The 72,089-nt window shown below is 40.2% G+C and overlaps 4 protein-coding genes across 4 annotated transcripts; 2 read left to right on the plus strand and 2 right to left on the minus strand.

Moving 5' to 3' along the window:
• The first annotated feature begins 922 nt into the window (after positions 1 to 922).
• LOC111151661 (olfactory receptor 3A1) lies at positions 923 to 1,882 on the plus strand. Its single transcript, XM_022509791.1, has one exon. It carries the CDS (start codon positions 935 to 937, stop codon positions 1,880 to 1,882), a length of 948 nt encoding a protein of 315 aa, XP_022365499.1. The 5' UTR covers positions 923 to 934.
• An 11,862-nt stretch (positions 1,883 to 13,744) lies between these two features.
• LOC111151662 (olfactory receptor 3A2) lies at positions 13,745 to 14,704 on the plus strand. Its single transcript, XM_022509792.1, has one exon. The coding sequence runs from the start codon at positions 13,757 to 13,759 to the stop codon at positions 14,702 to 14,704; it is 948 nt and encodes a 315-aa protein (XP_022365500.1). The 5' UTR covers positions 13,745 to 13,756.
• An 8,077-nt stretch (positions 14,705 to 22,781) lies between these two features.
• On the minus strand, positions 22,782 to 23,762 carry LOC111151716 (olfactory receptor 1D2). The gene has a single exon (XM_022509876.1). The coding sequence runs from the start codon at positions 23,742 to 23,744 to the stop codon at positions 22,782 to 22,784; it is 963 nt and encodes a 320-aa protein (XP_022365584.1). The 5' UTR covers positions 23,745 to 23,762.
• Positions 23,763 to 48,013: 24,251 nt separating this feature from the next.
• On the minus strand, positions 48,014 to 49,057 carry LOC111151747 (olfactory receptor 1P1-like). The gene has a single exon (XM_022509920.1). The coding sequence runs from the start codon at positions 49,055 to 49,057 to the stop codon at positions 48,014 to 48,016; it is 1,044 nt and encodes a 347-aa protein (XP_022365628.1).
• Positions 49,058 to 72,089: the final 23,032 nt, after the last annotated feature.

Here is a 72,089-nt window from a genome sequence, read left to right on the forward strand (position 1 = left end):
ATTTTCTTAGGGCTATAATTTTGCTTATGAACACTGATTTAGAGATAGCCCACATGTTCTAGTGTGTGCTGGTTTCACTATCCCCTTTTCACCTCTCTCTGACGTTTTTTAGTTTTAGTTTTGATTCCCTCTGATCCAACTGTTTCTTACAGATTATTTAAAACATTGGGATTTATTTTTAAAAAATCTTTTTTCCTTAAATTGGATTGTAATTAAGTATTATTACCTGTATTCTTTATTCTTTTGGAATTTTCTGAATTTCAGGTTTATACATGCTTTTTTTAAAAATTGTATTTATTTATTTGAGAGATAGAGAGCACAAGAAGGGGAAGGAGCAAAGGGAAAGGGAGAGAGAGTCCAGCAGACTCCTTGCTGAATGCAGAGCCCAACAAGGGATTCAATCTCACGACCTTGAAATCATGACCTGAGCTGAAATCAAGAGTCAGATGCTTAACTCATTGAGCCACCCTGGTGTCCAAACATGCTCTTTGTTTGGGGGATGAATGTTTCATGGGCATTTGGGAAAGGCATATATACCAATTAGCTTTACCTCCTGAATAATTATATTGAGAGCTTTTACAGCCTTACTTTATTCGTCAAATTAATCCTATGGTGGACTGAAAGCCACTATAATGCTCCCTATCTACCATACATAGTGATACTGTATCAATGGTGATAGCTCCCTTCTTGAAGCAAGTCCTCTATCTAAATTCTTTAAGTTATATGGGGGGAAGGCAAAGGTTCTTCCTGACACTTATGTTTTTTAAAAGTAATCAGCCTAAAATAATCTACATGCCATTTGGGATGGCAAATTTTGCTGCCCTACATAGTCTGGTTTTTTTGTTTGTTTGTTTTTCATTTGTTTGTTTGTTTTGAATCAATATATTGAGAGGAATGATTCTTCTTCTCCTTGGATGTTTCCTTACAGGAACCGATGCAGTCAAAATTTAGGGCCAATAGAACAGCCATTACTGAGTTCATCCTGCTGGGCTTGGTGGAGACACAAGTGCTACAACCAGTTGTCTTTGTAGTCTTCTTCTTTGCCTACCTGGTCACAGTCGGAGGCAACCTCAGCATCCTGGCTGCCATCTTCATAGAGCCTAAACTCCACACCCCCATGTACTTCTTCCTAGGCAATCTATCAGTGCTGGATGTTGGGTGCATCACCGTCACTGTTCCCTCAATGTTGACTCGTCTCCTGTCCAACAAGCGTACAATTCCCTATGGAGCCTGCCTCACACAACTTTTCTTCTTCCATCTCTTGGTTGGGGTAGACTGCTTCCTGCTGACAGCCATGGCCTATGACCGATTCCTGGCCATCTGCCAGCCCCTTACCTACAGCACCCGAATGAGCCAGACAGTCCAGAGGATATTGGTAGCTGTGTCCTGGGCTTTAGCTTTCACCAATGCACTGACCCACACAGTAGCCATAGCCACTCTCAACTTCTGTGGTCCCAATGTGATCAATCACTTCTATTGTGACCTCCCACAGCTCTTTCAGCTCTCCTGCTCCAGCACCCAACTCAACGAGCTGCTGCTCTTTGCTGTGGGTTTCATAATGGCAGGTACCCCCTTGGCTCTCATCATCACCTCCTACGCCCATGTGGCAGCTGCAGTCCTACGAATCCGCTCTACTGAGGGCAGGAAGAAAGGCTTCTCCACATGTGGCTCTCATCTCACTGTGGTTGCCATATTCTACGGTTCAGGTATATTTAATTACATGCGACTGGGTTCAGCCAAGCTTTCAGAAAAGGATAAAGGAGTTGGGGTCTTCAACACTGTTATCAACCCTATGCTGAATCCAATCATCTACAGCCTCAGAAATCCTGATGTACAGGGTGCCCTCTGGCGGGTGCTCAAGGGGATGCCATCACTAGCTTGACAAGGTCTTCAGTTCTGGAATGCCACTCCCTTATTTTCTCTTTCTAAACTGAAAGAGAAATACTCTAAAGCCAGTAACTAAGACAAATGGTCCTTAATTGCTTCTGCCTTCAAGCAAAACATGAGGTTTTTTTTTGTTAGGGATAATAGTTAACTGAGGCCATGCCCCAGTTATAGACAGTAGGTGTGTTAAGCTCTGATAAGGGCAGCCCCTCTGACAAATTACAACTTCAGTTGCCACAGCTACCTTTTCTGTGTAGAAGTGGAAACTCAGAGCTTTGACTATTACAGGTTCATATCCCACAGGAAGGTTATAGTCTGGGCTCCCAAAAATATCCAATAAAAGTCTTCCCCACCCCTCCCACTAGTAGGTCATACGATTCCCTCAAGTTCAGGTAGGGGTGGTCTGGTTATAAAACATGGGCCTTGGGGCACCTGGGTGGCTCAGTGGGTTAAGCCTCTGCCTTCAGCTCAGGTCATGATCTCAGGGTTCTGGGATCGAGTCCCGCATCCCGCTCTCTGCTCAGCGGGGAGCCTGCTTCCTCCTCTCTCTCTCTCTGCTTGCATCTCTGCCTGCTTGTGATCTCTTTCTGTCAAATAAATAAAATCTTAAAAAAAAATGGGCCTAGAGATCAGAATCATTTTATTTTTCCCATCAGGTTCCTACAAAGCAAAACAACAACACCCATCTCTATTTTTTCCAATCACACAAAGGTAATATGGGATATAGAGGGAACAGAGGAGAAGTCATATTGGTTGTTATGTGTTGTCCGGTAACTCCAAAGAACATCATCCCTGTGTGCAAATTTTTAAAACTCAGTTAACACATACGATAAATCTTATAAAATGAATGTTCCCCATCTAACTTTCCTGATGTACTTCAAATCTTTTGAAAAGATCATCTTTTGTAATGTAAATATTATTTAAACATGAAAAACTGCCAAACTACTCAATATGAACTTCCTCTCTAACTCCTCACTTTCAGTCCCCAAACCTTCCAGCTGAGATAATCCATATGTATAAATAAAGATATGGTGATATCTCCCCTAAAATTTCCTTTCTCAGGAGGAGAACAGTCTAGAATATTCTCTCATGTTGCATGGTGCTCTCCAGGCTTTTGTCCAGTCTGTATTTGGCTGTATTTTCCTTCTAGCCTCTCTTTGAAAAGAATTGCCCATTCTGGGCATCTCTACTGCGCCACTGATGTTTCCTGATTTGTTTCTCTAAAACATCCCTTGAGCTGCCCCCGTGGCATGGCTTCTTCATGAGTTTTCATGCATTGAAAGGATTGAGAGGATCAGGTAAGATGAAGATGAAGAGAAAGGACATGAGGGAGGGAAGCAGAACAAGAATGGAGGTGGAGAGTTTGTGGGGAAATGAAGAAGAAAGATGGGAACTGGGGAGAAATAGGAGAGAATTGCAAACAAACGGGCTGAGAAGAAAGGATCGAGGCACTGGAGAGGACCCAGTGGGGTACAGAGAGAGTGGATATGAGAAGGAGAGAGAAATAGGATAAATAAGATGTCTTGAGACAGTTAAAAGGTGAGAGGAAGGAAGAGGACAATAAAATCAGTGAGTTGGGGGGTGCCTGGGTGGCTCAGTGGGTTAAGCCACTGCCTTCGGCTTGGGTCGTGGTCTCGGGGTCCTGGGATCGAGTCCCTCATCGGGCCCTCTGCTCAGCGGGGAGCCTGCTTCCCTCTCTCTCTGACTGCCTGTCTGCCTGCTTGTGATCTCTCTTTGTCAAATGAATGGAATCTTTAAAAAAAAATCAGTGAGTCAGGGATGAAAGATGTGGGCTTCTGTACAGGGCAGCTTCTTGTTCTGTATGTCCAGCAATAACCCATTTATACAACCCTGACATCATCATTGTAGCCTATCCTCTCCACGGAGGATAAAAAAAAAAAAAATGGGGGTGCCTGGGTGGCTCAGTGGGTTAAGCCTCTGCCTTCAGCTCAGGTCATGATTCCAGGGTCCTGGGATCGAGCCCCAAATCGGGCTCTCGCTTCAGCAGGGATCTTGCTTCCCCCTCTCTCTCTGCCTGCCTCTCTGCCTACTTGTGAGCTCTCTCTCCGTCAAATAAATAAATAAATAAATAAATCTTTTAAAAAAATTTAAGTTTCACTGAAAGTGCTAAAAATTATTCAGGGACTCACTTTCCATTTTTCTGAACAGAAAGTGCTCCTAGAATATTAAGGAGGCCTACCAGATGGCAAAAGAGTGAAAGGGAGGGCTTGGTATTTTATCTACTTGCATCTCTAAAATGTCTTCAGAATTTGTTTCTAACCATCCAACTTAACTTACTCTCGGCTTTTTGAGTCATGCTTGCCAAGACTATCAAAAGACATGGGGAGGGACGCCTGGGTGGCTCAGTTGGTTAAGCAGCTGCCTTCGGCTCAGGTCATGATCCCAGCGTCCTGGGATCGAGTCCCACATCGGGCTCCTTGTTCTGTGGGGAGCCTGCTTCTCCCTCTGCCTCTGCCTGCCACTCTGTCTGCCTGTGCTCGCGCTCTCTCTCTCTCTGACAAATAAATAAATAAAATCTTTAAAAAAAAAAAAAAGACATGGGGAAAGGATAGCTCTTCCCTGATTCTTTCTTAGCCACCAAATAAACTTCAGGGACACAAACAATGAGCTTCCTAGAAGGGTCAAGAAAACTGTTGAGGAAGATCTATAACATGGTCTTGACTTCATCACCTCCACTCCTGGGCAACTTTCTTGACCTTGGCTAAGTTCTTTACCTTGTCTGGGACTACTTGACAGAGGCACAAGGTAACCATCAACGTTCTTCCATTTGTAATAACTCTGCTTTTGCTAGCCAGAATGAATAGTCTGTCTCACCCTGTTTACCTGAAGAGTTACCACATCTTTCACCACCACTTTTTCTACCCACAGCATTTTGCACACTGCAAAAAGGAGGTTATTTGCTTCCAAAAATCCCTGGGCCTCTGGCCTTTCTTCAATATGAACAGTCATCTCAAGCCTCAAGTGTTGATTTCAAGTCTAATCACTGAATAATAAATAAATAATCACTAATAGAATGGATCAACTGTTTCAACATCATGAATGATGACCCAAGACACTGATTTCTGGCCCTTTGTCTACTCTCAGGATCATAGGGTTTCTTTAAAAATTTGGGAATTCACCTTCCTTTTGGAATTTGCCTAGTTTTTTTTATTACAATCTTTTGCTACTTTAAAAGTTTATCATACATGTAATACATCATGTTGTAAAAGTTCAGACAATACAGAATGTCATTGTCACTCTTCCATACCATTTCCTCAGTAATCCAATTTTTTAAAACAAGAACTAGTGGTAGTAGTTGGTGCTTAGCTTTCCACACAAACGAACACACACCCGTGCAAGTGGAAACACTGTACTGCTTTGCAACGTGCCGTTCCCCTCTCTGCATTATATGTTATGATTTTTTATATATCAACCTACAAATCAATTTTATCCATTTAAAGGCTGCATAATATTCCACTTTATGTGTTAACTATAATCTGTTTAATAAATCCCTATTGATTTTATTTCTTTCCTATCTTTTCACAATTGCTAATAATTCTAGGGTAAACATATATAAATTTATATATGTAATAAGAATAGTTTATTGTAAATAAATATAAATTTGTATATGTTTCCATATAATAAAATTATTTCACTGGTTAAATTCATAAAAGTTGTGTATGTATATGTGTGTATCCATTAACATGGAAGTGCAAAGTTAAAAAGTTAAAACTTGGTAAATATTCTGCCTATTTGTCAAAAATCATTTTACATCTTGATTGGCAGTTTGTGAGACTGCTACTTACCTCACTTGCTGTAACTGGTTGTTATCGATAGAATTTTTAATCTTTGATAATTAGATCAAATATTGCATTATATTTAATTATATATTTAAAGATATATTAATTACTTAACTATATATTTAAATATATTTAAATTCAAATTATATTTGAATTTCTTTGTTTATGAGTATGATTCAATTGATTTTTTTTTTAAGATTTGATGTATTTACTTGAGAGAGAGAGAGCACAAGCAGGGGGAGTGGCAGGCATAGGGAGAAGCAAGCTTCCCACTAAGCAGGGAGCCCAATGTGGGACTCAATCCCAGGACCCTGGATCATCACCCCAGCCAAAGGCAGACACTTAACCAACTGAACCACCCAGGTGCCCTCAATTGATTTTTATGTATTTATTACTTATTTGTATTTATGCATTCAAAATTGCCAGTTCATGTTTTTGCACCTTGGAGGTAGTTTATATTAACAATTGGTGGAAACACTTCAGTTTTAGGGTAGTATCTCCTTGCCGTGTATGTTGCAAATACATACCCAATTTCCCACTTGTCTTCTATGTTGCTTAGGCTTCTCCTGCCCAAATGAAGTCTGTCATTTTTATGAAGTTTATCTTCTTTGCTTTGTCATGCTTAGAAAAAAATGCCTTTTCTATCTAAGTGTTGTATAAATATTTGTCAGTGATGTTTTTCTAGTATATTTACATTTATATTTAAGTCACATATTTAAAATACAAAGAATTTATTTTTGCATATATTCTAACTTCTCCCCCAGCTGATAAAAGTTGCCCCAATCTTATAAAATGTAAGCTTGTTTGTACAGTACATAGGATATATATATACATATATACATATATACACACACATGCATACACACAAATACACACACACACATACACACACACACAAAATAGCAGCAAGCGAAATGCAGAAGAGGAGGTCCCCCACTCACATTCTCTCTACAGTGACAATATTTTGGACAAGAAATGCTGTTGTGGGAGTTTTGGGTTCTAGGTAGGAGACTGTGAGACCCTGGTGGAACCCAAGAATGAGGAGGGCTGTTTTGAGAAGGAGGACCTGACCCCAGGTGGCAGTGTGCCAACAGTAGTCTGGTAACAGTCCTAGAAGCAACTTGGTCCCTGTGTGGACTCAGCTTCAGCCCCATTTGGCCTTGGTCCTGTCACCAGCAACACCTGCCAAGAGACCCAGAAGAAGTCATGCCCACTTGTGCCCCCAGTTAATAGCCCTGCCAACATTGACCCTGGCTGTGGATAATGAAGGAGCCCATGACCCAGCTCCAGTCCTCTTAGCTGCCAGTCCTGCCCCACCAGGGACAAACACCCCATGCTCATCCATACCTCTCAGGCTTTTGACCTCAGTCCAACTGAAGACACTAAAAAGGCCCATAACTTGGCTCCTGAACCTCGTAGTCATGGACCAGGAATACTCCTGCTTGTTTGGGACCCCACCAGAAGACACATTCTTCTGTGCCCCAGAGGTTGCCCCACTGACCTCCATCCAACTGTAGATTAAAGTGACCCTATAACCTCGAAGTGATGGGCAGGGAACACTTGTGCCCCCAAGGACCTCGAGGAAGATACACTCCCAAAGGTAGGCCTGCCAACCTATAGATCTTGAAGAAGCCCTATAACCAATATCCAGTTTCAAAGGGACATGTCTCCAGTTTATTAGGACCAGCTCCAGGCATCCTTGCCAGGATGTTAAATCATGAATCATGAAAAGTGCTTCCTTCTCAATTGACTCTCCCTATTCAGCCTTACATTCCACCCACTCCTTTGGTCCCCATGACCCACTCCCACATTGCTCCTCTATAAACAAGAGGAACTTCCATTTCCTGCCAGGGTAATTTGGCACATGTGTTAGCTTCCTATTGCTGCTGTGACTAACTGCCACACACTTAGTGATTTAAAACAACAGAAATTTATTCTGTGATGGCTCTGGAGGCCAGAGGTCCAAAATGAGCCATACAAGGCTAACTTCAAGGGTCAGCAAGGAAAGTTTGTTCCAGAGGTTCCAGGGGAGAATGCATTCCTTGTCCCCCCCAGCCTCCAGTGGTGGCTGGCCTTCCTTGCTGTGTGGTCCCCTCACTCCCTCTCTGCTTCCATCTTCACATTGCCTTCTCTTCTGTAATCAAATATCCCTCAACTTCTCTCTCGTAAGTATTCTTGGGGTGATGGAGAGGGCCCATTGAGTGATACAGGATCATCTCCGCAGATGAAGACCTCCAGCAATCACATTTACAAGGTCCTAATTTTCCATATAAAGTTGATTTCAGGGATTAGGATGTGGCTATGGGGTGGGGGGAGGGCATTATTCAATCTCTCACAGCCAGGGATGGGATTCTTTTCAGTGAGCAAATTACTTATTTCTCTTGCATCATGGGGAGATTGCCTTTCTCGGAATACGCTGAGACCTAATCCCAGTTATTCTGTAGGCACAGAGGAGACATGGGAAATGTTCTTGAGGAGGACAAGAGTCTTCTTGTAAGGCATCTGCTTCCTAGCAGGTCTTTGTGTGGCCACGACACCAAAGGAGGTTGATTTCCACCAGCAAAGAGAAAGGGATGCTTTTGCCAAGTGGCTACAGGAGAGACGGGGGTTTCACAATTCTCCTGCTCAACCTCTCAAATATCCCCATCCCAAGACTCAAGGTCTCACTCCTTCCATAGCAGGACCCTGGATTTAGCATATGAGGCACCCCTCCCTTTAAGCTGCATATTCGGCTGCTTTGTAGTTCTGAGACTCTTAAATTAGGTACAAGAGCTGATTTTCAGTGCTGCCTGCCTCGTGGGACATTGTCAGGGAAGTTTTCTGGCTTTGACAATAAATCCTAAATTGATCCTTGTCTGCCCTGGGCCTATCTTCAGGCATCTAGGAAAGTGAACAGAAACTACCCTTAATTCTTTTTTTTTTTTAAGGATTTTTTAATTTATTTGATAGAGAGAGACACAGCAAAAGAGGAAACAGAAGCAGGGGGAGCAGGAGAGGGAGAAGCAAACTCCCAGCTGAGCAGGGAGCCCAATGCAGGCTGGATCCCAGGACCCTGGGATCATGATCGGAGCTGAAGGCAGATGCTTAATGACTGAGCCACCCAGGTGCCCCTACCCTTAATTCTTAAAACTTCCACAATTCTTATAATTAATTCTATAATATAATTCTTATAATTAATATGCTAGTGCCATATTAATATGCTAGTGCCAGCACATGACCCAGGGGTTCACCTTTCACCTGTACCTCATCCCAACATACCACAGCTGAGTCTCAGTGATGAAATTATGGTTTTCACCAACCCCACTTCCCTAAACAGTGGTAAATGGTCCAGTTCCAGAATCCCATCCAGAGGCCATGCTTCCTAGTAGCAGCTGTTTTAGTCGGGCTCCCCCGAAAGCAGAGTTTGGGACAAGATGCTTATGTGACCTAACTGGGAAGTCATTTCAGGGGGCAGGGGTCCTTGGGAGGAAGACTGAGGTTAAGAGGAGACAAAGAAGGAAGAAGTGGACATGACTGAGGCGTTCAGCACAAAAGTCTCTGCTATGACATCCCGCAGAGACTTGACTGAGCATGAGCATATGGGATGCTTCCTGAAATTGTCTGAAGAAGGAGTGTTGGGGTGTTTATTCATTGGCTCCCCTTTCATATCGTCAAGGTGCTCCTTGCACTCTAAGTACACATGCTCACACCTAGTGAGCACCCCACCATTATTCATGGCATCAGAGGATCCCAAGGAAGAGGCTACCGTCTGCCAGCTAGCCACAAGCAGAAGCCCGCAGGGAACTGTCTGACCCAACCACAGCTGAAATCAGAAGATAGACTAAGGGAGATGTGACTCAGACATCTGAAATGTCTACCACAACATGCTTCCTACAAGTATGAGGATTCGTAGAGACTCCAGGCTCGTAAAGTGCTTAGCATATTACCATGTACTTAACAAACACTTGTAAATGTTATCAGTGGGTATGGTGACGTGTTGCCAAACTTGTACTAGCATTTTAGTGAAACTTTATTTAATCTGAAAAAATGCTCTATGATAGAGGATACACTCATTTCACAGATGAGGAAACTGAGGCTCAAAGGGGTACAGCAGCTTGTCCAAAGTCAACCACTAGTAACAAGAAAACGCATCTGTCTACAGTACGTTTCCTCCTGTAGAAGGGTTGGTTCTCTGGTGAGAGAAAAGAGCACCCCCTCTTGGGAGAAGGGTGTTGAGTAGGCAGTGGTGAGTATAGGAGTCAGAGGAACACACCCCTCAACCTTCCCACATCTTCTGTGTGGCCTTCACCAGGGCTCTCAATCCCTCAGAGCCTGGCCTAGACAGTCATATTGGCAGGCAGCTCCACAGGAGTTCTCCTAGCTCTTCTACCCCCACATCCAGAGTCATTAAACATAGCCAAGATACAGTCCCAGGGGCTCCCAACTAACAAGGTCCTGAGGGAGAAAGCACCACATTCCTAAGGACTCATTAGGAAACTGGGTTTGAAGAAAGCTTCTCCCTCTTGCCTTTCTTCTGGGGCCTCCTCCTTATCCCCAGGTCCAAGGCAGTCTAGAAATTAGCTTGTCTCTGCTCAAAGGCTCTGCCTGGGGTTGACATCTGAGAAATGAACTCCTCCCTTAGCAAACCTATATCTAGTCCCACTTACACTAGCTTCCTGGGTGGCTTTGAGGATTTGAACAAGTTCTGTCAACCTCAGTGAAACCACCATTTAGTGGAATCGTTATCACCTTCCCTAACTACCTCCTATAAAGCTAGGGCTAGAGAGAAAGCCTTTTTTTCCCTTTCTTTCTTAAAGAAATTCTAAATACCATAAGGTGTAAAACATGGTTGCTATATTCAGGAAGGGTTGTTTACAAAACACCTTGTCTCTCTCCCCATCTGTCTCCCCCGTTCTGGAAGGGATCACACTGTAAAGAAGATAGCCTTTCCTCAGAGAGATTGTCAGCTTGTTTCCTTCATTAACTTGCTTTCTGGTGGGTAAAGAGGTCTGCATAGCTCCTCATCTTCCTTCCTGAAGAGCCTCACTGGTTTCTATACCCATGACCAGGTGAGTATGTTCAGGGGTCCTAACCTGCCCTTACAAAACAGAGGTGGAGCCTCCATTGTTGCCATTAGCTCAAACCTGACTTCTCATGTGCTGCAACTGAAGCCCCTGGGGAAAGAAAATGTTCTAAGGGAAGATCAGAAGACACAACCCAAAGGTCCTGGCTCCTTTTCTGTGCCCTTTTGCCCAAGGTCCCATTTCTTAGAAGCCTGTTCTTCCTTACTCCTAGGAGAGAGTAGGAAGCGATTCACTGAGTCTGGTTCACTGCCCAGAACCCACTGTATCAGGCAGCCTAGAACCTTCACTTCAATCCCAGGTCTTGTTGAGCCTTTTCATCACAGGGGACATGGAGGGATTATTTGGAGTTCCAGGATGGGGAGCTGTAATTGCTCAGTAGAGAGAACCTGGAACTCATAACAAACATTTGAGAATCATGATGCAGGAAGTCTCCTCATGATGGGCAATGTGGTGACCCTTAGGCACACTGGATGTCTCTGGATGATCAGAAGTCTTCCAGAATCCCACTGATTTCAAGGAAGTTGCATCTCTCATCATTTGCAAGTTGGTGGCAGCTGCCTTGTTGCTCTTCTGTCCCTTGTTGCTCTTCTGTCCCTGGCTACCATTTATTTCTCTGTAGGATATGCCCCTTCTAAGGGCCTTATTCTTTTCACTGGTTTCCCTGAAAAGAAACATGTTAGTGTGTGTTAAGCTACATTACCTGCTTGTCCCATAAAACCAAGGAAAGCGGTAGTCTCTGCAGCAAACTTGCACCCTGCATTTGCCTCTACAACCCCCTCCAACTCCCCGCCAAATAAATCATGGTAATTTACAAAAGTCTAGCCCGAGTTCCAATTTGTCCAGGACATCTTCCATGACAACTCTAGGTCATGCTGATGCTCTTTTTCTCTGCAATCTTATGAACACTGCAACCATTAGTTTATTTATATAATAAGTATTGAGTACCTACTATGTGCCAAGCATTATGATAAGTATTGTTATTGTAAACTGAATGAAACATGTTTTGGGTCCTCATGTCACTTACAGAGCAGTAGGGGAGATTTGCTCTAAGGAAAAAGACTTAGCAAGAAGATAAACAGTAATAAGTTATATGAAATAATGTTTAGTAAGAACTTCAGAGACAGAGACAGACCGACAAAAATGCTTTTGATACAGGGAACTTTCAGGAAACCAGCTTAAGTCAAGTCCTGAAATACATGGTGGGTGGAACTGGAAGGAAGCCATTGCAGGTAGAGAAAACAGTGTGAGCAAGGAGGCAGAAAATCACAGGGTCACAATCTAATACTTATATTTAAAAAGGCCCAAAAAGGGAAATGGAGAGTAATTAATTGTTATTTAATATAGTATATATAAAGAGAGCACTATCCACCCATTGATTTGTCCATTTGCAAAGCACTTAACAAATTTCATCGATGATAAGTATGCCTGAGAATGGTCCTCCATCTCACCAGTCATATGGTCCTAGAATTTTAAGGGTATTTTAGAGATCACCGCATCCAAGTTTTCATCCATGTGAGCCCATCAACCTTTCCCTTCTGTTAGAGTCACCAGACTCCAACTGCTTCCCTCTGATTCCAGTGTATTCTCTGCAAGGGAATAACAATACTCTGAGGAAGCTCTAGCTCTGCTTATTCCATGGACCATAAAGAATCACTGATATTTTTTTCATCAGGATCTTATTATAAGATCCTGTAAGGCTTGGCTCAGTCTGGCTCTCTATATATGTGCCTGCTTCATTTGAAGATCTCTCCTTAGAGCTGTTGGTCAAAACATTATGCCCGAGTCAAGGACAAGTGAAACAGTGGTGGCTGTGAAATGCACAAACCCAGCTGTACCCAGCTGCAGCCCACCCACAGGTCATGCTTTCAGTTTTGTTTTCAGAGGCAAGCAACAGATACCATAAAAAGAATAAATAACTTTAGGGGTGCCTGGGTGGCTCAGTTGTTAAGCATCTACCTTCAGCTCAGGTCATGATCCCAAGGTTCGGGAATTGAGTCCCGCTTCGGGCTCCTTGCTCATCAGGAAGACTTCTCCTCCATCTGCCTGCCTCTCCCCCTAATTGTGCACGATCTCTCTTGCTCTCTCTGACAAATAAATAAATAAATAAAATCTTTTTAAAAAAGAATAAATAATTTTAAATTAAATTATTCGAAGTCTAATGTAAAGGCTTAGTTGGCACCAAGAACATCAGCAATTTATTGACGTAGGGATTTTGAACTTATACTTCAGAGTATGTCCCTCACCTTGGAGAAATGTGCTTGGCTGAACTACCTGGTATCTGCAATCATGGGTCTGAGTCTTGCTATATATTTGTTTGATCTTCAATATCTCTAAAAGCTTTGAAACCTGGGTTTTCAAATGCTTTCTGGTTTCTCTGGAAATATTAATTTTTCTATCTTGAAATCTGCTTATTGTTTGGGTTGATCCCTCAAAGTGAAATGGAGAAATCCATCTTAACCTCATTACATTTAAAGAGGAAGTCGCTTTTTTTTTTTAAGATTTTATTTATTTATTTATTTATTTATTTATTTATTTATTTGATAGAGAGAGACGCAGTGAGAGAGGGAGCGCAAGCAGGGAGAGTGGGAGAGGAAGAAGCAGGCTCCCCATTGAGCAGGGAGCCCGATGCAGGACTCCATCCCAAGACCCTGGGATCATGACCTGAGCTGAAAGCAGCCACTTAACAGGCTGAGCCACCCAGGCGCCTCAGGAAGTCTGCTTTTATCTTAATTCATTTTCCCAAGTATTCTGAGCCTTCTAAGTAGGACAGGATAGGAGGGACAAAGTGGTGATGGTTTTAGGTATCTCAGCTGAGAGCAGAGTAAAGGTATTGAGGTGAAGGAGGAGGTCAGTGAATAAGTGATGACCTGGGGAGTGAAAATATTATCCCTTAAACAGCTGAGAACTGGCTCTGAACATAGGTGGGTTAAAACATTTATGTTTTAATAAATAAATACATTGGAATGGACTGATTATCTCCCCTCCTGGGACATTGCCTTACAGAAACTCATGGATCCAGAATTTGGAGTCAACAGGACGTCTGTTACTGAGTTCATTCTACTGGGCCTAGTAGAAACAGAACAGCTACAGTCTGTGGTCTTTGTAGTCTTCCTCTTTGCCTACCTGGTCACAGTCGGAGGCAACCTCAGCATCCTGGCTGCCATCTTGGTGGAGCCTAAACTCCACACCCCCATGTACTTCTTCCTGGGGAACCTATCAGTGCTGGATGTTGGGTGCATCACTGTCACTGTTCCCTCGATGCTGGCTCGTCTCCTGTCCCACAAGCGTACAATTCCCTATGGAGCCTGCCTCACACAGCTTTTCTTCTTTCACCTTCTGGCTGGGATGGACTGCTTTCTGTTGACCGTCATGGCCTATGACCGATTCCTGGCCATCTGTCAGCCCCTTACTTACAGCACCAGAATGAGCCAGACAGTCCAGAGAATATTGGTGGCTGTGTCCTGGGCTTTAGGTTTCACTAATGCACTAAATCACACTATTGCCCTAAATACCCTCAACTTCTGTGGTCCCAATGCAGTCAATCACTTCTACTGTGACCTCCCACAGCTCTTCCGGCTCTCCTGCTCCAGCACCCAACTCAACGAGCTGCTGCTCTTTGTAGCAGCAGCCTTCATGGCTGTAACTCCTTTGGTCCTCATCACAGTGTCTTATGCACACGTGGCAGCTGCAGTCCTACAAATCCACTCAGTGGAAGGCAGGAAGAAGGCTTTTTCCACATGTGGCTCCCACCTCACTGTGGTTTGCCTCTTCTATGGTACTGGTATCTTCAACTACATGCGTCTTGGTTCTGAGGAGTCTTCATACAAGGATAAAGGGGTTGGGGTCTTTAACACTGTTATCAATCCTATGCTGAACCCACTTATCTACAGCCTTAGAAACCCTGATGTCCAGGATGCTCTGTGGCGAGTACTTGTGGGGAGGCAGTCACTGACCTAAAGGTTGATAGCATCCCTTCCTTCTTGCCTTTTCTGGTTTAAGGGAAAATTCTCATGAAGGCAATAACCTGGGAAAATGGTTCCAAACCATATCTCTCACTGCCTGAAGATCTGTGTGATGTATTTGTCCAGCAAAGAAGTCCTACATAACTGATTCATACAGCAAATATTTATTAAATTGCTTCTATGATCCAGACACTCTCCTAGGGGACTAGTGAACAAAATAGAAGTCTTTGGACTTATGCAAGTCACATTCTAATTAAGAGAGACAAAATACATAAATAAGCATCATATGTGGAATATCACATATCAATAAGGCTATAAAGAAAAACAAAGATAGGAGGATATGAGCAAGTGCCTTGGGTAAGTTGTTGCCTTGTGTATGGCTGTGCTCATTTTCTAGGTAAGGTTGAAGCCTTAGGGGCTGGGTAGCTCTGGACACCAATGTCCTACAGGGAAGGGCTATTTGGCTAATATGTAACCCATTAACCTAAGTAACCAGGAATATCATGGTGAAGTTTTTTTTTTCTGGTGGGGACATAAGATTCCACCTAGATCAGAGTGCAGAAAACAGTTTTAAACCATTGGTCCAATGCCAAGTTTATTCTATTCTACACTTTACCTTTCACCTCCAAAAAAAAAAAATCAATTCCTTCTCTTCGCTACCACACAAAAACCCAATAGGATGTTTAGTGGACACGCAAGGTCTGTAGAGAGAAACAGATCACTAAATTAAAACTGCATTAATGCATACATGCTATATCTTCATGTCAAAAAAGGAAAGTTCCATCTTCACCCCTGCCATGGCTTTGTTATTGGATGAATCCTCTTCTTCACATATATGATAAAGCTTTTGGAAGAATAAACATTTATACTCCAACCAGGTCTTTTGATTTTTTCAGTGAGGAATGTAAAATATAACCTTTTCCTTCAAAGTCTTATTTTTTCCTCCCAAATCTCCTAGCTCTGAAAATCCCCATACATGAGGTTTCTGGTAGTAATGCCTCTTTCTAACTTTATAAATACATCAGTACAGCTCCAATCCAGAGAATTTTCTCATCCTGATGTTTATTCAGCCTTCAGCTCATCCATTTCTAATTTGCATCTTTTCCTCAGCCTCCTTTGGAAGGCTATTTACCCTCACCTGACAATTCCACTACCCCTCCATTGTATCATTCCTAAATCTTCCTATGGCTACACCTGGACCTTGGCTTTCCTGTTGTCTCTTCTTGAAGCCACAGAACTGAGGCCAGGTTGAGATGAGAATGGAAAGAAAACACAGAAGAGTGGGCGGTAGGACAGGAGTGGGAGTGGAGGGACGAAGATATAATATAAGGATATAGGGAGGGACGGGAGACGATGGTGAGCAGAAGGGGTAAGAAGGAAGGATAGAAATTAGGGAAAGGACACAAGGAGAAATTAGAAAAAGGAGATAAGAGAGGATGGGATAATTGGGAATTATCAAATTGATAATTGAGGTTATCAATTTGATAATTGAGAATTATCAAACAAGATGCCTCAGGAATGTTAAGCTTGAAGATGAGTATGGAGAAAATGAAAAATGAGTGATGATAAGAGATGAGAATAAAATTCATACTATGGAATCAGTTCCCATCAGCATGTGGCCATGTGATAACAGCACCTTTCATGTTATTGTCAGGCTCCCCCCAACCCCACTTCCTTCTAACTAGGAAAAAAAAAATAAAGTGTAAGTTTTGCTGAAGGTATAATAATGAAAAGTGGTCTAGGTGCTCTCTTCTGTTTCCTCTGGCTAGAAACCATACCTGGGAGAAGAGAGAGTTGAGCTGATAAGGGAAAAGGAGGGTGGATGTGTGTGTTCAGAGTTCATTCCCCACAACCCCACTGGCCCACTCAAGTTGTCAGCCCCCCTGCCTTTGGGGACAGTGCCTGGCAATACAGTCTGAGGTACAGAAATTATGTATGTCTTTTTCCTGACATCTTTCAGTCTCCAGACACTTCAGTGTTAAAGAAAATTAGCTTCTCCCAAAGGGCAAAGTTCTTAAGAGTAAAAATCAGGAATGTGGGCTATAACCACTGCTCTGAGACCTTAGAAATTTCCTTTCTGTGACTGGGCTTGTTCCTACCTACACCATAAAGAACTGGGACAAGGTCATCTCCACAGCTCTTCACATTAAATGACCCTCTGTTACAATAGGCTGGATGAACTTTTTCCTGGGGCTGAACCCAGAAAACCTTTTGAGAACATTATCACCACTATTTCCACAACTCCATCTACCCTATGAGTCTTTGACTCTGCCCCAACTAATCTTATCTATTACCCATCAAAGATCCCCAGACCTTGGTGAGACAGAGCACGGACTGGACTCTGGTCCTCTCAGCCCTAACTGCAAAATCCAGCATTCCTTTATAGCTGAAACTCTATGCCCCTTGAATAGCATATCTTGTAGGAATGCAGAAGCGGGATGTCTACCAAAGGAGGAACTCAACAACAAAGACTGGCACGGATGGGACCAAACCAGTCTGTGCCAAGACCAACGCCAGAGCTGACCTTTCCCCAACTTTCTCTCTCATTAAAATACTGAAAATCATGCCCGGGGTGGATATTTAACATGCTAATTACACATATGACACATGAAGAAGAATGACCTTCAAGTGTGTCAGTGCCAATAAATCCCCACCTCTCCATGTTTAAAAGACACCCTTTTCTCTCCCCATAGAAAACATTTCTTCTTCGACTCATGTAATTACCTCTTCCTTTTCCTCATAAAAAGCCCCTTGGTTTCATCCTGTAAGCAGGGCACTTCTTGGATGTCTACCAGACTCCATGCTCTCAGAAGTGCAATTCTTTGATCCTAAATCGATGTTCATTTGCCTCTCGCTGTGGCTCTTTATTTTCAGACTGATAATCTTTTCTTATAATTTTATGATTTTATGTCTCACATTGAGTGGAAAAGATTTTTTCCATCTCCATCAGATTAGATAGTCTAGGTTACACTGTCCTAACAAACATCCTCTAAAATCTTCATGGTTTTCTACAGCAAATGTTAAATTCTCATTTATGTGACCTCAATTATTTGATAGCTCTAGAAAGGTTGTTGTTGTTTTGATTGTTCATCTTCTTTCTTATTTTGAGTATGAGAGTAATGATGTCAGAGAGGAAGCCAGAAAAAACTACAATGTATTTTACCTGATAATTGCTTGTAGTGAACACTTACAGTCTTTCTGACTTCCATTTCCCCTTTTCTAACAGCTATTAGTTTCTATTGGGCATCTGGATTGTTCCTGGGAATGATGGTTCTCTGTGGGCACGGGGCCTAATCTAGTTTAATATAATTCTTCATAGTGAGTGAGGAAAGGGTTAAGGTGTAGGCAGGGAGAGGTAGGGCACCCCTGGATGGGCTCTGAAACTATTCGTGGCAGTCAGAATCAGATAAGCCAGAGTGAACAAGAGATAAAGAAACAGATCACCAGGCCTCTGATGTCAGGGAATATTTTTCTTTGGTGGCTACAGTGTAATCATAGGAAATGGCCAAACCTCAAAGAATTAAGTCATTAAAGGTGTTATCAATGGTTCTTGCTCAAACCAAGATGGCACAAGAATCTCAAGGCCACAAGCTTCCCAGTCAGTTCTCAATAAAAGACTGCCACTAGAAGCCTCAGTGGCAGCTCTTTTGGGACCCCTCTCACTCAAGAGAGCTTCTTCTTTGCTTTCTGCTTTCACTTTCACTTAATAAAATTTCACTTCACTTCACCCACTTGTGTCCATGAGATTCATTCTTCGACTCTATGAGACAAGAACCCTGCGATCCAGGGACAATGCTAGCCTTTCACAACTGGGTTTCCATGACAGAATTAAGCCCTATACAAAATTATCTGAATGACGATGTTCTCAATTCTCCCAAGGCTCCACAGCACATTCTAGATGCAAAGGACAGAAGTTAACTCACTGCATAGAATTACCTTAGTTATTAGAACTCAATTCCCTTTGGAACTGGCTGAGAAGAGCCACTCTAAACCTGCTCCTCATAAAGGAAACTTTCAACTGTTAATATTTGTGGGCCCTGCTCCCGGGTTCTCAGAGAAGATACACTTTTACCAATGTCATAATGACTTCACCACACTTCAAAGGGCAAAAGCTCTTTCTGCCCTGAGCACACACTGTACATCTCCTTCATTAGCAGATAACCTAAAAGAAACATTTCAGACTTAAGAGTAAAAATCCTCCCTGGCATTCTATTCCCACACTCTGAAATCTGCAATCTTGCTTATACTAAAAGCATATGATAAAGCCTGTAATTTTCTAAAATGCTCTTCCTCATGATGATTTGTAACTCTTGATGTAACAAAAACATATAAGATCCTGTATTAAACATTCCTTCTCCAGAGCACTCCTTTCTTTGTAAAGATTGTGTATCCCAGGCAGCTGTCCTTGCTTGGACTCCAATAAAATTTAAAACTTTCTTCCTTTTTTTTAGAAATTTTAAAAAGTTTGTTCATTTTGTGTCAACACTCCTGGTCAAGCAAAGAAACAAACTTGCCCTCAGAAGTCTGGGAGGCCTCAAAGAGCTACCAGATGAACTGGGGCAGGGGGGCAAAATGCAGGAAAACAAGGAACCCCAGAATGACACTGCTGACAGCTGCTCTGCTTTCCCCACAAGCCATTTGTTGATTCCAAGACAGGGGCTGAGAGGCTGGGAGCAGAAGGTGCAGCTGAGAGGCTGAGTTGTGAGGCAAGAGTTAGCAGGCTTATGGAGACAAAAAGTGGAGGTAGAATCCTGTCAGAGGGAAGGAGTTGAAAACTCCAGGTTTTCAACTGGTACTTCCACCATGTTACATTCTAGAAGTAACACATAATAGGAAATAGGCCAACCCTTATCAAAAATGTGACTGAAACCATAGGGTAATACTGAATCCTGTATGTATACTATGTTTTTTTCCACATACATAGCTAGATAGTAGGTACAGTAAGAGATTAACAATGATAATAAAATAAAACAATGATAATGATGAACTGTAATGTGAATGTGTTCTTTATCTCTCTTAAAATATCTTAGCTTCTCTTGTGATGGTGTGAGGATGACAAAATGGCTGCCTGAGGGAGGAGATGGAAGGAGATGGATGACATAGGCTCTGTGATGTAGCCTTAGGATACTTTTGACGTTCTGAGGATGTGTCAGGAGATCCGTCTGCTTCCTGACTGTGGTTGACCGCAGATAACCAAAACTACAGTAAACCAAACCACACTTAAGGGGGGACTACTGTATAATCAGAGCTTACGTCCCAGAACTATTAACTAGGTATGGGGAAAATGCCTAAATGTCCCATAGTAACAACAGTTTCCCACAATCTGCCACAGCTCAAAAGGCCAAGTTAAGCCCCCTTAATACTCAGGATTTTAAATAAAAGATATTTATTGGGATGAAGAAGACAAAAAAGAGAACAGAGGCACCAGCTGCCATTCCCCCTCCTTCCGCCTCCTGTATCCAAATGTGTCCAAGGAAGATACTCCCATGTTCTAGATGTCATCCTTCTGGATGGTTGAGAAAGAAGTGACTGTTGTGGAGCAGAACTTGGCTCCTGAGGGACACCACCCTACCCCGAAGGGAGTGATAAACTCCAGGGCCCGCCTTCTAGTGCCTTCTTGTGGACCGAAGAGGGGGAGGCTTTTTTCTCAGGGGCACAGTTTTGGGGAGAGTGACAGGTCAGAACCTGAGCTCACCACATAGTTCACTTTGTAGAACTATGTTGCTAATGAAGTATAAAATTGCTTTTGCTTTTGCTTGTTGTACTTAAAAGTTCTAGAGCTTCCTCTCCTTCCCACATCCCTCAAGGCTAATAAACACAAACAATACAGAAACAGGATCTTGTGACCCCTCTTATTAAAGTATAGGTCATCATGAGCTTTGTGGAGCATGATTCAGGAAATGTATCAAAGGCTCTGAACAATGGAAACATTTGGCTCCAAAATTCCATTTCACCAATTTCCCCTAAGGAAACAATATCAAAGATGTACATATGGACACACTATTGCCATGTTGCAAACAGTAGGAAAACTGAAAGCAACTAAAATATGGAACAAGTGTGTTAAATAAGTTCTGCTGTATTCATTAAATGGCACACCGAAATACTGTGTAGGCATTAAGTTGTAATGTGGCTGAATATTGCTAACATAGAAAGGCATTATTAATCGAAAAGGCAAGTTTAAAAACAATTTGAATTCATTCTGAAATAGAGAGGGAGAGCAGAGATCAAAGTTTAGAATTTATACTGGAGTTTTAGAATTTATACCAGAGTTGTCTTTGGGTAGCAGGCATACAGGTGAGTATTTGGGGGTTATTTTTATTTTAATATTTCTTCAAGAAATGCACATTGTTGGTTTACTAAAAACAATAGAAGTTAAAACTCATAAACATCCCGAGGTACCTCATTGTCCACAGACTCTATTTGGAGCTCCTCTACAAGGTACTGGAGGCCTTTTGAGATCCCTCCCACCTCCCCCTTCAGCTTCATCACTGGCTGCTGCTTGTCTCAGCAGGTACACTCAGGCGGGACATCCCCCTCACCTATCAGGCTGTTTCCTGTTCTTTGTCCACCTGTCCCTGCTCAGTAAAAACCACACTGACAATGGGCCAATGACTAGCTCACGTAATCACCTAATAGCAATTCATGATGCTATTGTACTCAACGTTCAGATGAGAACACAAGGCCTAGCCAGGGATGACCATGACCACACAAGGGATAGGTAGGCCTGGGACTAGAACGCTGGCTGGCTACTGCAGATAGGAAGACTCTCCTCCACACCGTGTCCCTCCTTTCTTGCAGTGACCTTACTTTGCCCTGCGCCTTTTCCTGGGTAACTCTTCATGTGGCAGGGTGTTGTGTAAGACTCAGCTCAGCTGTCACCACCCTAAGGAAGCCTTCCCTGAATCCTCCCTCACTAACAAGCCAAGCTAGGCTTTCCTCCTTTGTGTCCTCCAATCCTCCTGCCCAGAGCATAACCATTGCTTTCAGACATTGCATTAAAATACTCTTCTTCATTGTCTATTGTGAGCTTCTGATTCAGGTCTGTAACCCAGTTTGAGGCCCTTAAAAGGCACTCAGTCCTTATCAATTACTTAAATTGAACCTCAGATCAATTCAATTCTTCATCTGTCAAACTCATGTCTGGCTCCATGGATTGATCTGCAAAAGACTGCTCCCTGTTTGGAAATGCCACCGCCCAGGGACTAACCTTCTCATCAGTTGCTATTCAGTTTCTCTTCATCTCATTGTACATGGCTGGTTGAACCTAAGTAGAGATTGAGTCTCACAGTGACCTCCTGCCTTCTACTACCTCCACCGCCACTCCTATTCACGAGCATGTGTTGATAGGCTGGGGAGTTGTGTTTTGAGTGAAGGATGGAGTGGTAGCAAACAGAAGAGACAGGGCAAGGGAGTGAGGAGCCACAGTAATGAAGGACAGAATGGGCTGCCCAGGTTAAGGTCTTCCCACAGGGAAAAGGAAAGCAGGAGAAAAGCACAGTTAGTATTGCCCTGAAGCCCAAGAGATGAAAACCAGCCCAGAGCAAAGGAGAAGAGCTTGTCTACAAGTCTTTCCTGAATAGCAAGGACTGTGTTCAGAGGGAATGTGGGTTAGCATGAAAGCAGTGGGGTCCATGCCCAACAGAGCTGGAAATGGGCAACTCATCCAGTGCCCCTGCCATGGGAGTAGGGCAAGTTGTCTTCTCCAGGTGGCTTGTAGGCAGCAGGCCCCTTAGAGAGGGCCAGAACTCAGGACCATGAATTGATGTGTGTAGAGAACACCACCTTCTCCACAGGCCATTACTTGGCATATTTTGAAAAGCTGGGATGGTGGTCCTGTGATCAGGAAAGTTGAAAGAATGATCCTGTAAAATTCTAGTATGAGTGTTGGCATTGCCAAGGCTAGCAAGGTCTGGGGGACACTGGTTTACATGGAAGTGTCTTTTCTTCATCACAGATATGTAAGCTCATTCTGAGCTGGAGACATGTCCTAATCACTCTTCTGTCTCCCATAGGATAATGCCTTGCACATGGTAGAGGAAATTCCCAGTCTCCACTTCAATACCCAAAATATCTCAAGTCAACCTCTGGAAAGCTTTTCCTAGGAGGAGTCTTCCCAAAGCCCCATGCATGTCCTTGTTCCTCAGGCTATAGATGAAAGGGTTCATCATGGGGGTCACCACAGCATACATCACTGTGGCTACTGAGTCCTTCATGGAGTAGGTTTGGAGGGGCTGCAGATATACCATGCCAAGTGTCCCATAGAAAAGGGAGACCACAGCCAAATGGGAAGCACAGGTGGAGAAGGCTTTGTACTTCCCAGTGGCTGAGGGTATTTGGAAGATGGCTCTGACAATTCGGATATAGGACATGATCATAAACCCTAAAGAGGTGAGGAAAATAAAGCAGCCTGTGGCAATCAACACTATGTGATTGACTTCAATATTGGAACATGCCAGCCTCAGCAGCACATACATCTCACAGAAGATGTAGTGGATCTTCGGGGAACTGCAGAATGTCACCCTGGTCATGAGGAGGGTGTGGGTGAGGCCATAGAAAACAGAAAGTGCCCAACACAAGGTGAGGAGCAAAATACAGAGCCCAGGGCTCATGACCGTGGTGTAGTGGAGGGGGCGGCAGATGGCCACATAGCGGTCATATGCCATTGTGGCCAGGATGAGGTTGTCCAGGGCCACCAAGGAGACCAGGAAGTAGAGCTGTGTCAGACACCCTGCATAGGAGATGGCTTTGTTCTGAGACTGGAGGCTCACCAGCATCTTGGGGATTGTATTGGTGACAAAGAAGAGGTCAGTGAAGGAGAGGTTGGCCAGGAAGAAGTACATGGGAGTGTGCAGTTGGGGATCAAAGCTGATGGCCAGGATGATGAGCATATTTCCCACCACTGTGACGAGGTACATGGACAGGAACATCCAAAACAGGACTCGCTGCTGCTCAGGACTGTCTGAGATCCCCAGGAGCAGAAACTCAGAGACTCCACTATTATTGACTCCATCCATTTCCCCAACTGTCTGCAACATAGGCACCAATAAATGTTTGTTTATAAAGTGTCCTCAATTGAACATAGACATTAATGTAAGCAAAATTAATTGTTTTCCTAGCATTAAAATACCTGACTAAATTTTATAATTTAAAAATGTTATTATCAAAGTATAACTGATATACAATGTTGTATTAGTTTCAGGTGTACAGCAATGATTGGGCAATTCTGTGCATTCTGCAATGCTTACCACAGTATATGTAGTCACCATCTGTCACTATACGATATTATTACAATATTATTGGCTATATTCCCTATGCTGTACTTTTCATATCTGTGGCTTATTATGTAAATGGAAGTTGATATTTCTTAATCTAGGTCCCACCCACATCCCCTCTGACAACCACCAGGTTGTTCTCTGCATTTAAGGGTCTGTTTGGTTTTTGTTTGTTTCTCAATGTGGAGTTGGCTTCAGATTCTTTCTCTGCCTCCTTCTGCCCCTCCTGCTTATACTCTCTCTCTCTGTAAAATATATAAATAAATCTTTTTTTTTTTTTTTTAAAGACAAGAAACAAGAAGTGTTTACAAGAATGTGGAGAAAAGGGAACCCTTCTGAGAATTTAAACTGGTGTAGCCACTATGGAAAACAGTATGGAGGCTCCTCCAAAAATTAAAAATATAATATTTTAAGTTAACAACAAACTAATAATAGGCACAAACATATAACATGGAAAATCCTTATGCAACTCTGTCATTCCAGCAATTTCTAATCTGGCATACTGAATATTACAGAAATAATGTCTATGTCTTATTTAAAATTCTATCATCTTATAATACCTGAGAAATGTTTAAAGATTTCTATGTGATGATATCAAATAGATTGCTAAAGGATATCTAAAACCAGTGTATGTATTGTAAGAAATGGCTATTATAGAGTTGGATAAAGGGAGAGAATAAAAACATTGGAAAGGAGAAGGTAAAATTATTATTTGCTGATAGGATGTTCTATCTGGGCAACCTATGACAATCGACTGAAATGCCATTAGAAATACAAAGCAGCCTTTGTAAAGTGGTCAGTCACGCAAGGAGAAGACCCCAAACCAAGAATGCTCCCAGTAAGCCATACAGCACCATGATTCAGACTGGGCTATTAGATGGTGGTATCTGTGTTTGAGCTCCGCCACTTGCTGTGAAACTTCAGGCCAGTGACCTGAGCTCCTCAAGACTCGCTCTCTTCATGTGAAAAGTGAGTGATGGCAAAGATAAATTTAAGCAATAAAGTGCTTAACACAAAGAGCTGACATTTAGTGGGCACTCAATGCATATGGCCCATTACTACTATAAATAAATATATGTAAACAATCATGGGGTGAAAATACAATGTGAAACAACTCTGTTCACATTATCAATACAATATTCTAAGCATTAAGAAGTTAAGAATCGGCCAGGACTTTCCAATTATCCTTTTTTCCATTTAATAATAAGTGGACAGACTTACTCATTTCTAAATAGCAATGGAATATTGCAAAGGTGCATATTCTCCTAAATTAATCTGAAGTTCAGTTAGCCTAGTTGAAGTCAAAATCATAACAAGATTTTTGGGAAACAAAGACTATTCTAAATTTCATATGAAAATAAACCAGGAAAATTCTCAAAAAAGTGTAAGAATGGGACACTTTGTCTACCAACTATAAAGGATTCTGAACCAGTGTGGTAATGGTGCTCGAGTGCGGGGTAGAGCTTTAGAAGCAGAGCCAAATCAGGCAGGACTGAGTGGATTATTAGGGTAGTACTTTAAAATGATGGGTTGCATATAAAAGGTTGCATTATTCAATGAGATAACTATTTAGGGGAAAACATTAGACCAACAACATTTTTAAAGTATTTAAGATTAAAACAGTTTATTGTGTCTTTCTTTTCCTTTGGAAAATCTACCGTACATGGAATGAAAACTTTGAAAATTAAAAATGAGAGAATATAACTAGACTGGATATAATTCGCCATTTTCTACATTTCAATGTCTTTTTAGTTGAGACATGAAGGACAAAAAGCAGTCAGTCTTATGAAGCCCTAAGCAAATAGCTTTGCAGGTAGAGATGTGTATGCAAAGGCCCTGAGGAAGGGTTTGCCATGTTTGTGTTATGAATAAGGACCAGTGTGGTTGAATGAGAAGGGTACAGGTGAGAAGTGAGGTCATGCAGGTCAGCAGGGTCCTGAGCAGTCAATATTGTTAAGGTTTTAAAACTTTATTCTATAAATGCAATTAGGAAGCCTTAAAGGATTTTAAGTTAAAAAGGATGTATGTGTGTGTGTGTGTGTGTGTATATAAAAACATATATACATATTTAGCAATTCTCTTTTTTTTTGTATTTTATGATAGTATTTTAATAATTGGATATGGGTGTGACATTTTTGATCTGAAGCTATTTTAGTGCCTATTCACTGACATTAAACCACGCTTTTCTTATTTATAAGAAAGATTGGTCCCTATCTTCTTATTGTATGAACCAATCTTTTTCCTTTTTATCATGACATCTGTGTTAACTTCCGTCTTAAACTTGTATTCACTTATTGTTAACTTCTATTTGAAATTTGTTGAAATGTCTTCCCTACACTTAAATATAAATTTTTAAAGATATTCCATGGATTTTTTTTCAAATAAAATTACCTTTTTACTATATTGCAATCTATTTAATATCAACAAAAAAATTCATTATGAAAAATTCAAGCAATACAAGAAAAATGTAAACAAAACTGAAAACTACCCCACATTCTGTTAACATTTGGTGAATTCTTTTGGTTTTGTTTTTTCACTAAATCATTTTTATTCACTCAACAACATCCTGGAGAATATTCTCTAAATCAATATTTTCATCCTTTTTAATGGTTGCATACTATTGCATTTTATGATTATATTATACATATTTTATAAATATCCTACAGATGGATATTTAGATTTTTTTCCCTGTTTTCCCCATTAAAAAATATACCAGTGAATACTTTTGTACATATAGTTTGGACATATTTTTAGTTATAGTAAAAAAGACACATACTTTTCATTTTCATACATATTGCCAGAGTGTCCTGGGCTCATTCATCCTTTGCCAATCTCATTTGTGAAACATGTTTTAATTTTCACAGCTTTCATTACAGGTAAATCAAGAGAAAGAAATTTTTAAATTAACTCAATACCTCAAGGAAATAGCAAAATGGACTTTTTGGAGCTAAATCACAAAGAAAATTATCTCTTGAAGAAGGAAAGACAAGGGTCATAAATTAAACTGGCAGTTATTGAAGATACTTGAGATCCGGGAACTTCCTGCTTTTATGTGAGAAATCACTGTGATCATGCTGGGCACTGACGCAAATACCAGACTGTTTATACTCAGTTTTCCCATTTTTTTGTAAATTTAATTTTATATTTCCTGAAAGTCATAGAAGTATGCTCTAAAGTACATTTTCATACACACAAACACATACACAATTACTCTTGAGAAATATTTTCTCCACATTACTGGGTATTTTCCACACAGACCAAAAAGGAGAAAAATGTACACTCAACAATGTCATTTTGTGACTTTGGAAACAAAAAAAAAAGGACACGCTTTTGATCAAGCAATTTTTAGTTCTAGAAATTTATCTTAAGAAAGATGTTATCAGGCAAAATGTTAAAAATGTATAAATGTTTATCAGAGCCTTGTTAATAATAATAAAAAGAAACTTTGCTTAAAAAATTACAGAATAGGCAAATCCATAGAGACATTAAATCGACTGGTGGTTGCCAGGAGCTGTGGGAAGGGCAAAATGGAAGTGACTGTTAATGGGCCAAGACTTCTATCGGGAGTCACAAAAATGTCCTAAAATTTGATTGTGGTGACAGTTGTCAATTCTGTGAGTATATTCAAACCACTGAGTTGTATACTTTAAATGGGTTAATTTTAATGGTATTGACTTACATCTCAATAAAGTGGTTCTAGGGTGCCTGGGTGGCTCTGTGGGTTAAGCCTCTGCCTTCAGCTCAGGTCATGATCTCAGGGTCCTGGGATGGAGTCCCACTTCGGGCTCTCTGTTCGGCAGGGAGCCTGCTTCCTCCTCTCTCTCTGCCTGCCTCTCTGCCTACTTGTGATGTCTCTCTGTCAAATAAATAAATAAAATCTTTTTAAAAATTAAATTAAATTAAAAATAAAGCTGTTCTAAAAAATTGCATAATCCATCTAATCAGAGATTAGGAAGACCATAAGTGATGTTAAAATTTTTCTTATTTATATGTGGAAAGATGTTTATAATAACTGCTTAATTAAAATTCCAGTTTAGTCTTACACAATAAACTAGAAAATGTGCGGTTTACCCTGACTTGAGCTAGTGATGCCGGGCCCTGTGTTGTGACTATGAGGAGGAGGAACAGGGAAGGTGTGGCAAGGGCTCGCTGTGTCTCAGACCCCTCCCCAGCCATCCGGGTGCCTGGTGCCTGGACTCAGGGCCCTCTGGGACTCCTCCCCACTGGAACGAGGGTCGGAAGCAGGTAACAAGGCTGGGGAAAGCCAGACGACATTCAGGAACATTGGCCCATCTGATTTCTTGCCCTCAAGGCCAGTGTTCCCCACATCTTAGTGTGCATCAGAATCACCTGTGATGCAGATTTTAAAAAAGACGTTCAGGTATTTTTAAGATGATTCAGTGGCTCTGCACTGAGGACCAAGTCTTTTTTAGAAGTCACCTGGTGATTCTCACTGTGCAGAAATGCTATTCTGAGTCTGTAAGACTCAATGGGTTCCGAACACTTGTGTGGTCAGATGCCCTTAGAGACACAAACCCTTCTGCAGTGAAGGCAGAGAGTATAAGGGTGGTATGGAAAAGTGTTCCAAACTTGATGTTAGAAAAGTGTCCTTTGGTACCTCCTGTTTTGCTTCCTGTTTGCCCGACTGTGAGGAGGCTCATCCCACCAGGGAAGCTTTTCTTGCTGGTTTGAGAATCATGTGCAACAGAGCACATGAAATCACTTTGAAAACTGGAGAGTGCCAGAAAGATTGGAGGGATTGTTATTTACCTTTAAATACTAAAGGGTTAGAGGCACCTGGGTGGCTCAGTTAAGCATCTGCCTTCAGCCCAGGTCATGATCCCAGGGTCCTGGGATCAAGCCCCGCATGGGGCTCCCTGCTCAGTGGAGAGTTTGCTTCTCCCTCTCCCACTCCCCCTGCTTGTGTTCCCTCTTTTGCTGTGTCTCTCTCTGCCAAATAAATAAGTAAAATCTTTAAAAAAAATACTAGAGGGTTAGATTATATGAAGAATTTTCAAAGAATGTGAGTATGTTTGTATGACTGAGAAAATGGAGGAGAGAAGAGATCAGAAAAGGAAGGAAGAAAGAGAGAGGCTATGACGTCCAAACCCTACTCACTGCTCTGTGCTGGTCTTAGAGCTCACTGTGTTCTGTTGCCTCCACTTCTCTCCTCCATTCAACGAAAATTCAGAGTCAGGACATAAAGGATCTTAAGTAAGACTGTGGGACTCGGGGCTGGAACAGGGTAAAGGTGAAAAGCAGGCAAGCTGGTACCTGGATCTTTGATCCCCTAGCAGAGGAGACAAACTGTAAGTCTGTGGGCACCCCCGTGAGGCTGGGGGGCCCAAGAGCTGCTGCCTGAGCCCCAGGTTCAGAAAGGAAGTGGCTGAGTCAGAACTGTTTTCAGGCCTATTTGTTAATTTTGGGGAGGCCTCAGGGAAGCAATCCCAAGGCAGCTGCTTCTGACAAACATGGGTAATCACTCCAGTGAACAAGGATCTTGGGAAATGAGTCTTGTTTACAAGGAGTATGCCAGATTCTCCTTCCCTCTTCTCTCACTTTATCATTTCCCCTGTCATCTCCCTCCCTCCCTATTTTAGGTGGATAAGATGAATTTGGATGTCCCACGCCACAGATCCCTTCAGCCTATCCTCTCTCTGACCAAATTCCTAGCACCACTGACTCAGAGATGAAAGGATTCCAGATTCAAACAAGCCTATCTACCCCCTCCACACCCTAAATAGAGGAACTGGAATTTTAACATCCCTGTCCAGAGAACACTTTGTCTTGTCTTTGTATCTCCTCTTTGATGGCGAGCTCACTACCTTAAAACAAATTTCAAGAAAAGTGCTTCCAGTCTCATAGTAGGTAGTTGTAAAACAAATGTCTCCATTTGCAGTCCTGATACACAGACCCACTGCTGAAGGAGAGGATGAATGATCCAGATTGTTTCTGGTTCCACTACTCAATGGGCCACAGGTAATTTATTGAATTGTTCTAGGCCTCAGTTTCCCCACTTTTCAAATCTAAGAATAACAAAGCCTACACTGGTCAAACTATGAGGTGGTCACAGGTGTCTCGGTGCCTCCACCCAGCCACCCCAGGGAGTCAGTTTGTATAATTGGCCTTTCTCCAGCTGCCAAAGTCCCTGCACTCAGTCTTTACAAGCTGGACCCCCTTCTGGGAGCAGCACAGACACCCTCCCCACCTCTCATCAAAAAACAACCTCAGTTACACTCATGCCTGGGGTTCTACCTTCCTTCCTTCTTGCTTTATTCCTGTATTATTTATTGATGGCAGGCATTGGGTTAGGTACTGGGGAAATCACTGTGAACAGGACGGACACAGGTACCTCCTCTCATGGAGCTTACAGACCAATACAGGAGAGATCTTCTAAAAGCAGACACCCAGGGAAGAAAGCAATCACAACGATGAGTGTCCCAAGGAAGCAGTCATCTGAAATAGGGAATAACTGGGGGAGGAATGGGCACCTTCTCAGATTGGCTGGTCAGGGAACATCTCCCTGAGAGACATTCAAGCCAAGACCAGATGGTTGAGAGGGTCCCAGCTCCTCAGGGAGTCAGGGAAAGAGCTTTCCAGAGAGAGGGAACAGTATCTGCAAAGGCACAAAAATGTGTGTTCAAGGACTGAGAGAAAGCCAGTGTTCTGTCAGCAAATCCATGAGTGGCACAGGTTGGGCAGTGGGGAGGTACACAGGAGCAAATGAAGCCAGGGAGTCATTCTTGCTTTTAGTCTAACTGCAACAGGAAGTCAGCAAAGCATTTTCAGCTGGTGGATTTAGGTTGAATGGATAACTCTGGCTGCCAAATGATGCCATAGGATAAAAGGTTAGAGACAGACAGGAATAGCAGTGGCCCAGATGAGTAGGGGGAGCTGGACTGCACCGGTATGGGAGTGGGAGAGAGAGGAAAAGAGATGATATAGCTACCTTTGGAGATGAAATCATGAAGCTCAATAGTGGACTGGGCCCTAGAGATATAAGAAAGGGTAAACTCTGGGCACCTGGGTGGCTCAGTTGGTTGAGCATCCCACTCTTTCTTTCTGCTCAGGTCATGATCCTAAGCTCCTGGGATCAAGCCCCACATCAGGCTCCCAGCTCAGCAGAGAACTTCTCTCTCTGCTTCTGCCTGTCTTTCCCCGCCCCCCCACCCCCAATTTGCTTGCTCGCTTGCTCTCTCGCTCTCTCTCTCGTCTCTCTGTCTCTCTCAAAAAATAAATAGACCACTGAAAAGAAAAAAGAATAAGAAAGGGTAAAATCAAGGATGATCTCTTATTTCTGACTTGGAGGACCTGAGGAAGGAGCAAAATGAATTAACATAGGGAATAGTTTGAACTTCTGAGAGCTGAGCAGGGGAGATGGCAAGATGTTTAGGTATAAGACCTCTTAGATGGTGGCATGGATTTGATATGGCATAAATATACAAGATACCGAGAGCCATAGAGACATATAATCTGACCTTATAATTCTACTGCTATGGATACATGTCCTAATAAATCATCCAAAATGAAATCAGCTTTATTAAAAAATGATATCCATCACAATATTATTTATACTTTTTTAAATAAAAACAGCTTAAATGCCCATCAGTTAGGAAATGCTTAAGCCTATGATGCTACCTATAACAGGTGAAATATTATGCAGCATGTTTATGGGCATGGGAAATTTCTTATGCAATAAGATGACAAAAGGAAAACTCTTTCTACATGCAGACAAAAAATATTAGAAGTAAATATACCAATATGTTACAAGCAGTCATCTCTGGATGATGGGATTAGAGGTGATGTTTATTTATGTTTGTTTCCCACTGGGCCAAGATCTAGGCCTTCTCTGGGTAAGAATCATTCATTCCAGAGAGACAAGATGGCAGGGAAGTAGGAGGAGGCGCCGTTTCAACCTGTACCCTAAAGTGAGCTGATTACCTACCAAAGAACTACGATCACCCATGAAATCAGCCTAAGATCAGAATTATACACATCTGGATCTCTACGGGGGCAGAAGATGCCAGTAGGCAGTCTTTTTGTTTGTCTGTTTTTGTTTGTATACATCATAAATCTTACCTTGGGGCCCATTTGGGCTGAGCCTTCTCTTTTGTCTTTCTTTTTTTCCTGTTTCTCTATCTCTCTTTTTTCTCTTCTTTTTCTTTTCCTTTTTCTTTCATTTGGGTGGGGACTCCTGATTGCTCAGAAGTGTTCCAGGGTGCCCCTTGACTGCACCATGGTCAGTACATCCAGCTACATCCATTCAGCCATCTCTCACCAAAGTGACTAGGAGGAGGAATGCCCAACAGAAGAAAAATTCAGAGGATGGGCCTTATGCAACAGAGCTAATGGCTATTGACATAGACAATGTGTCAGAAAGGGAATTCAGGCTAACAATTATCCAGGCAACAGCTAGGTTGGAGAAAGCCATGGATGACCAAAGGAATTGATTAGGGCAGAACTGAAAGCCACCAGGGATGATGTTCACAATGTTAGGGCAGAACTGAAAGCCACCAGGGATGATGTTCACAATGCTCTCAATGAGTTCCAATCTAATCTAAATTCTCTAAAAGCTAGGGTAACTGAGACAGAAGATAGAATTAGTGATCTGGAGGACAGATAGAGAGAAAGGCTCAGGAGGAAGCCTGGAACAAACAGTTTAGAAGCCACAAAAATAGAATCAGGGAAATAAATGATGCCATGAAACGTTCCAAAGTCAGAATTATTGGAATCCCTGAAGGGGAGGAGAAAGAAAGAAGTCTAGAAGATATAGTGGAACAAGTTCTCTGTGAACATTTTCCCAATCTCGTTAATGGAACCAGCATTCATGTACTAGAGGCAGAACGGTCTCCCCCCAAGATTATAGATTCTCAAAAGTCCTCGAGACACCTAATAGCAAGAATGAAGAATTATAATCATAGGCAGGCCCTCTTGAAGGCAGCTAGGACAAAGAAGCTCCTTATGTACAGAGGAAAGCCCATTAGAATAACGTCAGACCGGTCCACAGAGACCTGGCAAGCCAGAAAGGGCTGGCAAGATATATTCAGGGAACTAAATGAGAAGAACATGCAGCCAAGAATACTTTATCTAGCAAGACTGACATTCAAAATGGATGGAGAGATAAAGAGTTTCCAAGACCGGCAAGGCTTAAAAGACTATGCGACCACCAAGCTGACACTGCAGGAAATATTAAGGGGGGTTCTATAAAAGAGAAAAAATTCCTAAAAATATAGAGACAATCTACAGAAAGAAAGGCCTCAAAGGTAACACTATGTCAATAAAAACATAACTATCAGTAATCACTCTCAATGTGAATGGCCTAAATGTGCCCATAAAATGACACAGGGTTGCAGATTAGATAAAATGACAGGACCCATCCATACGTTGTCTACAAGAGACCCATTTCAAAACTAAGGATATACCCAGACTGAAAGTGAAGGGATGGAGAAGCATCTTTCATGCCAATGGGCCTCAAAAGAAGGCCGGGGTAGCGATTCTCATATCAGATAAATTAGATTTTAAACTAAAGACTGTAGTCAGAGATACAGAAGGACACTACATAATTCCTAAAGGTACTATCCACCAAGAGGATCTAACAATTGTAAATATCTACACCCCCAATATGGAAGCAGCCAATTACATAAGAAAACTATTAATCAAGATAAAGAGTCATATTGACATGAATACATTAATAGTAGGAGATATTAACATGCCTCTCTCAGTAATAGACAGATCATCCAAGCAGAAAATCAATAAAGAAACAAAAGCATTGAATGACACATTGGACCAGATGGACCTCATAGATATGTACAAAACATTCCACTCTAAAACAACAGAATACTCATTCTTCTCAAGTGCACATGGAACCTTCTCCAGAAAGGACCACATACTGGGTCACAAATCAGGACTCAACCGATACCAAAAGACTGAGATTATTCCCTGCATATTCTCAGATCACAATGCTTTGAAATTGGAGCTCAATCACAAGGAAAAGTTTGGAAGGAACTCAAACACCTGGAAGCTAAAGACCACCTTGCTTAAGAATGCTTGGATCAACCAGGAGATCAAAGAAGAATTTAAACAATTCATGGAAACCAACAAGAATGAAGACACTTCCGTCCAAAGCATATGGGATGTAGTAAAGGCGGTCCTCAGGGGGAAATACACAGCCATCCAAGCCTCCCTCAAAAAAATTGAAAAATCCAGAATACACCAGCTGTCTCTACACCTTAAAGAGCTGGAGAACCAACAACAAATCAAACCAATTCCACACATAAGAAGGGAAATAATCAAGATTAGAGCAGAGATCAATGAGGTAGAAACCAGAGATACAGAAGAATGTATCAATGAAACTAGAAGCTGGTTTTTTGAAAGAATCAATAAGATCAATAAACCATTGGCCACACTAATCCAAAAGAAAAGAGAGAAAACCCAAATTAATAAAATTATTAATGAAAAGGGAGAGATCACAACTAACACCAAGGAAGTAGAAACAATCATCAGAAATTATTATCAACTGTCATATGCCAATAAGCTAAGCAACCTAGATGAAATGGATGCATTCCTGGAAAACTATAAACTCCCAAAATTGAACCAGGAAGAAATTGACAACCTGAATAGACCAATATCTAGTAACGAGATTGAAGCAGTGATCAAAAACTTCCCAAAAAGGGAGACAAACCATAAGTGACTCTTAATCTCACAAAACAAACTGAGGGTTGATGGGGGGAGGGGGGTTGGGAGAGGGGGGGTGGGATTATGGACATTGGGGAGGGTATGTGCTATGGTGAGTGCTGTGAAGTGTGTAAACCTGGCGATTCACAGACCTGTACCCCTGGGGATAAAAATATATGTTTATAAAAAATAAAATTTAAAAATAAAAAATAAAATAAATAAAAAATAAAAACCTCCCAAAAAACAAGAGCCCAGGACCTGACGGATTCCCTGGGGAATTCTACCAAACTTTCAAAGAAGAAACAACACCTATTCTCCTGAAGCTGTTTCAAAAAATTGAAGCAGAAGGAAAACTTCCAGACTCTTTTTATGAAGCCAGCATTACCCTGATCCCCAAACCAGGCAAAGACCCCACCAAAAAGGAGAATTTCAGACCAATATCACTGATGAATATGGATGCTAAGATTCTCAACAAGATCCTAGCAAACAGGATCCAACAGTACATTAAAAAGATTATCCACTATGACCAGGTGGGATTCATCCCTGGGTTACAAGGATGGTTCAACATTCACCAATCAATCAATGTGATAGAACAAATCAATCAGAAAAGAGAGAAGAACCACATGGTCCTCTCAATTGATGCAGAAAAAGCATTTGACAAAATCCAGCATCCGTTCCTGATTAAAACCCTTCAAAGTATAGGGATAGAGGGAACATTCCTGAACTTCATAAAATCTATCTATGAAATACCCACAGCAAATATCATCCTTAATGGGAAAAAGCTCACAGCCTTCCCGTTGAGATCAGGAACACGACAAGGATGCCCACTCTCATCACTCTTGTTCAACATAGTTTTAGCAGTCCTAGAGACAGCAATCAGACAACAAAGAGAAATAAAAGGTATCCAAATTGGCAATGAAGAAGACAAACTCTCTCTTCACAGATGACATGATTCTTTATATGGAAAACCCAAAAGACTCCACCCCCAAACTACTAGAGCTCATACAGCAATTCAGTAACGTGGCCGGATACAAAGTCAATGTACAGAAATCAGTGGCTTTCTTATACACTAACAATGAAAATACAGAAAGGGAAATTAGAGAATCGATTCCATTTACTATAACACCAAGAACCATAAGATACCTGGGAATAAACCTAACCAAAGAGGTAAAGGATCTGTACTCGAGGAACTACAGAACACTCATGAAAGAAATTGAAGAAGACACAAAAAGATGGAAGACCATTCCATGCTCTTGGATCAGAAGAATAAACATTGTTAAAATGTCTATCCTGCCTAGAGCAATCTATACTTTTAATGCCATCCCGATCAAAATTCCACCGGTATTTTTCAAAGAGCTGGAGCAAATAATTCTAAAATTTGTATGGAATCAGAAGAGACCCCGAATTGCTAAGGAAATGTTGAAAAACAAAAATAAAACTGGCAGCATCACGTTACCTGATTTCAAGCTTTACTACAAAAGCTGTGATCACCAATACAGCATGGTGCTGGCATAAAAACAGACACATAGACCAGTGGAACAGAGTAGAGAGTCCAGATATGGACCCTCAACTCTATGGTCAAATAATCTTCAACAAAACAGGAAAAAATATACAGTGGAAAAAAGACAGTCTCTTCAATAAATGGTGCTGGGAAAATTGGACAGGTATATGTAGAAGAAGGAAACTCGACCATTCTCTTACACCGTACACAAAGAAACACTCGAAATGGATAAAAGACCTCAACACGAGACAGGAATCCATCAGAATCCTAGAGGAGAAGATAGGCAGTAACCTCTTCGATATCAGCCACAGCAACTTCTTTCAAGATATGTCTCCAAAGGCAAAGGAAACAAAAGCGAAAATGAACTTTTGGGACTTCATCAAAATCAAAAGCTTCTGCACAGCAAAGGAAACAGTCAAGAAAACAAAAAGGCAACCCACGGAATGGGAGAAGATATTTGCAAATGACAGTACGGACAAAAGGTTGATATCCAGGATCTATAAAGAACTCCTCAAACTCAACACACACAAAACAGATAATCATATCAAAAAATGGGCAGAAGATATGAACAGACACTTCTCCAATGAAGACATACAAAAGGCTATCAGACACACGAAAAAATGTTCACCATCACTAGCCATCAGGGAGATTCAAATTAAAACAACATTGAGATACCACCTTACACCAGTTAGAATGGCCAAAATTAGCAAGACAGGAAACAACATGTGTTGGAGGGGATGTGGAGAAAGGGGAACCCTCTTACACTGTTGGTGGGAATGCAAGTTGGTGCAGCCACTTTGGAGAACAGTGTGGAGATTCCTCAAGAAATTAAAATTAGAGCTTCCCTATGACCCTGCAATTGCACTACTGGGTATTTACCCCAAAGATACAGATGTAGTGAAAAGAAGGGCCATCTGTACCCCAATGTTTATAGCAGCAATGTCCACAGTCGCCAACCTGTGGAAAGAACCAAGATGCCCTTCAAAAGAAGAATGGATAAGGAAGATGTGGTCCATATACACTATGGAGTATTATGCCTCCATCAGAAAGGATGAATACCCAACTTTTGTAGCAACATAGATGGGACTGGAAGAGATTATGCTGAGTGAAATAAGTCAAGCAGAGAGGGCCAATTATCATATGGTTTCACTTATTTGTGGAGCATAACAAATAACATGGAGGACATGGGGCAATGGAGAGGAGAAGGGAGTTGACGGAAATTGGAAGGGGAGGTGAACCATGAGAGACTATGGACTCTGAAAAACAACCTGAGGGTTTTGAAGGGGTGGGGGGTGGGAGGTTGGGGGAGCCAGGTCGTGGGTATTAAGGAGGGCACGTATTGCATGGAGCACTGGGTGTGGTGCAATAAACAATGAATACTATTACACTGAAAAGAAATTTTTAAAAAAATCATTCATTCCTCTCAATATCCCCAGGGCCCAGCTCAAGACGTGGGGCTAGAGGACGTTATTGGTCTTTGCCTATTGGGAGATTACTTGGTTAAGGCTCCATCCAGCAATATTTGGCTCCCTCCATACCCCTCAGCTCAGATGTTAATTACTAAGAAACTACTAGGGCCCACAGAAGCTTGTTCCACAAATTTAGGTTTGGAAGTTTCTTAAACAGCGTCTGAGAAGGTGTCTCTGAAGCCCCTCAGAGCAGCTTGACGTTGGGTAAAACAGATATACACTCCTCCTGAAACACGCTTTCTGGTTCTAGGACTTTAAGTCTCCCAAAGCTACACAGAGAAACAAAGGAGCCACTGTAACAAATTCTTTGAACATGAATGGACAAATACATCTGCAGAGTAAGCGGTACGCTTCCATGAGCACTTAAAGGAAAACATCAAGGCCCTCACCCTCAGTCGAGCATTCAGGCAATTGCTTTTAATCCACAGACATTTGCTGATACCTAGTAGGCATTGCTCTCTGCCCTGGGCACTGAGGCACAGAGCTATAGCACACTTAGTGGAAGTTAGGTTTTCAGTCTCCTGGGACCAGGATATAAACTTGTGCAAAAAGGAAATAACAAGACATCCCAGCCTGGATTCCGTTGGAGCCCTGAGACAGGACCCACTCCATGGACACTCCCAGGGAAATGAGGAACCTGCAAGGTTGCATCAGGAGCATCCCTCCAGAATCCTCAGGGTTCCATCTGTTTCCTCACTAATGCAGTTCCAGGGAATTTCTGCTTCCTCTGGCCTTCAGGTTCTGACTCTGATGCTGAAGTCAATCATGAGGTAAGGTCTCTGCAACCCAGTGAAGTCCACATAGTAAGTAAAAGGTTGGATTATTTGAATGTCTCTCTGAAAACCTGGTCCTGGAGACCCTCAGAACAGCAAGTTACTACAACTCTCTGAAGCAAAGAGGGGCACCATCTTTGCTCTTTCACATCCCAAACAGGGCTCTTCAGAAGGAAACTGAAAAGAGTGGTGGGGAATTGTGTGGTTGCTGTAGTCTTGATTTTTGTTTCCTTTGAGTCCAGAGTTGAGTAAATTTTAGACCCTCAGTTCATAGCCCATTATCTCCGCTACTCCTTTCCAGGTGTGTCTCTGGCTTTATTGACTTTTATAGGCTCCAATCTCCACTCACTCCCTCTTCCCCCACATAGACAACCATTTCAGTATACCCATGTAAACCAGAAGAATACATGTCTTTGCAAGTCAGTGTATTTTATATACGTAAATAGTATTGTGCTATAGATCCCATCATGTCTTTTATTTGCACTATTTTTTATGATTCATTTTCCTTGTTCAGCCCACACCAACTCCCTGCTACTCCTACCTCTTTCCAATCCATTTTCTGTATACACCAGAGTAATTTGCTTAAAGCTTAACTTGGCTCCTATTACTTTCTTGCTTAACTCATTTCAAGAACTTCCTATTACAATTAGAAGAAAATGTGGGGTGCCTGGGTGGCTCAGTCGGTTAAGAGTCTGACTTCTGCTCAGGATATGATCCCAGAGTCCTGGGATTGAGCCCAACATCGAGCCTTGCATCAAGCCCCACATTGGGCTCCATGTTCAGCGGGGATTCTGCTTGAGACTTTCTTTCCCTCTGCCCTCCCCACCATTTTCTCTCTGTCTCTCAAATAAATAAAATCTTTAAGAAAAAAGAAAAAAGTAAGTGATATAATATATATTACATATATGTATATATAGATATAGATATAGATATAAAAATATAAGTCCCTACCTAGTCTCACTCCTACATATATCTGCAACCCCAGCCACTATCATTCTCTTCCTATTGTTCCCAGAACTTCAGCCATGTTGGTTTTCTCTCAGTTCTTTGAATTCACAGAGCCATTTCATCTCAGGGTTTTTGCCTTTGTTTTCCTTCTGCCTGGACACTCTTCTCTCAACTCTTTGAATGGCTTTCTCTTTCTCAGCCTTTGAGCTTTAGCTGTATAAGTCAACACAACCATTTTGGAGAGTCTTTAGCAACACATTATTGTTATCTTGGGTCAGGTTCCCTGGAGGCAGAATGGCTCATGGGAAGTGTGAGAGCAGTTTATTGAAACCATACCCTCAGAAGAAGATGGAGGTAAGTAGGGACTCAGCATATTAACTTCAACCTGGTCTCGAAAGGAGCTCAAGAACATGAATTGCATCCATCGAATCAATTCTATCCAAAGGTGAGGAGACAGCTTTGTCTACCAAGGGTTAGCCCTTGGCCACTGGCTGCCCCTCCACTTCCCAGGGTAGTAAAGAGAGAGTGCCTAACTTCTCCAGCTAGAGAAAGAGCAGTCATAAGCCATTAGCAGCCAACATTCACAGCAGCTGGGGGGTAGTGAAGACCTAACCAGTGAAAAGCACCAACAGCATACACTAGTAAGATTTAAAGTGCACCTGGCCTACCTTCCAGCAATTCATTCTTATCAGTATATTCTAGAGAACTTTCATTCATGTACCCAAAGAGAAATGTATAAGAAAGTTTATTTCAACTTTGTTTACAATGGTGAAGAACTAGAAATTACCTAAATGTTCTTCAACAGGAGAATAGACAAATAGTAGCATATACCTATTACAGTGGTAAAAATAATGACATTGAGTATGCATATCAACATGGTCAAATCTCAAGAACATAATCTGAGTGAAAAAAGTAAGTTTAAGAATACACACTGGGGGCGTCTGGGTGGCTCAGTGGGTTAAGCCGCTGCCTTCGGCTCAGGTCATGATCCCAGGGTCCTGGGATCGAGTCCCGCATCGGGCTCTCTGCTCAGCAGGGAGTCTGCTTCCCTTCCTCTTTCTGCCTGCCTCTCTGCCTACTTGTGATCTCTCTCTGTCAAATAAATAAATAAAATCTTAAAAAAAAAAAGAATACACACTGGATGATACCATTGAAATACAATTTTGAAATATGAAAAACATGCTAGGGGCACCTGGGTGGCTCAGTGGGTTGGGCCTCTGCCTTGGGCTCAGGTCATGATCCCAGGGTCCTGGGATGTAGCCTCACATCAGGCTCTCTGCTCAGTGGGGAGCCTGCTTACCCCTCTCTCTCTGCCTGCCTCTCTGCCTACTTGTGATCTATCTCTGTCAAATAAAACCTTAAAAAAAAAACATGCTAAATCCTTTTGTGGTTACACAACTTTCAAGTAAAATAATAAAAACATGCATAAGAATGACAAACCCAAAGTTAATGATAGTAGTTACCTCTGGGGAAGGAGAAACTGGAATGGAATTAGGAATTCAAGAGTTCTCTCAGCTGTAACTATAATGTTTTATTTAAATACACACACATATACAAGGATAACATTTTAAGATTTAATAAAACTGAGTAGTAGATACAAAATTATTTTTATTCTATGTGCCAGTCCTTATATTTGTAATCACACTTGTAAAAATGACAGAGAACATCTATTCATGTGGCTCTATGTATAGCTAGAGTGATACTTCTTTTACATAGTAGTCCACTGTAGGTATCTGCCAGATTTTATTTATCCATTTGCCCAAGTGATGAACACTTAACTCCATACTGCTACAAACAACACTGTAATGAATAGCCTTGTGTATGTTTCTCTATAGAACTTAAGATATATTCTCTGAGAAACAAACTGAGGGTTTTGGAGGGGAGGGGTGTGGGAGGTTGGGTGAGCCTGGTGGTGGGTATTATGGAGGACGCGTATTGCATGGAGCACTGGGTGTGGTGCATAAACAATGAATCTTGGAACAGTGAAAAAATAAAATTAAAAAATTTTTAAAAAGATATATTCTTTAGGGGCTGGGTAGCTCGGTCAGTTAAGTGTCTGCCTTTAGCTCAGGTCATGATTCCAGGATCCTGGGATCGAGCCCCGGGTCAGACCCCCTACTCAACAGGGAGTCTGCTTCTCCCTCTGGCCCTCCCCGCCCACTTCTCCCCTCAAATAAATAAATAAAATCATTAAAAAAAAAAAGAAAAGACATTCTCTAATATGCCCAGGAATGAGATTGCTAGGTAATAGGAGAGATGATCTATCTAAGATCTGCACAGATAGATGATAGGTGATAGATGATAGATAGATGCATAGATGAATGGATGGATGGATGGGCAGATGGACAGATGGATATGTGTGTATATATATACATATATGTATATAAATACAACCAGGGAATCAAGAGAGCAATCTATTGGTACTTAGCAGAATTTTACACATACATATACATATATCTAAATATATAAATATATTTAATTTTAATTTTGCTATATATAGTTCATTTTAATTGTTTAAAAGTATATCTATATCCAAATATAAAAAATATATCTCTATATATTTAATTTTAATTTTTCTATATAGAGTTAATTTTAATATTTGTCATGCCCTGATAGACTGTTCTTCTGATTGTCTCTTCAAGTTTATATTCTCATCATAGTACATGATGCTTCTCCCTTTCTCATATTCTCACCAGAACTTGGCATCATCAGGTATAGTTTGGCAATCTGATTGATGTAAAAATCATCTCATCACTTCTCTGATTTACCAGTAAGGTTTAACATTTCTTTGTATCTTGTTAACAATTTGGGCTTCTCCTTATGAAATTTCCATCTCATAGACTTCACCCATCTTTGTTCTAGACTTCCTTTCTACTTTTCTTTGGAAGAAGCTTCTTACTGTCTAGATATTAATCTTTTATTGGTTCTAAAATAACGTTTCTGTGAACATTTGTGTCCAGGTTTTTGAGTAAACATAAGTTCTCGTCTCTCTAGGATAAATGCCCAGGAGTGCAATTTTTGGGTTGTAGAGTACTTGTGTGTTTAGTTTTATAAGAAACTGCCAAACTACTTTGCAGACTGACTGTAACATTTTACATTCTCACCAGCAAAGTGTGAGTCATCCAGTTTCTCAACATCCTCACCAGAGTTTGGTGTTGTCACTTTATTTTAGCTATTCTGACAAATGTGGTTCAATGGGCCTTTCCCTAATGGTGTCTTGTGTTGAACATCTTTTCAGGTGCTTATTTGCCAACTGTGTATCCTCTTCAGTAAAAACCTGTTTATATCTTTTGCTCATTTCCTAATTGTAATTTTTTAACTGTTGAGTTTTTGAGAAATCTTTATACATTCTAGATACTAGTCCTTTGTCCTTTTTACCAGTTTGAACAAAGTATAAAAACCTTACTCCCTTGAAGGATCCACTAAATAAAATCTGTAATTGCCTTCTGACATTTTGTGCAGCAGGCCCACAGGGAAAGACGGGTGTCACTTTTCTAACTAGGATGATTGACAAGGATTAGCATGAAGATTTATGCTTGCTATTCCACGTGGGGGCAGGAGATAATATGTCTTACACCTAGAGTTTCACTTGGGTATTTCTTAGTGCTTCTATGTACAGTAATGATGCTAAAGAGCAATTTCAGTCACCCACCACAAAAAGAGGAGAGTAAGGAAGAGCTCAAACCCTTCAGGCATGAAGGCCTCATATATTCTACCAGGCATCAACACAGACCTGCCAAACTGGTAGCGAAGGTGAAAGGAATCTAGAAAGAGTATCGGAGCATAGAGATGACAAACTTTATTTATAACTTTAAGACAATCTACAGTAATGGGGACTGTATCTTGTTTCACTACTCTTTTGCTTAAAACTTTCCAGCTAATACTGGCCAACACCTTGAAGGATATTGAGTTGTATACCTACCCTACTTGGGAATCAGTGAGGCTCAGTGCATTTTAACAACAACTGTAGTCCCCATATTATAGAATGGGAGATGAATGAAATGGGAAGCTTACAGATCTGAGTGAAAATGCATGGATTATCTTACATACAAACCTAGTGCACTTCTTCAGTGATAATACAGGGAACCAAATTCATGAATTTTATATTACATTTTTTAAAGATTTTATTTTTTATTTATTTGTCAGGGGGGCACAAGCAGGGGGAGTGGCAGAGAAAGAAGGAGGCTCCCTGCTGAATGAGGAGCCAGAGGTGGGACTCGATCCTAGGACCCTGAGATCATGACCTGAGCCAAAGGCAGACGCCTAACCAACTGAGCCACCCACACGCCCCTGAAATTCTTGAATTTAAAATGTCGAATGTGCCTTACATTCTCAGAATAAGCACTGCTTGGTCATGATGTATTATTCTTTTTATACAAACTTCCAATTTGCTAAGTTCTATTTGATAATACTTTGCTGAGGATGTCTGCTGCTTTGCAATTCTTTATTTTACTGTTTTCTGCCATTATATTTCTTCCCTTTCTTTGTTCAAGATTACTCTTGTTGCTCTGTCTCCCACTTTATTAATTTGAATACTCAGATTCTTTGTTCCAACTGCAGTTCTTTCCTGGTAAGTTTATTTAAAACTAAAGCTATCTTTTATTACTGCTTTGATTTATAGTTTGTTTCTCTTTATTGTTTCTTTATTGTTTCCAATTGTTCCATAATTTCTCTCATAATTTTCTTTTGAACCCAAAGTTTATTTAGTAACACCTTCTTAAATTTCTAGATATTTGGTAATTTTAAAGCTTTTCTTTAATTATTAATTTCTAACCTTAGAGCATTACAATTAGAGAACATATTTACATGCATCATAGTTCATATGTGGAAAACACACACATATTTCTTTTTTAGAACTTACTGAGAATTGGAGTGCCTGGGGGCTCAGTCAATTAAGCATCTGCTTTCAGCTCAGATTGTGATCCCAAAGTCCTGGGATCAAGCCCTGCAACAGGCTCCCTACTTGGCAGGAAGCCTGCTTCTCCCTCTCCCACTCCCGCTGCTTGTGTTCCCTTTCTCACTGTGTCTCTCTGTCAAATAAACAAAATCTTAATTTTTTAAAAAGATTTTGTTTATTTATTTGATACAGAGAGAGATATATCACAAGTAGGCAGAGAGTCAGGCAGAGAGAGAGGCAGAAGCAGGCTCCCTACTGAGCAGAGAGCCCAATGCAGGCCTTGATCCCAGGACCCTGAGATCATGACCTGGGCCGAAGGCAGAGGCTTAACCCATTGAGCCACCCAGGTGCCCCAATAAAATCTTAATTAAAAAAAAAAAAGAACTTACTGAGACTTCCTTCATAGCATCATATATACTGATACTTTATTTTTTATTAAAAGGATGAGAATTCCCTGTTAGGTGCTGATATAATATGAATAAGAAACTCAAACTTAAATCATTTCCATTTGCTGTATTTTCTTCTGATTTTTTCTTTCCCACTGTTTCCCATTTAAGAGGCCTTTTTTTTTTCCTGAGATTGGTTTGAAAGTTACACATCTATTTTGAAAGCTAAGATGCTTTCCCTTAACTTAAAACACATGATCTTAATTTATAACCATGGCTCTCTTAAATACTTCTCTATTTTGCCCAAGAGAGACAAGTTATTTATCATGCTCTCCTGTCCTTATATTCCCCTGCTAGCATCTACTACAGAGAGTTGACACTGTTTAGCATTTTAAAATTTTATTTCAGATGTTTTTTAAACATGTAAGCAAATATTTGGATGGATATTAATTTTTATATTTAAAGTTATTTTCTTTAATACTTTTCAAATTTTATTCATCTTCCTATATCCAGTATGTGATTGACACACCTGAATTTAATCTTCTTATTGTTCCTTTATAATCCTCTCTCTCTCTTTAGAAACTTAAGATTTCTCCCTGGGGGTGCCTGGATGACTCAGTGGTTAAGCATCTGCCTTAGGCTCAGGCCATGATCTCAGGGTCCTGGGATTGAGCCCTGCATCGGGCTCTCTGCTCAGCAGGGAAGCTACTTCCCTCTCTCTCTTTGCCTGCCTCTGCCTACTTGTGATCTCTCTCTGTGTCAAATAAAAACAAAATCTTAAAAAAAAAAATGTTCTCTTTGTGGTGTTCTTTAATTCCACTACGATGAATTTAGAGATACTTTTAATTACCTTTGATTGGAACTTCATGGGCTTTTTCATTAGAAGAATGAAACGAAGTCCTTGAAATATTTCCTTCCATCCACTTTTTCTGTCTTTTTATAGGACTCCTATTTTCTAGATGTTGGCACTTTTATTTATATTCTCTATCTCTCTAACTCCCCACCCCCCTTATTCTTCCATATTTCTATTCTTCACTGCTTGCTGCCTTTAAGAGAGTTACACAACCTGATATTCTGATTCTGATTCACTAATCCATTCTTTACGTGTATCCATTCTGCTATTTATCTCATCTGTTGAATTATTAACTTCAGCTATTATGTTTCTTAACTAATACTTCCAATTTGTTCTTTTTATGTTTCATATTCTTTTTTTTTTTTTTAAAGATTTATTTGACAGAGATCACAAGTAGGCAGAGAGGCAGGCAGAGAGAGAGGGGGAAGCAGGCTCCCTGCTGAGCAGAGAGCCTGACGCGGGGCTCAATCCCAGGACCCTGGGATTATGACCTGAGCTGAAGGCAGAGGCTTAACCCGCTGAGCCACCCAGGCGCCCCTATGTTTCATATTCTTAATATCCTCCCTAATATCCTTGAGTATATTCATAAGGGGTTTTCCAATAATTTAGATTCATGTGGTATATGTTGTTCATTTGTATTTATTCTATTTGTACTTGCAGATGTCAGGTTAGTTTCACATGTGAACTTATGTTCACCAGGAATATCATTACCCTGTTTGGTAATAGGTTTTCAGAAGATCCAAAGGTCAGGCCCTAGCTTGTCCCTCTAGGTACTCACCTAGAGGAGGAGAGGGGGACAGGGTAATCCTAAAGAAGAATGTCTCAAATTCCACATAATTATTATTAGCCACTCCTGCTGTTGCCATTTCACTGACAATATCTGTGGTCACTAGGAAGAAGACACCTCCTTAACTTGTATTCCAATAGCCTCGAAGATTTAGAGAGTGACTGAGTGCCCACACACTCTACTGTTTTCATGAGCTCTTCATGCTTGCAGGGCTTTTAATTGCCATCATGACACCTGACTATAGCAGAGATGGCTGGTTTTCCCCTAATATAAGGTTTGTACTTCGTCCATGCTAATATAATATTAGATTATGGCCACCAAGTATAAAGAATACATTTCTCAGGCCCAGTTGCAGCTGGGTGAGGCCAAGCAACCAAGTTCTGGCCAATAGGATATAAATGGAAGAGGTGAGTGCCACTTCTCCAGGTTTTTTCCTTAGTGGAAATCACTGGATCCTCCAGTTGACCCTTTCTCCCTTCCTATTGGTTGAAATGAAGACCAAGGCAGAAGTTTAATGGCTATGGAATCATTCTTTGAGGGTCGCAGAAAACCAAGAGAGAATTAGCCTGAATCCTTGATGATTTTGAGGCCAGCATCTTACATGTATATGAGAAAGAAATAAATGTCCAGCTTTTAAAATATATAATCATTTGGAGTTTCTATATTATAATAGCCAAATCATAGGCATTTTCCCCACAAAGTTCCAGTTAGGTAGGCGGGAAAAATATCAGTAATTTTATCTCACAAAAGAGAAGACTAGAGTCAGACAAAATAAGTAGAAGCCCTGAGTTTAAGATCTGGGACTCCTGGGCACCAATCTAGAGCCCTTTCCTCACAAAGCTCTTCAGTGAATTTGTTCCATAGCTTCAACTTTAGGCAATGATTTTGTATTCACTCTGTCTTGGTATGGAACTATGACTTTTTCATAGCAAAAATAAAAATCATAAGCTTTGGTTATCTTTGATTTGGTCTTCTTTGAGTCTAGAGGCCACAAGTTTCAACATAAAGAACCTTGAGAACACACAAGATTCCTTTACTGCCGATGTGAAAAACAGCATTCACAGTCAGCCAAGGCTTAAGCAGATAAGGAAGAATTTCAGAGAACAGCTACATAAGAGTTGCCATAATATTTAATTTAAATTTATTTATTTTGTCTTCTCATTATAAACTGTTCAAAATTCTGCTCACTGACAATGTTGAGAGCTTTAACAGGTACAAAGATTTTTGACTCACAACCTTGAAGGAATAAGTGTTTATATATATAAACATATATATACACACATACATGTATATATAATTTCTTATTTTTGTAAGAAAAAATAAAGTGTAAATAATATATACACATATATACTCGAAGTTGTAAGCTCTTTGCTGTCCAATATTGACTTTACTTGCTAATATTTTGATCATTAACATACTTTCATGACCTCACTAATTGAATTTTGCTGAACTAGCATAAAAGCCTACACAGATTTCTAGAATTAAAAACATTGCAAAAGGCATTTTTCCTTGTGGGAAGTCATAGGTAAAATAAATAAGTAAATAAGCAACTCTTAACATATTAACTTTAAAACATGATGTAAAATCTTGATGTTCCTCAACAATATCAAAGTCATGAGGAGATTCAGCGAAGGAAGTGGTGATAAGGCATATGTGGGAGTCAGAAGTGAAAAACCTGGGTAGAAATTTCTGTGAAGCTCTTCTGTGGAGGGGATGGAGGACACCTGCAGTATCACTACAGAAGTCACTGACCCCATGAAAAGAAGACTTTGCCCCTGAGAAATCTCACCAGGGCACACTTCATGTCCTTGTTCCGCAGGCTGTAAATGAAGGGGTTCAGCAGGGGAGTTACCACTGTGTACATGACAGCAGCTGCTGTGTCCTCTTCTATGGAGTTGGAGGAAGATGATGAGGGGCACAGATAAGCCCTGATCACTGTCCCAAAGAACAGGGCAACAACCGCAAGGTGTGACCCACAGGTAGAGAAGGTCTTGCACCTTCCCTGGGCAGAGGGGACTCTGAGGATGGCTGAAACAATGTAGATATAAGAGACCAGGATGAGCATAAAGGGGATTAAAATGACTGCTCCTCCCAAGAAGAGGAGTACAAGCTCATTGACCTGAGTGTCAGAGCAAGACACCTTCATCAGGGGTCCCAGATCACAGAAGAAATCAGGAATGATCTTCTTAGAGCAAAAAGAAAGTTGGAAGATGAGGAAAGTGTGGGTCATGGCAACAAGACTCGTCAGGATCCAGCAGGCAGTAACCAAGAAGGTGCAACGCCGGCGGCTCATGACCATCTTGTAGTGGAGAGGGTGGCAGATGGCCACATAGCGGTCATAGGCCATTGTGGCCAGGAGAAAGATGTCCATGTCCCCAAAAGTCAAAAAGAAGTAGAGCTGAACCAGGCATCCTGTGTAGGAGATGGACCTACTCTGAGTCTGGATGTTCACCAAGGCCTTGGGCACAGTGGTGGAAGTGAAGAGGATGTCTGCACAGGACAGGCTGGCAAGGAAGAAGTACATAGGTGTGTGGAGACGTGCATCAGTACCAATGGCCAGGACAATGAGCAGGTTCCCAACCACAGTGACCACATACATCCACAGGAACAGCAGGAAGAGGAAACGCTGCTGCTCTGGCCGCTCTGAGAGTCCCCAGAGGAGGAACTCAAAGATGCTGGTCTGGTTGCCTCCTGCCATGATCCCGGAAGTCTGAGAAAGACAGCTCCAGTGAGACCCATTAAAACTCTCCAAACATACTTTACTCTGGATGGTTGATGAATGTACCATTCTCTGAATTCTAGACAAAAAACAACCTTAATGTATTTGTACTGATCACATACTATGTGCACTATATATTTTTATTAAAACATACTAATGGGCTAGGAAGTGTGAGAGATACAATTTTTTTAAGATTTTTTTAAAGATTTTATTTATTTATTTGACAGAGAGAGATCACAAGTAGACAGAGAGGCAGGCAGAGAGAGAGGGAGGGAAGCAGGCTCCCTGCTGAGCAGAGAGCCCGATGCGGGACTCGATCCCAGGACCCTGAGATCATGACCTGAGCCGAAGGCAGCAGCTTAACCCACTGAGCCACTCAGGCGCCCAATTTTTTAAAGATTTTATTTATTTATTTGACAGACAGAGATCACAAGTAGGCTGAGAGGCAGGCAGAGAGAGATAGGAGGAAGCAGGCTCCCTGCTGAGCAGAGAGCCTGATGTGGGGCTCCATCCCAGGACCCTGGGATCATGACCTGAGCCGAAGGCAGAGGCTTTAACCCACTGAGCCACCCAGGTGCCCTGAGAGATACAATTTAAGAGAATTAAAGATTTCTTTCTTGGTTTATTTCTCTACACTCTTTTCCATCCCAGATTTCTTTAGTTGTAATTGCTATTTCTTCAGCTGTATTCTCAGGGGTGTCAATAAGTTTTCCTTCATTCATTCACTCATTCATTCATTCACTCATTCAACAGAGACTAAGCATGAGCTCTGGACCTGGTAGAGTACCACATAGATAGGACACTGATAATCCTTACCTCCTGAGAATTTTCAATCTAATTGGACAGACACAACTACCTATGTTAAAATCCCATAGTATTTTGATTCAGGGTTCTCTACCCATTCAACTGACAGCAAAACTCTCTCAGACCCCAGACTACCTGTTCCACCCCATCATGCCCAAAAATCAGTATTCTGAAGATCGTTTCATATTATCCATTCCTCAAGAAATCAATTGAATAATCAGTTATTAATAAAGATACATTCAGATAACTCTTACTCAGTTATCTGTAACGACAAAGAAGGAATCATCATCTCTAATCTTCAAAATTTCCAAAATTGGTTGGATGTACACACACGCACACACACACACTCACACAAACACACACACACACACACACACACACACATTTCTTTTTTTTTTTTTTAAAGATTTTATTTATTTGAGAGACAGAGATCACAAGTAGGCAGAGAGGCAGGCAGAGAGAGAGGAGGAAGCAGGCTCCCTGCAGAGCAGAGAGCCCAATGCGGAGCTCGATCCCAGGACCCTGGGATCATGACCTGAGCTGAAGGCAGAGGCTTTAACCCACTGAGCCACCCAGGCGCCCCACACACACACATTTCTGAGACAAAGTAGACTGTGGCAACAAAGGAATATAGTTCAGGATTTTGCCAGATGGATGTGCACAGCATATGGAGGCAAACTCTTGAAGAAAAGCCAGGCATTAGGAAGCCCTAGACAAGCTCAGAGATGGGGAACAGGGGTTTTGAGTGTGAGATGGAGGAGGGATTGTAGGCTGAGTTAATGCCAGAAAGAGAACTAAAAGTTAAATTGGGGAGTGTTTGGCATGGAAAGTAAATAAACTGAAACTTTATTCTGTATGTTATAAGGACCACAAAAGCTATTTGAGCAGGAAGAGGTATCAGAGCTTGAGTAGGCTCAATAGTACAAGAAAATTCTGCTCCTTTCCCATGTGTGGAGCCAACTGAGGGTTAGTCACAGAGTCAGTCAGTCAGATGGAGAAAAAGAATCACCTTTGTTACTGAAAAAGACAAGGTTGGAGAATTTATATTAGCTGTATTCACTAAATGAGCTTTGTAATACTCCTCCAAAATTAAATCTGTTTTCCCTTTCACAGACTCAGTGGGACAACATAGCCCTCTCCAGAGGGGAAGAGCCTGCCTTCATAAAACATATAATGTGGAAGAACGGAACAAAGCTTTTCCTGAAACTGATCAGATTCCTGATGAGCACAGAGAAGCTGAGGGCCAAAATTGAACAATCAGAAAAGTCCCTCCAGGTATAAGGAGAACAGAGGGTCAGGGCTATTAGTCTGGTAAGAAAGACAATTAGCTTAAATAAACTTCTGTCATCCAAGGCAGATCAAGTGATTAAAAGTGAACAAGAATAGGGGTGCCTGGGTGGCTCAGTCAGTAGAGCATGTGAGTAACTCAGGGTCATGAGTTCAAGCCACATGTTGGAGGTAGAGTTAGTTTACTTAAAAAAAAAAATCCTTAAAAACACTTTAAAAAAGTAAGAATAGATAATATGAAACAAAAATAAGATATGTGTGTGAATATATGTGTATAAATATATGTATGAATATATAATATGAATATATAAATATTTTATATATCCATATGAATATGAATATATAATATGAATATATAAAATTAATATATAATGTGTACATACATATATGTACATACATACATAATATATATATATCATATATATATTACTGTGTTCCAGTAATAGTAATAAATACTTACTTTCAAGTTCCTGTAGAGCACATTACAAAAAAAAATACATAAGGCCACAGAGACAATTTTTAAAAATCCCAAAAAGCAATAATAATTCAACTAATGATCTCTGACCAAATTACAGTAGAAGTAGACATTAATAACAAAGCCAAAAAACAAAAATAGACTTTCAATCTGGAAAGAAATGTTTCAAATATCTCTATTAAGTAACTCTCAGGTCCAAAGGAGAAATAAAAATCTAAATTTTAGAATATTCAGAAAATAATAACAGTAATGTTATGTACCAGAGTCTACGAAATATTGCTAACATAGTAATTAAAGGAAAATTCATTGCCTTAAATACTTACATGAATAATAGTAAATAATACATGAGTTACGCATCTGACACAAAATGAGTAACAAAAATAAACTGAACTGGAAAAAATTAAAGCAAAAGTAGAGTTCAAAATCAGAAAACAAATAAAATAAAAACAAAACAATTATTTGGTCTTTTTTTTGGCAAATGGTGCTGGGACAATGGGGTCTCCATATACAAAAGAATGAATGGGACTCTTACCTTAGATCATACAAAATTAACTCAAAATGGATCAAAGACCTAACTGTAAGAGTTAAAACTATAGCAATATTAGAAGAAAATATAGGCATAAATCTTCATGACTTTAGATTAGGCAATAGTTTCTGAGATATGACTGACACCAAAGCACAGTCAAACAGCATTCCTCATCCCCATTGAGGATGGGGAGAAATTGGAACCCTTACACCCTGCTAGTAGGGATTTAAAATGTTTCTGTGTCTTTGGAAAACATTCTGACAGTTTCTCAAAAGGCGAAACATAGAATTACCCATATGAATAATCCAGCAATTCTACTCCTAGGTATACCTAAGAGAAATGAAAACATATATCCACACAAAAACTTGTATACAAATGTTCATAGCAGCATTATTCATATAGACAAAAACTAAAAATAATCCACATGTCCATCAACCTGTGAATGGATAAATAAAATGCAGCATATCCATAAAATGAAATAATATTTGGCAATAAAAAGAAACAAAGTACATATACATGCTTATACATATGAGCAGACCTTGAAAACATTATGTTAAGTGAAAGAAGCCAGACATAGAGAACAACATATTATATAATTCAGTTTATATGAAATTTCCCAAATAGGTAAATCTATATAGAGAGAAAGTAGATTAGTGGCTGCCTAAGGCTTGGAGGGATAGATGAGTGAGGGTGATAGCTAATGATTATAAGGTTCCTTTTGGGGTGATAAAAATGTTGTAAACTGGGGCACCTGGGTGGTTCAGATGGTTGGGTGTCTGTCTTCGGCTCAGGTCATGATCTCAGGGTCCTGGGATTGAGCTCTGCATGGGGCTCCCTGCTCAGCAGGAAGCCTACTTCTCCCCCTCCCACTCCCCCTGCTTGTATTCCCTCTCTCGCTGTGTCTCTCTCTGTCATATAAATAAATAAAATTAAATTAAAATGTTGCAAACTTATTGTGGTGGTTGTAACAAAATTCAGTGAATATAGAAAATAATAAAAGCCATTGAACTGTACACTTTGGATGTATTGTATGGTATATGAATTATATATACTGGAAAAAAATCAATGTAATGGATAAATCATTTGCTAATCTAATCAAACAAAAATAAAGGGGGGGATCAGAGAGAGAAACACAAATAAACAGAATAAGAAATGACAGAGAGGGACATAAATTGAAAAAGAAGTTATCTAAAATCATAAGACTACTTAGCTAGAGTAGATGCAAAGAAATGTGTAGTTCTAGGTGAAATGAATAATCTTTGGACAATACAAGGTACCAAGAATAACACTGGTAGAGATGGATAAAGGATAAGCCACATCCACAAAGAAAAATAAATGTTGTTTTAATCATTTTTCTCTTGGTAGTACTGTGGTAGAAACTATCCTCAAATCACAATGGCTTACAAAAAACAAAGGCTTATATTCTCACTTACATTATATGTCAACAGCAAGGTGTATGTAGTTCTGCTTAGCATGGACTCATGCATCTTCTTTATTCTGGGATCCAGTCTAAAGAAACAGCCCTTATTTGTGACATGGTATTCTTAAGGGAAAAGAGAAAAGAGCAAGACCTTGTAAAAATGCGCAATTGTAAATTTATAGCTTTTACTTGGAATGGGTACACATCATGTCCACTCAACTTCACTGTTAAAACAAGTATCATGGCCAACCAGACATCAGAGGGACACATAACTATAACCTTCCACAAGAGGTAGTTGCAAGTGATATGGCAAATAGTGGGGGAGGGGGGTATACAGTTGACGTTTGAACAACCCTGGTTTGAATTGCACAAATCCAATAACACAGAGATTTTTTTTTTATAGCACAGTACTGTGAATGTGTTTTCCTTATGATTTTCTTTTCCTTTTTTGTTTAAGATTTATTTATTTATTTTGAAAGAGAGAGAGAAAGAGCAGGGGGAGGAGAAGAGAGAGAGAATCTTAAGCAGACTCTCCGTTGCATGCAGAGCTCCATGCAGGACTCCATATCACCACCCTGAGACCATGACCTGAGTCTAAATCAAGAGTCAGACACTTAACCAACTGAGCCAACCAGGTGCCCCCCCTTATGATTTTCTTAATAACATTTTCTTTTCTCTAGCTTATTTTATTGTAAGAATACAACATATAATACATATAACATACAAAATATGTGTTAATTGAGTGTTTATGTTATGAGTCAGGCTTCTGGTCAACACTTTTGGGAGAGTCAAAAGTTATATATGGATTTTTCTCATTTGTGTTGGGGGGATCTGCTCCTCTAGCCCATTGTTCAAGGGTCAACTGTAATCCTCCTGCAGGGATGGTGGAAAACAACCAACAACAAAAATACAATTTAGCATATCTGTCAAAGATCTGCTCCCTGAAGAAGTGCCAAGATCATCTAGTTTAATAAGAGATCCCATCAAAACTTTAAATGGGGGGCACCTGGGTGGCTCAGTGGGTTAAGCCGCTGCCTTCGGCTCAGGTCATGATCTCAGGGCCTTGGGATCGAGTTCCACGTCAGGCTCTCTGCTCAGTGGGGAGCCTGCTTCCCTTCCTCTCTCTCTGCCTGCCTCTCTGCCTACTTGTGATCTCTCTCTGTCAAATAAATAAATAAAATCTTTAAAAAAAAACTTTAAATGGTAGACAATCTCTTTTTCTAGTCAGAATATAGAAAGAGAAGGCAAACTTCCAAAATCTTTTTCTAAAGAAGGTATAATGCTGATTTTAAAACCTGATAAGTATTGTACAAAAAGAGTTTTCTGGAAAACGCAAGAAAATCAACAGAGCAACCACAAGACTATTGAGAATAGCAACATGTTGTAGAATCAACATACACAAATCAGTCATATTCGTTTATAAAAACAACACTCAGATGTCACAAAAGAGAAGAACCCATTTACAATAGCAACCCAAAAAAGACAAAATACCTGGGGGGAAAAACACTTAAAAAGAAGTGTTTAGATTTATCTGAGGAGTGCTTGAAAACCCTGAGTAAAGCATTGATTCAGGTAAGGATAAAGAGGATAAGCCATTCAGCAAATTGTTGATGGGGAGCTGAATATTTGTATGATGCCAAATTAACACCACATAGACTCCTTCCTGGTTACAAGTGGGACACAGAGACTTTACAATGGAGGAACCAGGTTATTATTTCAGAAATCCAGGAGTGAATTTTACCATTGGTCAAATATGGCATAAGCTATAACGTGAAGTGTTTTAGCCAAAAATGTTTAACATAAATGTTATCAAACTGCTGGCAATTACTGTCAGTTATGGGAATACCAGATCTCAAGGATCAAGCTAGTCCTAGAGGAAACAATCACATTAAGTCCTAAAGGTGGAACACCACAGGAATGCTTCCTAAGTTTTTATGTGCATATGAGTCACCAGGGACACGCAAGTCAATGCAGATTTGCATTTCAGTGGGTTTGGGATAGGGCCTGCATTTCTTACAAGCTCCAAGTGATGTTGCTGCCCCTGTCAGTGAACTTGACTTTGAGAAAGAGGAGACTGGGGCAATCTCTTCAGTCAATCATCTGTGAAAAAAATGAATTGTTAAAGACAAAAAATCTATAACAAGATTCATAACAACCAGATACAATGCATGGTCCACAATCAAATTCTTATTTTGACAAACAACTAAAAGGACACTTTTGGGGATAAGTGGAGAAATTTATATATAAACTAGGAATGGATAATAATAAGGAATGACTGTTAATTAGGCTGAAAATGTTATTTAAGTCATGTGGGAAAAGGTTTTTAGAGATATATGTTGAATATTTAGGAATATAATATGATATCTATAAGTTAAAATATTTCAACAGAAAAACGTGAATTTTTATATGTGAATTTATAATCTACATGGCTTGCAAATAATACTAATGAGGAAACTGCAGAAAAGATCATCTGTTTTGAAAATACAAATGGGATTTTCTTAATAAATTAAAATGAAAGGGACAGAGATAAAAATAATGAGAAAGGAAATATAGTTAGAGGAAACAGAGAACCAAGAGCCAATCCAAGAATGTGAGAAACCCCCCAAAAATAAAACATGTGAGTCTGATGCAAATTGTATTCAATTGAAAAGAGTCCTGAATTTGGAAATCTAAATGGCTCTCTAAATTCTCCACATAATTACTGAAGGATAAATGACCCATAAATTGTCATATACCGGAATGTTTAAACTTCAAAGATAAACATTTATCAAACAATTTTGAATAGTAATCAACACATATTGAGAGCTTACCCTGTAGAGTACGTTCCAAAGTTTCCTATTATCTTATTTAACCTTCACATCACATTACAAAGTAGAAACTGTTAACACCATTTACAGATAAGGAGATCGGTGTTCAGAAAAATTAAGTAACAGTAAGTTCTCTAGTTCACGTAGTTTTTAAATGGCAGCATCAAGACTCAAGCCCAAATCCCTCAAAATCTAAAATGTCAGTTCTTACCTTTGACCACATCCAGTTGCTCCCTCTCATCTCTTGGGTAAGCTCAAAGCTTCTTCCACCCCCTTCAAAGAGGAGCTCTGCCATAGGCATTCATTCAGTCCACAAATAATACTGAGTGTGAAGTAAGAGCCAGGGTGATGTAAGCACCTGAAGATTCAGAAAGATGATATGAAGAAGGCAGGATAGAAGAAGATATATACAATAGATTTTCTCCATTCTGGCAAAAACAGAACAGAAGTAGAAATAAGAAAAAATTCACAGGCACAACAACAAAATCCATGAGATACTTAGGCCTAAGTTCCACAAATAAGGAAGAATATTATAAACTTGGATCAAAGAAAATCAATCAAGATACAAAAAATGGAAAGACATACCATGTTCTTAGCTGGGAAGAATTTAATAACATTCAAAATTCTAATCCTTCCCAAATTGAAATACAAATATAATACAATTCCAATTTAATTACTGAGTCTTTTTAACTTTTACCTCTCCATGTAAATTTCTTTTCCCCAGAGAGTCCTTTCTTGACATCTTTATTTTAAAAAGCCACTCTCATGCTCCATTGTGTACTCTCCATCATGTTGTTACGCTCATTAATTTCCCAGTACACTCTACATGCTAAGATTATATTGTTCATATGCTCACTGTTTCATGGTCTTTTTTCCCCCTCCATGAAATTTCCTTGTCTGGCTTATTCATAACTGTATCTTCATTGCCTCAAAAAGGGGTGGATGCAGGCTAGAAATTCAATATGCACTTGCAACCTGTTGTAACAGAGGGTCATGTAGGATCCCACACAGCATGACAAAGGGATATTTAATTCACCATTGTTGGTAAGGGAGGGCTTCCTAGAGGAAGACATCTGAGTTGAGGTAGGAGGAAGTATGGTATTCTCAGTGCATGGGAAGTGGCAGAGACTAGCTGGCAAGAGATGGGGAACACTTGCTGGATGTTCCAGTATTAACCTCCACTCTCCACATTTTAACACCACTTTATCTTCAACACTTAACCTCATTAAATCCAGCCTCCCCACCAAAATGAAAGCATCAAGAAGTCAGGGCCACTGTGTACTCTCTTTCTCTGATTCCCTAGCACCTAAGATAATGCCTGGCACTAAAGAGATGTTCATAAACACACAATGCCTGGGTGAATGCACTCACTGGAAGATGTGTAATTCTGTTCCTCCACTTTACCTCCAGAAGACTGAGGCCCACATTGTGAGGAGAAACAAAAAGGTAGTTTCCCTGAATTCGTGTGTAGGTGGAGGAAGGGGTTCTATCCACTGACCTATATTTAAAAAGTCCAGAACCTTGTATTGTCTGCAACTGGGAGCAATGACCAGCTATAGGCTTGTCTTGATATAGAAGAAGAAAGGAGTAGAAATTCTTTATTCCTACCCCAACCTGGGACCACTTACTGCCAAGGATCAGTCCCATAGGAAGGAATTCTCAGTCAGAACACAGACTCTCTCTTTGATGATACCCAACTTTCTGAGTCTCCCCATGGGGGCTAGAGTTTGAAATCCACAGCCATCCTAAAGGATTCACCCTGGGGTTTTCTTGTGCGTGAAAGGAAACACTTCTCCCGCCAGTCCCCCTTCCCTGCCCAGGGGTGCTGGCCCTAAACTCTCCTGCTGTTCTTGTTTGTGAATGCACTAGCCTGCAGGCATCCTCTGTTGTCTGCTCTCCCCCATCACCTATTTTCTGTCACCTCATTTGGTGACTTTCATAAACTTCCTTGGGAATCTCTTGTCTTCTGGTGGAAAAGACTTAATGTCATCCTTCCTCTCAAATAATGCAAATGTCAAGATTTTCTTATACTTTCATTATCAAACATTTAGGTCTATCTTCCCTACCTGACTCTGACCCTTTAGAGATGGTGAGCCTGCCTTGTTTATCCTCATACTTCTCACTGCACCTAGGACATACTTGGTCTGTTTGTCATTGTTCAAACATATATTGGGGCTTGTTCTATTCCAACTGTGAAGCTTACCTTCCTGCCTGTTTCCATCTCTGCCTCCATCAACAATGACCCACTGCCTCTTCTTCCATCCTCTACATCATTGGAAATTAACATGAAAACTCAGAGGCTGTCACTGTGTGAAGCAGAGAACATAAAAACAGGCTCATGTCCAGGTTGCCTGCCTGTGCTGCAGCCAGCCTTTCCTACACCCCAGCTGTAGCAGGGCTGCACACAGGAGTATGTTTGGTCATAATATCAGGACCACTGGTGTAATTCTAAGGTTCTCAGCTCTGGGTCATAAGGGGACTTGTGCTATTTATTTCTTTCTTAGATAGCCTCAGTATGAGTGCTTCAGGGGTCTTGAGGGAGTTTGAAACTCAGTAATTGGTCCACACCCTTTATATTCCCTCAGGAGCTGTTTCTGGGAAAGTGAAGGATGTGGTCCAGCAGTGTTGGGATTTCCTCCAAGAAAAGTTATTAACTGCCTGTCTCTTGGGCTGAACTAGAGAGCCACCACATCTATTCAAAAAAAAAAAAAAAAAAGGCACTTTAATCAATTCACAAAAAGCCTCTGCTAAAATTAGGATATATTATATGGAGGAAATCATCCCTTGAGACAGAAGAAAATGTATGAAGTCATGGTCATCATCAGATTTTTTTCCTCAATTTTTATGAGAAGGTCACTATAGGCTTGGAGGAAGGATGAAAGAGGAAAAAATATTGGAATACAGTAGAAGACTCTGAGGACTAAGTGGTATCAGGAGCAGTGGGTTCCAGAAAACTCAGCTCTGGACCTTCTCACTGCTCCACCACAGATCCCTGATGACCACCACCTCCTGGATCACTAGCAGTTGCCCTCCCCCAGAGAGGATCCAGTGCTGGTCCTCTGAGTATGCATGTGATCAGAGCCTAGAGCCAGTACAGCCCCACCCCACCAGCATCCCTGTAGCCAGTACTTTCCTTGCCCTCCCCCCAGGAAACACTAAATAGAAAAGCTCAATCTTAGAACATGCATGAAATTGCCTTGGAACTGCTAACCCATGACACTAAGGAAACTAAATAAATAACTAGAGTATATGTGTTTACAGTCTCTTTTTTAATTTAGTATTTACTTTAATTTAATTTAGTATGAGGATATTTAGTCAAAATACTGTGTCCAAGAATTATTTGGGCTACTTTTTCTGTCCTCTTTCAGTGTAATTATGTTAATTATTTCAAATACAGTCAGAGTGGGGTGCGAATAATTTTACCAGATTATAAAACACCCCATAGAAGTATATATAAATAGTAGTAGATACAAATATAGTACAGTTATAGGTATAGATATGAAATAAAAATAGGATAAAACCAACCCAAACAGAATGAAAGCAGAAACAAATAAACCCATTTCAAATGACTATTAAAGCCATATCAAACACAGGAGAAAAACTAAGCCAAGTAGGTCTTCAACATAGTATTTGACTTTGTGCCCTCAGGTTTTATATTTAACTGCAAAAATTATATTTTTTTCTTGTTCATGTTTTCTACAGTGGAATGAGTTATCAATTCTGAAACTACTTTATGTATATTCTACAATTGTGGATAATAAGAGCCAGGTTTCTTACTGTTGCAGGAGGGAATTTCAAATATGGAAAGAGGAAGGGCTAGAACGACCCCTGTGTGCTGAACTAGGACTGGAGGTATGCTTGTAAACTCATGATTCTGAGATGACGGGTACATAGGAAGATAGACAGATGATAGCTATATTAGATAGATGATAGACAGATAGAAGATACATGATAGATGGATGGTAGATAGATACATGATAGGTGATAGATAGATATGGATACACTACAGATAGGTAGAGAGGTGTGTGTATATGTGTTATGCACATATGTATATGTGTTATGCACATCTGTATATGTGTTATGTGTATATGTATTATGTGTTATGCATTTCTTAGCTCTGTCTACTTAGAAGCAATGACAGCTCAATGGCAACAAACACACTTATCATCCAGAAATCAGTTTTGAGATATCAGGAAGGACTTTACACCTCAGGTCTGAAGTGAGAAGGGGAGGAAGTAGTTATTAAAGCACAGAGAGAGAGAGAGATGGAGACAGAGATGTGCAAAGACATGCAAAGATGGCTGCTTGGAGGAGCTGTGACTTTTATATAAGGATGCAGCAGCTACCAGTCAGTATTTTTAGGAATAAGTTCTCCAACCTCATTTTTCCCTGCCTCTAATCTCTGCTACAGCTCTCTACTGGCTAAACCCAACCGGAAGTCAGAGGATAAGGCAGCCCATCAGTGAGTTCATACTGATCAATTCCCAGAGCAGGGTGGAGAAAAGAGAATAATCTGGAGAAGCAAAGGAAACTGTCCATCCAGCATACCACCCAATGTTATCTAATGGAACCCTGGGTTTAGTATTAAAGGTATAGTCCTCCCTGTTAACAAAAGTGATATAGGAAATAAAAATAAGACATAGTTGCTGGGGTGCCTGGGTGGCTCAGTGGATTAAAGCCTCTGCCTTCAGCTCAAGTCATGATCAGGGTGGGATTGAGTCCCACATCAGGCTCTCTGCTCATTGGGAAGCCTGCTTCTCTTCCTCTCACTCTCTGCCTGCTTCCCTACCTACTTTTGATCTCTGTCTATCAAATAAATAAACAAAATCTTTTTAAAAAAGAGAGATACTTGCTCTTTGTAGCTGCTGAAGGCAGATAAAATTATGAGCTGTACATCTAGTTAAAGGTGTGGTTCACTTGATCAACTATGATAAGATGTTAAGCTGAGAAAATGCACAAAATATCTCTCTTATTCTTTTTTCTAGCATAAAAGCTTATGTGAAATTTTTCAGCTGTATCTTATTCCATTATCACTTAAATATTAAAATGTCCTTGAAAAGAAATTTTTTCAAGATACTTGGGTTCAAGGATGATTTTTATATCCTATAGAATGAATCTTCAACTCACAAGGGTCTGTCATGCATGTTAAACCAATGGCTTCAATTATTAGTTTACAGAATTACCTGAATTATGTTTTTTTCAAGTTTGCACCTAATATCTGGAATTCTATGTAATACGTGCTTCCTTTGACTGTTATAAGAACCTTGGAATAAAACTCATTTTCCCTTTCCATTTAAAGTTAAAATAGGGAAAACTTCTTTCCCAGTTGGTGAAAACATGGAAATGGAGGTTTGGGGAGAGTGGTGTGCCTAGAGAGGGTGTGGATCCTCCATGCCCTGTCCCCTTACTTTGCCTTGTACATCTCTTCCATCTTGCTATTTCCAGGTTATATGCTTTATAATAACTTGCAATCTGAAATTATGTAAAATGAAAGGAAAAAGGAGAGAAAGCAAGGTGGAAGGAAAAATTAGTGTATTGTTGTATAATTCTATCATCTTTCATGGGCGCATCTAGCCTAGATTGTGGTTAATATTTTGGACTCTGTTCATCCCTTGAAAGAATGACTAAGAGGAGGAAACTTCAACAAAGAAAAGAACCAGAGAGAATGTCCTTTGCCACAGAACTAATGGATATGGAAAACAAGATGTCAGAGATAGTATTTGGGATAGCAATCATGAAGTCAATAACTAGGCTTGAGAAAAGCATTAGTGACAATAAAGAATCTGTAAGAGCAGACATGAGATCTGATCAGGCCAAATTTTAAAATGCTATGAATTAGATGCAGTCCAAACTGGATACTCTAACAGCCAGGATAAATGAGGCAGCAGAGAGAATAAGTGATCTAGAAGATAAACTGATAGAAATTAAGGAAGATGAAGAAAATAAAGATAGGCAGTTAGTAGCCTATGAAAATAGATTTAGAGAGATCAATGACACTCCAATGTAAGAATTATTGGGATCCCCAAGGGGGTAGAGAGAAAAAGAAGACAGAAAGTATATTTGAGCAAATCATACCTGAGAACTTCCTTAATCTGGGGAAGGAAACAAGCATTCGTGTTCAAGAGGCAGAGAGGACTCCTCCCAAAATCAATAAAAATAGGTCAATGCCCCAACATATGATAGCAAAGTTTGTAAATCTTACAGCCAAGAAAGCAATCCTGAGAGCAGCTAGGGGGAAGAGACTTCTTACAAATGAAGAGAGGAATATCAGAATAACATCAGACTTATCCACAAAAGCCTGGCAAGCCAGAAAGGGCTGGTAAGATACATTCAGGATACTAAATGAGAAGAACATGCAGCCAAGAATACTTTATCCAACAAGGCTGTCATTCTGAACAGAGGGAGAGATAAAGAGATTTCAGGATAGGTAGAAACTGGAAGAATATGTGGCCACAAAGCCAGCCCTGAAAGAAATATGAAGGGGGATTCTGTAACTGAAGAGGGCCCCAAAAGCAATATAGACCAGAAAGTAACAGAGACAGTTTACAGAAACAGGGACTTTACAGGTAATACAATGGTATTAAATTCATATCTTTCAATAGTTACTCTGAATGTAAATGGTCTGAATGCTCCCATGAAAGAGTTTCAGATTGGATAAAAAAGTAGGACCTGTCCATATGCTGTCTATGAGAGACTCATTTTGAACCTAAAGATACCTCCAGATTGAAAGTGAGGGGGTGGAGAACATTTTACCATGATAATGGACCTCGGAAGAAAGCTAGGGTAACAATCCTTTATCAGATAAATTAGATTTTAACCCAAAGAGATGTAGAGGGACACTATATCATATTTAAATGGTCTATCAAACAAGAAAAACTAACAATTGTAAATATCTATGACCCCAAATTGGGAACAGCCAATTATATAAACCCATTAATAACCAAAATAAAGAAACATATTTGTAATAATACATTAATAGTAGGAGACCTTAACACTCCACTCACAGCAATGGACGGATCATCTAAGCAGAATATCAATGAAGAAACAAGAGCTTTGAATGACACATTGGCCCAGATGGATTTCGTAGATATACACAGAACATTCCATCCTAAAACAACAGAACACTCATTCTTCTCAAGTTCATATGGAACTTTCTCCAAAATAGACCACATACTGATCACGAATCAGGTCTCAACCAATACCAAAAGATTGAGATTATCTCCTTCATATTTTCAGATCACAATACTGTGAAACTGGAACTCAACTACAAGAAGAAATTTGGAAGGAACTCAAACACTTGGAAGTTAAAGAGCATCCTGTGAAAGAATGATTGGGTCAACCAGAAAATTAAAGAACTTAAACAACTCATTGAAACTAATGAGAATGAAAACACATCAGTCCAAAACCTGTGGGATACTGCAAACCTGGTCCTAAAAAGGAAATACATAGCCATCCAAGCCTTTCTCAAAAAATTAGAAAAATTCCAAATGCACTAACTAACCTTATACCTAAAAGACCTGGAGGAAGAACATCAAATACAGGCTAACCCAAGCAGGGGAAGAGAAATAATAAAGATTAGAGCAGAAATCAATGAAACAGAAACTAGAAGAACATTAAAACAGATCAATGAAACTAGAATCCGGTCCTTTGAAAGAATTAATAAGATCAACAAACCTCTGGCCAGACTATCCAAAAGAAAAGAGAAAGGACCCAAATTAATAAAATCATGAATGAAAGAGGAGAGGTCACAACTAACACTAACGAAATAGAAGCAATTATTAGAAATTATTACCAGCAACTATATGTCAACAAATTAAGCAATCTAGAAGAAATGGATGCACTCCTGGAAACTTATAAACTACCAAAACTGAAACAGGAAGAAACAGACGATCTAAACAGACTAATAACCAGCAAGGAAATTGAAGCAGTAAAAAAAAAAAAAAAACAAACCTCCCAAAAAAACAAGAGTTCACAGCCACATGGCTTCCCAGGGGAATTCTACCAAACATTTAAAGAAGAAATAATACCTATTCTTCTGAAGCTATTTCAGAAAATAGAAATGGAAGGAAAACTTCCAAACTTGTTCTATGAGGTGAGCATTACCCCGATCCCAAAACCAGATGAAGACCCCATCATAAAGGAGAATTACAGACCAATATCCATGATGAACATGAATGCCAAAATATTCAACAAGATCCTATCCAATAGAATCCAAAAGTATATTAAAAGGATTATTCACATGACCAGCTGGGATTTATTCCTGGGATACCAAGGTGGTTCAACATTCACAAATCAATCAACATGATAGAGCATATTAATACAAAAAGAGACAAGAACCATAAGATCCTCATAATTGACACAGAAAAAAGCATTTGACAAAATACAACATCCTTTCCTGATTAAAACTCTCCAATTGTAGGGATAGAGGGAATATACCTCAATATCCTAAAAGCCATCTAGGAAAAGTCCACAATGAGTATCAATCTCAATGGGGAAAAACTGAGAGTTTTTTCCTTAGAGTCAGGAACACGACAGAGATACCCACTCTCACCATTATTGTTCAAAATAGTACTAGAAGTTCTTGCTTCAGCAATTAGACAGCAAAAATAAATAAATAACAACATTCAAATTGGCAAAGAAGAAGTCAAACTCTCTCTCTTTGCAGACGACATGATATGTTATGTGGAAAACGCAAAAGACTCCACCCCCAAGTTACTAGCACTCATACGGCAACTCAGCAACATGGCAAGATACAAAATCAATGAAGAGAAATCAGCTGCATTTCTATACACTAACAAATGTAACTGATGAAAGAGAAATAAAGAAGTCAATCCCATTTACAATAGCACCCCCCCAAAAAAATGAGACACCTAGAAATAAACTTAACAAAAGTGTTAAAGGATCTATACTCTTGAAACTACAGAATACTTACAAAAGAAATGTAAGAAGACACAGGTGGAAAAACATTCCATGCTCACGGATTGGAAGAATAAACTTTGTTAAAACGTCTATGCTGCCCAGAGCAATCTATACTTTCAATGCAATCTCTACCAAAATACACTGACATTTTTCACAGAGGTGGAATAAACAATCCTAAAATTTGTATGGAACCTGGAAAGACCCTGAATCACAAGGGGAAAGTTGAAAAAGAAAACCAAAGCTGGTGGAATCAAAATCCCTGACTTCAAGCTATATTACAAAACTGTGATCATCAAGACAGCATGGCATTGGCACAAAAACAGACACATAGATAGATAGAACAGAATAGAAACCCAGAAATGGACCCTCAACTCTCTGGTCAACGAATCTTAGACAAAGCAGGAAAGAACATCCAATGGGATAAAAGACAGTCTCTTCAACAAATGGTGCTGGGAAAATTGGAAGCCACATGCAGAAGAATGAAACTGGACCATTCTCTTACACCGTACACAAACTCAAAATGGTTGACAGACCTCAATGTGAGACAGGAATTCATCAAAATCCTAGAGGAGAACATAGGCAGTAACCTCTTTGACATTGGCCACAGTAACTTCTTTCAAGACACGTCTCTAAAGGCAAGGGAGAGAAAAGCAAAAATAAACTCTTGGGACTTCATCAAGATAAAAAGCCTCTGCACAGCAAAGAAAACAGTCAACAAAATTAAGAGGCAACCCATGGAATGGGAAAGGATATTTGCAAATGACATTACAGATAAAGGACTGGTATCCAGAATCTATAAAGAACTTCTCAAATTCAACACCCGAAAAAACAAATAACCCAGTCAAGAAAAGACAACTATCACATGATCTCCCTGATATGAGGAAGTGGAGTTGCAACATGGGGCTGTTAAGGGGGTAGGAGAAGAATAAATGAAACAAGATGGGATTGGGAGGGAGACAAACCATAAGTGACTCTTAATCTCACAAAACAAACTGAGGGTTGGTGGGGGGAGGGGGGTTGGGAGCGGGGGGTGGGGTTATGGACATTGGGGAGGGTATGTGCTATGGTGAGTGCTGTGAAGTGTGTAAACCTGGCGATTCACAGACCTATACCCCTGGGGATAAAAATACCTTATATGTTTATTTAAAAAAAAAGAAGAAGAAATGGGCAAAAGACATGAACAGACACTTCCCCAAAAAAGACATACAAATGGCTATAACAGACACATGGAAAAGTTCTCAATGTCACTAGCCATCAGGGAAATACAAATCAAACCCACAATGAAATACCACCTTACACCAGTTAGAATGGCAAAAATTAACAAGACAGGAAACAACAAATGTTGGAGAGGATGTGGAAAAAGGGGATCCCTCTTACACTGTTGGTAGAAATGCAAGCTGGTGTAACCACTCTGGAAAACAGTATGGATGTTCCTCAAGATATTAAAAATAGGGCTACCCTAGGACCCAGCAATTGCACTACTAGGTATTTATGTATTTATCCCAAAGACACAGATGTAGTGAAAAGAAGGGACACCTGCATCTCAATGTTCATAGCAGAAATGCCCACAGTAGCCAAACTGTGGAAGGAGACAAGATGTCCTCCAACAGAAGAATGGATAAAGAAGATGTGGTCCATATATACAAATATTACTCAGCCATCAGAAAGGATGAATACCCATCATTTGCATCAACATGGATGGAACTGGAGGGCATGATGCTAAGTGAAATAAGTGAAGCAGAGAAAGACAATTACCATATGGTTTCACTCATATGTGGAATATAAGGATTAGTGTAGAGGACCACAGGGGAAGTGAGGGAAAACTGAATGGGATGAAATCAGAGAGGGAGACAAACTATGAGAGACTCTACTCCAGGAAACACACTGAGAGTTACAGAAGGGAGAGTGTTGGGGAATGAGGTAACTGGGTAGTGGATATTGAGAAGGACACATGTTGGGATGACCACTGGGTTTTATATACAACTAATGAATTGTTGAACACTACACCAAAATTAATGATGTACTATATGTTGGCTAACTGAATATAATAAAAAAATAATTAAAAAATAAAGTTAGAATGGGTATCTAACTCTGAGAGATTTCTTCTTTTAAACTGAAAATATGAAAATCTGAATCTTTTTCTATAATATCATATAGACCACAGCTGATTTGAGTTGATACAGTGACTTCTACTTTTTTCTATTCTGCTAGGAGATATCTCTTTAAGTAGTAGATACTTACACCTTCATTTTTCTGTTTATAATGTCAAGAACAAAACAATGACTTAACACAAGAATCAGAATGTGTTTTGCTTCCTGCATTCATTCCCAGTATTCAAATTCATGGTCTTGCTAAATTATGCAGATTTAAAATGCTGGTTACTCACAATAATTAAATTTGTGCTCACAAAATGTTATTTTTTAAAAAGCATTTTCAATATATTCATTTAGTCTCATAAACATATTTACAAGAGGAATAACCTAACTGGGTATAGAATTTTGAGTTATGAAATATTTATCCTAAAATTCTGATAATACTTCAATATTTTATGCCATCAGTATGTTGTAGGGAGAAGTCTGAAGCAAGTTTGAATTTCTATTTCTTTTTAAGAAATCTGTTACTCCCTGGTACTGAAATTTTCATTCAAAAAAATTTTTTTTCTCCTGTCAAAAAAAATATATCACTAGGATACATCTAGGGATATTTACATTAATATTCTCCAGAGTATGGTTGGAATTTCACTTTGGGTTCTCTACAATATTACATTTTGGTTTTTTGTTTTGTTTTGTTTTTTTAAGATTTTATTTATTTATTTGACAGAGAGATCACAAGTAGACAGAGAGGCAGGCAGAGAGAGAGAAGGAGAGAGGGAAGCAGGCTCCCCACTGAGCAGAGAGCCCGATGCGGGACTCGATCCCAGGACCCTGAGATCATGACCTGAGCCGAAGGCAGAGGCTTTAACCCACTGAGCCACCCAGGTGCCCCAAATATCATTTTCTTCATAGTTCTCTCCAATACCATTGCATAATCCCTTGCCTCTAGTGGATTCCCAGTTTAAAAAAAAAAAAGTAGAAGTAGCAAGAGAATCTGGAAAGCAAGTCAACATCAAAATGGTGATTATAAGGAAGAAATATTATCATGACATGTCATAGTATCTGAGTCTGGGAATCCCAAGTCTTGTACACTGGAGCATGATCCTAACATAAGACAGTAACAACAGATCACTGAATAGCATGACTTGAAACATGTCTAGAGCAAAGTGTGGTGAAACAATGTTGTACTAACATCTGTAGTAGATATGCACAGTCCGATGGAAGATTTTAGAGAGGCATCCAACAACTACAGGAGTAGATCAGGACTTCATAAAATAACAGTTAACACTGATTGGGCCTCTTACCTAAGTTCTATCTGCTAGACTCTCCTAAAGACACTTAAGATATTAATTCATTTGATCCTCACAGAAACTTTATGAGCATATTAGTAGTATTGTAGGGTAGTATTAACAGTATTTGTGCTCTTATTTTAAATGTGAGAAAGTATTTTTAATAACTGTCCAGGGTCAGTTACAGCCAGTAAGAGAGAGATATCTGGCCAGAGCTCAGTCTTCACCACAACCTTCTAAGAAAGGAAGTGACCTCTCTGCCACAGAAGGTGCTAAGTTATAGAATAATTACCATTAAGCAGACCTTTTATAAAGGTAACACACACATGAAGCTGACCAGATAAACATCTAAGTCCCATCCATCTCTACAAATGCATCAGCATGCTACATAAAGAAAGTATAGTATCTACACTAACTCTCCTCAAGTCAAATCCTAAAGGAAAGATGAAATAGAATTCTTTCTCCCCACAGACTTAACACCACAAAGTTTTTGGAGTAGTCTGGAAGAATGACCAGCTGTAGCACAGTCCTTGTATCCCAAGGGGTGGTTTCAAGTTTGTGTTGAACAGTAAGGGGGCCCACATTTCAACAAAGGGGCTAGAGTAAGTCAGCCCAGGGCTTGGGCTGATACCACCTTACCTATCTTTTCTCTAGAAGAGAACTATGAGAAAGATTACCCTTGAGAGCCACTGTGTCCCCTCAGGAGACAAGTATAAGAGTGTGTCAACAGATCTCAATGATTATTTGGATTTAGGCCTGAGTGAACACCTTGGGGAGTCAGTTTTTAAAACATTATAACCTGGTGAATATTCATAATTTTCTTGATGATATAACATATCCTTCTTCCTTGAAGAAGAAATTGAAGTCCTCATCTTCAGGCTCCATCCAGAACAGCTCCTGCTTCATTTTTTCCCACAAATGGGAAGTTAGGGGCTTCCCTTTACAAGACATCCCAGCCCTTCTCTACCCCAGGAACAGAAGATTCACAATCCAGCATACCTGGCCCCAAAATGAAGGCTAACAAACACTAGATGCTGACTAGAAGAAGAGGAGTGAAGGCCACTAGCTCAATACCCTTTCTGACAGCATCTGAGCTGTCTCCACAGTGAAGAACTCAACGCCTGTAAATGTTAAGAGTCTATGACAGTGACATCAAAGGATACAGAGCCAACAACTGCACTAACTGTGTGTGTTAGCTCCTTTGACACTCACAAAACCCTCAGAGGTAAGGAGAATTATTTTGTCATTTTATCAGATGAAAAAATGGTGAATTGAATTGTCCAGAGTCACACCGATAGGTAGGACTCACACTTTGGCTCTGGAATTAGACTCTCTAGATTTGGTAGACAAAAGGGAGAAAGTTGGGGAGGGTAGGCAAGAATTCCTCCCCTCTGACAAGGGTTACCTATGGGCTTTTGTCTATGAAAATAGGATCAGGAAGAAGAGTTTCTGTTGGTTTTGCCAGGTCTGAGCCTTTTCTGACTCCTGAAATTGTGTATGTCTGGGTGTGTGTTTGCATGCGTGTGGACTTGCAGGAGTCCATCATCTTCTAGAAGAGCTACAGAGCCACCTTGTACTCCCACACTCAAGGGTGTTGGCAAAGAGGCCCCTTCAGAAAATTGTGTTACTTCACAGTCATAGCACCGATGGCCTGAACTATCAGGGATACTCAAAGCACTTAGAGGACTTTTGTTGGCTTTGTCTGCTACCACTGATGCCAGAGAGGGGAGGCATTCTGTCTTGTGTATCCTGAAAGACTGTCCTCAGCACCATCATAGGCTGGAATTCTCAGAGCACAAACCCTTCCAGGAAGAGTCATTAGTGGTCAGCATTGCCTAGAAACCTGGTGTCTTTCCAGGAAACTCAAGGTTGTCACTGCCTCTGGGATTCATGTTGCTGCATGTTCTGCTTCTCTTCTGGGGAGGAGAAGATACTGTCTGTCACCTCTTCCTCCTGGGCTTTTGCAAGAATCATCTCTCCTCATGATCACCCCCAACATCTTGCTCTGTGCTTCTACATCCTCAGTCCCTGACTGCTCAATACCCCTCTCCTTGGTTCCCTGTTTCTTTTGTTCCTGCAGTGATTAGACCAATCTCATCTTTTTCTGGTGCTGTTTTTCTTACATTCTTTCACTTTCTAATTTTATTTCCTTGTGGTTGTCTCTGTGTACCAGATTGTCACTCTAAAATGTTGCCCTATTGATCAGTCATTTTATTTATATGTCCATATACCTATATTTACATTAAACAAAATATGCATATGCCTGTATCACAAAGAGTTAGTGTCGCCTACATCCGCTATACTAATCCTACCTCCCAATGAATATAGAACAAGTGTTTGCACTAGTTCAAAATCCTCCACATATGAACCCATGCATCTTTTCCAGATTGATTCTCCTGCTTTAATCTAGTGCTCCTAATAAAGGCATATAACTCATTTGCCCTGAAGTACTCCTCAAATGTATACTTTGTCTTTGAAATTTTCTCCATGATAAGGAAATGAGACTTTTACCTGTTAGATGATGCTAAATAGTGAATTAGTTGAAGACATATATACAATCACATTTTTATATTATAAATAAAATTTGGAGTCCAGTAAGCAGATGTCTCTATAAAGAAGCCTGCCTGAAAAAGGAATAATATAGATAAGAAATGTTATGGTAGCTAGAAAGATTGAGGAACATTCATGGAATGACTAAACAGACTGTAATATGTTTAATGTTTAATGGTTAATGGTTAATGGGAAACAGCTTGTGTTGAGGAAACCCTGCAGAGAGCAAATACTGCAGCTGAAAGAATGGTGGAGTAACATAGCTGAGGAAACAGAAGAGAATAATAATGAGAGTATATGGGATGCATGGACACTTTTCTTCTGAATCTTTGAGGAAAATGAAAAGGATGGGAGTAGGCATGTGGAAACAATGTCCAGGGCAATATTACCTCTCTTACCCCAGAGATAACGGCTGTTCAACAATGGGTAATGTATTCCCACTCAAGATGTATGTACTTTACCTGCATATACATGTATTATTTTATGTGTTAAAATTTACACATATGGTGTGATTCACCAAATATCTTATGGCAACTTGGTTTTCTTTTTTTTCCATCACATTGTGGTTTTAAAAATTGTTCCATGCAAGACACTTGGGTGGTTCAGCTGGCTAGGTGTCCAACTCTCGATTTCAGCTCAGGTCATGACCTCAGGGTTGTGCGATCAAGCCCAATGTCAGATTCCACACATAACGTGGAGTCTGCTTGTCCCTCTCTCTCTGTTCCTCCACCCTGTGCACTTGCTCTCTCTATTCTCTAAAATAAATTAATTTTTTAGAAAAGAAATGTCATTTCAATTAAAAAAAATTGCTCCATGGGCATACATTTAGTTCAGCTGTTGAACAATATTAATAAGCAAATGTGGTAGGGGCACTTGGGTGGCCCAGCTGGTTAAGTATCTGCCTTAAGCTCAGGTCATGATCTCAGGGTCC

Source organism: Enhydra lutris, unplaced genomic scaffold (genome assembly GCF_002288905.1).
Source record: "Enhydra lutris kenyoni isolate GAN:26980312 unplaced genomic scaffold, ASM228890v2 scaffoldscaffold26, whole genome shotgun sequence".
In the NCBI taxonomy this organism is placed as follows: Eukaryota; Metazoa; Chordata; class Mammalia; order Carnivora; family Mustelidae; genus Enhydra; species Enhydra lutris.

Excerpts from the sequence above, each read along its gene's own strand:
- LOC111151747 (XM_022509920.1), bottom strand. The coding sequence starts at position 49,057 with ATGGTACATTCATCAACCATCCAGAGTAAAGTATGTTTGGAGAGTTTT.
- LOC111151662 (XM_022509792.1), top strand. The coding sequence starts at position 13,757 with ATGGATCCAGAATTTGGAGTCAACAGGACGTCTGTTACTGAGTTCATT.
- LOC111151661 (XM_022509791.1), top strand. The coding sequence starts at position 935 with ATGCAGTCAAAATTTAGGGCCAATAGAACAGCCATTACTGAGTTCATC.
- LOC111151716 (XM_022509876.1), bottom strand. The coding sequence starts at position 23,744 with ATGTTGCAGACAGTTGGGGAAATGGATGGAGTCAATAATAGTGGAGTC.